This window comes from Serinus canaria, chromosome 6, assembly GCF_022539315.1.
Source record: "Serinus canaria isolate serCan28SL12 chromosome 6, serCan2020, whole genome shotgun sequence".
Lineage (NCBI taxonomy): Eukaryota > Metazoa > Chordata > Aves > Passeriformes > Fringillidae > Serinus > Serinus canaria.
In genome coordinates, this window is record NC_066320.1 from 30,786,264 (window position 1) to 30,845,528 (window position 59,265).

Genomic DNA, 59,265 nt, shown 5'->3' on the forward strand with positions numbered 1-59,265 from the left:
AAGCAAATAATTAGTTTTTCTCTTCCATTTCATCCAGAAGCCATGGCAGTGGCTCAGACAACCCATAAATAAAAATAAATAAATAAATAAATAAATAAATAAATAAATAAATAAATAAATAAATAAATTTATGTTTATTATTATTTATGTTATTATTGTGCCTCTTTAATATATGTTTACTCCTTGCAATCAGAGCATTTACATCACTTTTAAATGCATCACCAAAAGGCAGATTATGGAAAATGCTGATTGAAAACATGGGAAGTTGCATCAGAAACAGATTTTTTTTCTGCTGCCTTCTGCTGATGGTGATTTGCTTCACTCTCAACTATTCAGGGAAATAGCAGGGAAAATACATTTCCTTTTCTGCTGAGTGCCAAGTAAACCCCACGGATGGCCAACTTCAGAGTTATGGTGATCCCTACCACCTTCTGCCAGCTAAGAGTCCCCTTTATCTCAAATGTTCTGTTTCCTATTAATAATTACTCAACAAAAGCTTGGTTATGTATTATTCATTATTCATAGCTTTTTCTTTTTTAAAGTCACTGACACCACCTGCACTGAGCTCTGCAAACCAGCCCTGAATCAGCTTTCCCAGATCTCTGCCAGAGCTGAGTGTCACCAGATGAAAAATACAACCCTTACTGCAAAACTATTTTTTCCTTTCTTCTTCCTAAAAGTTTGCTGCATTGTTTCAGGCTTGTAAGCAACTTTTTGTTCTTCCTCTGCCTGTAATTGTGTTTATTTGGTAATGCTAGAGACAGAAGGAGAAACTGCTGCTGTAAGAGTGGAAACAATCTTAAATCATCTTCAGCCCTGGCTTACATCTGGCACAGTCTCATTTATCCAACAGAGCCTAAATGGGTTTGTAAATCCCACAAAAAATGTCAAAGTGAATCAACCATGGACTTAGGAAATAGTGTTAATGATTACAGAAGGTTAAATTATGTGTAAGACAGCTTTCTTTTCATTTACATCCAGTTCATTAGTGTGAGTAGTAAAATCTCAAATGCACCTTTTAGTTCATGGAGAAAATAAGGGTCCAGTTTAACAAGGGTGGTTTATGCAGTTTAGTTTTATTTTCTGCTCACAAACAAGCTAAAAAAAAAGAAAAGAAAAAAGGACAGACCTGTCAGGAGCAAGATGCCCCTTCCCAGTGCTGTGCCAGGTGCTGCTGCTCCCAGCACAGCAGGAAAACAAGGCTGCAGCCTCTGCCCCTGCATTGATGAGCACAAAAAGGTTTTTTATGGCACTTCAAGCATTCAGATTCTGCCTTGTAACAAAACAGGGACCTTGGGTGCCAGGCTGGAAAACCAATCAGCCCCAGGGCTGAGGCTGGGCAGGGGCTGGAACAGGGGCTCTGGTGGGTCTGGGGGGATGTGGTGCAGGGAATTGTCCTGAATTCACCTTTTCCAGCCAGCCTGCCAATGCATTTGCCATTCCCTTTCAATCATTTCACTTTGATGGGATCAAAGGCAGTGTCTGCTCAAACATTAACTTCAAGCACTACTTTAATAAAGGTGTTGCTTTTTATTTGTACAAGTTCTTGTGGTTTTTTTTTTTTTTAATCCACTTGCTTAAAAATTATTTCTTCCCTTCCTCTTCTTCTTCCAGCATCTCAGGATGGAGGTGAGCAGCAGACACTTCTTAGTCATGGTTTTTGTGACAGTTTGGCAAGCTGGTATCTCCTCACCCTGGAAAGACTCTCACCACAAAGATGCAATTCTAAGTTAGGTAAGAGAAGCACCTCATCCTGGTCTCCAGCTTCCCCAAACACACAGCAGAAACACTTGCTGTCAGTTTTACAGAGTTCCTAAATGTATTTGTTGTCCTTTTATGATCCTTCCACAATTTTCCACCTCGAGCTGACAGCAGTGCAAATAATTGCAGGCCCTGAAATGAAGGGTTTTATAAAGGCAAAGACAGACAGAGTGAATAAAGTTTCAGAAACTTTCCAAGTCATTTGTCAGATGGTTTTTTCTCTGCAGCAGGAGGCTGGCAGCAGTGACCTGTGCTGGGAAACGCTCAATGCACCAGCCTGGCATTTGTAGGCTAATTTTTGTTTTGAGTATAACCCTTGACTCATGGAAAAATAATCTAAGTGTTTTGGGCTGGTCCCTGACTTGATCTTCCTCCAGTCAAGGACTGTCTGTTTCAAAACACGCGTGGAGGAGCTTCCATGACAATGTTTTTGTCCTGCCGTGCTCTCTGAGAGGCAGAGGTGGCTGGAAGGCAGCTCCAGCAGCTGTTTGCTGTGTGGGTTTTCTGCTGTGTTTGCTGCTGGGCTTTTCCAGGGAGCAGAATTCAGCCCCAGCTCCACCAGACCCCTGTGCTGCCCTGTTGAAACCAAAAGTGACATTTCATGTTAAAAATGTACTCTGTGATGTGGAATTAACTCAGCTTTAACCAGAGCACTGCAAGAGCTGCTTTAGGGGAATGGCAACATCCCTCTGAATTTGCTGTGCTGGAGGCACATCCCCCAAACAAAATCCAACCTGCTAAATTTAGTCCAGATAGGAAATTAGCTGGAGGTTAAGTAAAGTTTTCTGCTACTTTGTTTTGTTTTTAGGTTACCCAAGAGATGTTCCTTCCTGGAAAGGGAAATGGGACAGAGATACAGAGCTGTTTTTCAATCCCTTCGTTTACATGGACTCATTTCAAGCGGGTTTTATTGTGTGTTTGTGATTTAAACTTTACCAGCCCCTATTTTCAGATGGAAGGATTTGAAATGCCACTGCCAGGTCTGTGTGCAGCCCAGCTCCCGTCAGTACCTCTCCCCTGGATAGGAGGGACACCTTCCTTCCACTCTCTGAACTACTCTGAACACAGGTGGACAAGGTAAAAGTTTATTTTTAAAAAATTCCTTTGCACCTAGTAGTTAGAATCAGTATTTCTTGCAAAATTGCATTCCAGAGGAGATGAAAAATTACAAGCTTTGCTATGTAATGTCTAAGCCAGAGGAGACAGAGCTCCTCAATCCAGCAACTCCAGCCAAAGCTCAGTGAAATCTAACCCACAGACTTTCTGGATTCACATTTTATCATCCACCCTAACATTTTTGCTTGGACATCATTTTGCTCAGAGAGACACTTCTAATCCTAAATCCTGGGGCTAAGCAGCCACGACTGCCTGTGTGTCTGCCTCCTTACTCCAAAGCAGAGCTGTAATTCCTGCTCTTTTTCCTTAAAGACACCAGTTTTCTTTGTGCACATGTCATCTTCTCCTGCCTGCTGTGTTTTGCAATAATCAGGTAGGAGTATCTGTAGGAAAGCACCCAGTGACAGGTTTATTTACTGATCCGGGATATAAATCTCCTTGCCTAAGCAAACACAAACTGTTTAAACAGGGGTGGGAGCAAACATGAAGGATGAGGTACACTGGAAAGGATTATAGAAATGCTCTGAAAGTTAGGGCTCGGTGTTTTGGGGATTTTTGTTTAACAAAGTTATACCATCTTTTCCTGTAACTTCTGGGAAGGTGCTGGGGGAGAAAGGGGAACCTTGGCACTTGTATGAGAAGGGTGTTTTACTGGCTAGTGATTACCTGGGCTGCTGGGGAGCTCCTGCAGGGAATTTATCATTCTAAAGCCTCCCACAGCCCAGGGAATGTCACAAAAGCCTGCATGGAGGGAACCTAGCCCTGGAGAGGAGGGCTGGTCCTGTCCCACTTCTTCCCCCGTGGCACCGCGAGCCGGGGACTTCCAGAGCTGTGCTGAGCCAAGGGAAAGGGACCTGCAGAGCAACCTCCTTCCCAAGGAGCTGTTTGCTCACTCCAGGATTGCTCTTCCACATGAAGCAATGGGAATGTGCAGGTCCAGAGCAGGAAATGCCACTGTCCCAGCAGTGCTGTGGGTAGGGATGTAGGGCTGAGGGTGGGATTGGGACCAGGGGTTCTTGAAGAGCTCCTGCAGCTGGAGGGGCCTGAAGGATGAATCCTTCCAGTGGCTCAGCCTGCAGGGAGCTGGAGGGATCACTTCCAGAACAGGCACAGAAAATATGGGAGGCTGTTCCTTGAATCACAGATTGCTGCTTTTTGGAATCACAGAACCACAGAATGGTTTTGGTTGGAAGGGACTTTAATAAAGTTCCACCCCCTGCCATGGGCAGGGACACCTTCCACTGTCCCAGGCTGCTCCAAGCCCTGTCCAACCTGACCTTGGGCACTGCCAGGGATCCAGGGGCAGCCACAGCTGCTCTTGGCACCCTGTGCCAGGGCCTGCCCACCCTCACAGGGAAGAATTACTTCTCGAAATCCCATCTAACCCTGCCTCTGGCAGTGGGAAGCCATTCTCCCTTGTCCTGTCACTCCATGCCCTTGTCCAAAGTCCCTCTCCAGCTCTCTTGGAGCCCCTCTAGGCACTTTAGGCTCTAAGATCTCCCTGGAGCCTCCTCTTCTCCAGGCTGAACAATCCCAGTTCTCTCAGCCTTTCCTCCCAGCAGAGCTGCTCCATCCCTCTGATCACCTCCATGGCCTCCTCTGGACTGGCTCCAGCAGGTCCAGGACCTTCCAGTGGTGAGGGTCCAGAGCTGGATGCAGCACTCCAGGCAGGGTATTGCATCCTAAAAAGTGCCTTGAAGTCCTGCTCTGATTAAGGCCAGAAGGGTGTGAGAAACAACCTCAGCCCTGCAAAGCTTCTGCTTCCCTCTTGCACATATAAAATAGTTTTTGTGGTACATCTTTTGGGATATAAGGTACCTGTGAGTGATGCTAAAAAGGAGAGGACAGAAAGAAAGACATTTTTAGTTTAGTGGATAGACCACTGTTGTCCTCACATGCACTTCATAAATAATTTTTTGAGTTTCTGAAGATTTCTGAGGAGTACATTATTAAAAACATCCAGCTCTTCCTCCTGAGACTGTGTTCACTGACATAAAACACTCACTGGATTGAATTATTAATATTTTCTCCAGTACCTCAGAGTTTTTTTCTGCTCTGTACAACATGTGCAAGTCACCTCTCAAAAAGACAAGAAGATGGAGCTGAATGTCCCTTTGACCATGGCACCTTTCCAGGGCATTTCTTGCCAGCTTTCCTCAGGACCCTTGTTGTGACAGCCTGGTTTCACCACAGCATTTCCCCCCATGGCTCCTGAAAAGAGAAGCTGAAGATGCTGCTTTTCAAAAGGAAAGAGAAAAGAATCCCACAAAACCAAACCAACCAGCAGAAACTGATGCCTGAAATCGAACACTGAATCAGAATTGCATTATGAATTTCTTGTGCATGTTCTGGCTTAGAAAAAAGGCCTATCCTACAGCTCCCAAAATTCCACCTCCTGGAAAATGACAGTGCAAATTGGCACTGCTTAAAATCATTTTCTCCTCAAGGTGCAGCCACTTTCAGCTGAGTGATGGTGTCACAAGAGGGCACAGCAATTTTTCCTCGCTGTCTGTGAGATTTGTCGTGGTGTTTGAACAGGTACATAAAGCAGACAAACAGGAACAATAGAGCACAAGTCTCAGGATTTTTCCTGCTTCTCAGAAGGTCCTAATGTGCTTCATATGTAACATGCAGATTTCTGGAAAATTATGAATCACATACTTCTTTTCCTGTAAAACTGTCAGCTGTTCTCTAGGATGGCAAATCTGTAATTCCTTCCATAGAGCAAAACAAATTAAGTAAAACTAATGAGAGTGGTAGGGAGAACATTTTGAAGAATGGGAAGGAGAGCAGATTGATTGTGGCAGATTTTGCAGCACATCTGTGATGGGGAAGGGAAGAGGGGCTGGTTTCATGTGGCTAACATGGTCCATGCATGGGAATGGAACACGGTAACAAAAAGGATTTATCACACACCAGTTCATTCTGATGGTGACTAATAGGGGATTTATTAACTATGCAGGCTTCTTTAATGCATCTTCCTGTTGACTTTAGTCCTGTTTGCATTGGATTAAGAATTGTCTAGGGCAAAGCAGGTGAGACACCAAAGAAACTGGCAAGGGCCTTCCAAACACCGTCCAAACTCTTCAGAGAATCAGGCCCACAGCAAACTCTGTCCATCCCCTGAGTGTGGAGGTGCCAAATGCCAACAGTCCCAGAGAGGGGGTGTTGTACAGACAGGAACAAACTCGTGTGTGCTTGAAAACACCTTCATGGCCTTTGCAGTGCTACAAAAACATGTTGGGTGTTAAGTTTCTTTGTGATATTTGCCCTTTATTGAGATTATCTGTGTTTTTCGTCTTTAATCATCTTTTGGGAGCCAAAACACCACAAAGGAATAATTCCCATTTATGAGCTTTTCTCTCAGGTGAAACTACATCATGCAGCTAGAGTAAGTAGAATTCCCATAGCAAAAATGGCATTTCTGTCTGTTTGTGAAATTCCCTTCATTTAAAGCAGTAATTTAATGTTGAGAAGAAAGGCAAACAATTACAGCAATCCCTCTCTGTGGTACAAGTACATTCATGCTTTGTCTGCCTTCTGCCTGCAAAGACAATATTTACATATGCACACAAATCACATCACATATTGAACTAGTGCTAGGACTGCAAATATTAAAGCTGGACTATTTTGTTTATGTTTTAAAGACCTGATGATCGGGAAATGCCAAGGCATTGATAAAATCGACGGCTGCCAGGTGATTTGCAGGGCCCATCTTCAGAAACTTGCTTCCTGAACATCTGCAGACATTAGGCAATAAGGAAATTTATTTCATTGGCACCTTCCTAATGAAGCCCTGCATCATCCAGCTAGGTATGAAGAGGAGAGCTGTGCTGGTACCCAGTGTATTTTCTTTCTGAGGAGCAGGTGAGGCTCTGGGAGTGCAGAGAGCAGCACAAAGAGTCTGTCTGCCCTCAGTGGCAAGCTGCATGTTGAGATGCCAATGGAGGAGATTATCATGGTACACATGCTGCCATTTAATTATGCCCTTTCCTGTAAAGAGCCTGGCTTTAATTAAATGGCAAAACAAAGTGAGAACTTTTCTCCAAGCCATTTTGAAGTGCTCACTTCCTCCTCTGTGTGCTGCGGTTTATTAGATTTGAATGAGTAATGGGGTGGTTTCATTTGTTTAGTAAAATTAAAGTGGTCGGTAACAATTTCCTGTCTGAGCAAACTGTGGGCTGATTAATAATATTTGGGATGGTGGTGAATAGGGGTTTTTTTTGCAGCACACAGGTTGTGCTGCCTAGCTGCTGCTGCTGCTGCTGCTTGGGGGTTTCCAGAACTGCTGGTGCTTCACCAGGCTCAGCCTCAGCTCTCACTCAGAAAAAAGTTGTGCTTCCAGGGCTGGGCTGGCCCAGGAGCTGCTTGGAAAGTGCCCTCAGAACTGAACACCAAGGCAGTGTGGAGGAGATTTTGAAGCAGAATTGATCTTCCTTCTCGCAAGAACATTTAATAATTTGCATTTGCAGAGCCAAGCCTGGTGGGGTGTGAGCCCTGGAACCACCAGGTCCAGCTTTGGAGCATAAATCTTTCATTTGGGATGTCAGAGAAAGGGCTTGCCTGGTCCTCTCCAGCCTGTGTTCCACTGCTGCTGTAGGGATGGCCACCCCTACATGGGATCTCTTTACTTTCCACAGAAACACGTCCTTCTTTAATCTTCATCAAGCAATTTCACAGAACTCCATGACTCTGGGTCAAAACTCCAGAGCACCCCATTCATTTGAACTAACAGCAAAAATGGGAGAGAAATCAAATGTGTTGTGCAAACCTTGACATGAGACTCAGTATTTTCACTCCTCCTGAAAATCTCAGAGAACTTTATCTCTGTTTATCCTTGAAAAAGGCTGCACATAACCAGGGGCTACAGTCTCCCAACCTGAATTGCAATTACCAGTTGACCCAAGCAATATTTGGCCATTGGTTTTCCCACACAAATCACAGGTTTTTGCCTGAATTTTATTACTTATCTCTTCAGAGAATCAGGCCCACAGATGGGTGCTGACCAGCTCACCCAAAATCCGGAGTGACACAGTCCTCCTGCATTTGGGAAAGGATGAGCTCAACCACAGTTATTCCTGCTATGTCTGGATGCTGATGTGGTATTTCTGGTAAGTAAATGCTTACTGCTCATAAAACAGCTTGGACTCTGATATGACATATCAGGAAAAAAAAAAAAATTAGGCATAGTCCGTGAATTTTAAAATGTGGTGACAGACACAGAGGCAACACACCAGGCTTGTTGCAACACCAATTGAGCCTGTGACAAAAATGCTGTCTCCAATTATTGCTGTGCAGCTGATGAGAAATATAATGCCTTTGCCATCAGTAGGCAAATACGAGGGCCTGTCAGCACATAAGACTTCAAAACCCTACATCAACATCCAGCAGCTTGTTTAAAGAGCTGATTCAACAGGCTGCTGACAAGGGGTTTTGCTAGATTTCTTCAGCCTTTGCCCATTGATCCTCACGTCCACACATGAGCATTAACTCAGTTTGCACTTTCTGGAAGCTGCAGAGTGTTTCCAGGGTCACAGCTAGCTAGAGAGTTCATTAGCACAGATTCTGTAAATAAAATATTCATACATCAGTGCCAGTCCTCCCTATTAGTGATGCCCGAGCATGTACAGCCTCCACAAGAATTGTTCCAGCCAAGGTCCAGTTCTGAACTACTGGAGTTCCCTTGAATTTTACTAACATTGGTGTTGAAAGGAGAGGCTTAGCACCTCAAAGAAAATGGTGGTGGCACGTGGACTCAAGCCATCATAGAAAATTCTCATTATTATCTCAGGATCGTAGCTCACTGTTTCAGCTCAGAGAAAAAAAGCAAAATCACTTCTGTGAAGGGAAAAGCACATGTTAAGTTGATCTATCTAACAACAACAAAAAAAAACCTTTAAAAAAAAAAAGCATAGTTCTTTCCTTAATCACACTTCCTAACGCAGATAACACCGAGCCTTTGCACAGAAAGGAAGTCAGAGAAATGACGCTGTTCCACATGAACAAGCAGGTTGCGTGGGCGTAGCCCAAATCAGAAATTACACTAATAAATAACGTCTGTCCTCTGACAACCCAAAGTGCTCTGCAAATGTTATTTCAGTGAAGCAACATGGATGGGCAAATATCTCGCCGTTTTAGGGCTGAAGGTTCAGAAAAATGTAACAATGCAATTGTGTCTCGCTGGAGGTGAGACGCAAGGCCAAGGAAGAGCAGGAACGACACGCCTGTGTTGTGACTTGTAGGCCTGTGGTTTAACCACCAGACAAGAAAGGGCTTATTAAAATTAACAGTATTAGAAAAGATTATGCTCCCCAGCAAAACACCAAGTTCCTGTGAAGACCTGTGAATCGCCTGCACAGCTTTTGCAAGAAGTTATTTAAGAGACGATGTCTGTGGTTCTCTGTACGTCTGGGACTTTTGAATAGTTACACAGGAGTCTCTTTTCACCCCGTCTGCAAAGCTTAGATTGCAGATAGAGATAAAAACTGTCTGCTGCACAGCAGGAAAACAAAGTGCTTGGAGCTACCCCTTCCCCATTTAAAAAGAAAATGTCTTTTTGCTCAAAGTTCACAACCATGAAATTGCAGATGTTTCTCCAAGCCATATGCTTAGCCAGAAGTCATCTGAGAATCTTAAATTACTAAAAATCAGATTGATTCCTCCAATATGGATCCTGGTTCAGGTCTGAGTGTAGGTGGTGAAACATGGCTAGCACTCCTTCCAAGTCATGCCACACATGCTCTTCTTCTTCTTCTTTGAGTCAGTCCTGGTGTTTCCTCTCTTGATGAAGTGATTTTAGCACCTGGTGGAGGTGGTGAAACTGGACCAGGACTTATGCATTTAGCCCATTAATCATGTTTGTCACAGAATGAAAATAAGCAACTGCAGCCTCTCCTCCTGTCATGCTCATTGGAAGGGTCAATTCAATCAGCAGCTCATTTCCATTACCCGCAGGTTCTTGTTGAAAATTGGCAATTTCCACTGTATTAAGGCATGGACTTAGATGGCAAAACCTGGCTCTGGACTATAGGAAAAGAAAGTTTGGGGGTGTTCAACTCTCAAATTTCATGCAGATCCACACATGTTTTCTAATTTCTGTTTGATTGAATAATATTTTCCAAGTGGGTTCTAATTTTACGTGAACCATGAATGAGCTTATTTTAGATCAGTTGTGCAAATGTTTTTTTAAATCCTTCTGGGTTTACAAACTACTCTGTGCCCTTTCTGACCCTCCAGCCTATGTTCCTTTGTCCTACCCTTTTCTGCACTTTAAATTTCAGTGCAGAACTTCTGGCAGCCTCTAGACCCTGCAGGTCTGACTTCTTCTGCAGCCACAGAGGGGATGAAACACAGCCTGATTCAAGGCAAGGGATCTTGTTTAATGCCACCAGACCCACAATTTGGGTATAAACAGTTCTCTCCAGGATGACTCTATTTCAACATTTTTGTGTTTTATGAAACATTGTGCAATAAGGTGATACACAGAGAGGCAGGCTCAGGCCAGAACTGATGCAGCAGTGCCATCCTGGACTTGGGTTATGATTAATTCTGCCTTTCATCACATGAAACCTTGGCTATCAATCTCCTTCCCCTCTTCTTCTACTTCAATAGCAGCAGAGACACTACCTCAGATGTATTATGGTGCCATAAAGAAGGCTGATTATTTATTTAGAAGAAATGAAGTATGGTTTAATGGAGCATGTGTTGGGCTCCAGGCCAGTGAACAGGTTCTGGTCTTCTGGGCTTCAGTGCAGATGCTCAGGGTTTTCAAAGGCAAATCAGTGTCAACTCATGAGCCCTTTAAAAGCTCATCTTGGCTCTTCCCCAGCTCCTCTGCTGGCTGAATTGCAGCCCTTTGCCTGACTCTTCCACCACTTGAGATGGGAGAAAAATGGTCTCCAGCTCTTGATGAGCTCCTTAGTCCTGCTGAACTCTAAACACCAGGCTCTCAAAACCTCACTCGCAGCCAGAAGAAGCCTGGCCCATGGGAGCTCAAGCTGCTGTCCAAGAAAGTGTTTCCCACACACTTGTGAGCACCCCAGGGGCACTGATGGATACGTCACAGCAGTGCTTGACCTTGCCCAAGATCTGGGCACTGCAGCACCACCCCCGTGCTGGCCATGGCACAGGTTTGCTCGGCGCTGGGCACGGCTCCCACCAACATGGATTGGGATGTCTCAAGGGAATTGAGCCTAAAACTCATTTCTCATGTCTCTCCAAGCTCTCACTGCACTCTCCAGCAATCCCTCCACCACGGGGATGGAGATGAAAAGGAACATGTATCAAAATGAAACCACGCCACTGGGGAATAAAGTCACGTAGCTATGGGAAAAACATGTGTCTGTGGAGACTTCCCTTGACTTTAGCACACACATTCTGCTCGTTATAAACTGTCTTTTTTTATATAACTTGACCCAACAACATCTGCAAAATTCTTGCCTTTTTGAAAGAGCTATGAATAGGTCACTGTTTGTTTCTGATTAAGCCTGATTCATTTATCATTCTGGTCAGCCTTTCATTCCTGTAAATACATTTACTCTCTAGTTTCTCAGTATTTAAAATACATGTTTCATAGTAATTCTGAGGTCAGGAACCAGTCTGCCAAAGACCATGTGCACATTTCTACAACACAAAGTTTATTTTTTCTTGCTAAAAAAATGGCAGTATGCTTGCACTAAATCACCATTTTGAAAGGAAATTTATGGTAATCATTTCTGTAAAAGCTTTAGGTTATGGTTGGTTGAGTGTTTAACTGTAAACTGTTCCTAGGGATAATTCAATGAAAGCCCTGTTCAATTAGTTGCACAATTATAACATTGATATACTGTAGGAAATGTAAAACATTTAGGGACAGCCATTAGTAGATAAACTGTACAGGTAACAAGCTCCAGGTTCACAAACATTGATTTTTCACATCTTCTTACACAGAAGTCAATTTTAAAGCAGAGTTAAGGCTAAAGTACATTTTGTCAGAATTCAGAGCCTGCTAGATAATTAAAATCAAATGTGAAAGAGCCTAAGAAACCCAAGGATGTGGCTGCCCATATGATAAAAATCAACAGGGGTAGGGCAGGAGGGACGTGTGTGGGGACACTGGTGGACAGGACACGTGGTCCTTGGCTGCAGTCCTGCCCACTGGGCAGCTGACCCCCAGCCCTGGCTCCCCCCAGGGGATGGCCAGGAGGACGTGGGAAGGAGCTGGGAGCCCCACAGGGGGTGGGAATAAGGGCCAGACACAACTCTGTAAGCCTGATGACTTGGCTGCGCAGAGAACAGCTCGGCTTTTCACAAGATTTCCACTCGAGGCATTGACTTTGTGGTTTCTGTGTATTTCCCAAACTGTTTTGGTTTCCTGCAGCAGGTGAGCCCAAGGGATGTCCCAGGAAATGAGATGCAGGTTGACCCTGCTGTGTGATGCACATGGGAATGAGACAAGAGCTGCTCCAAGGACTCAGGGGACTTGTTAATCCCCAGCTCCAGGGGATTTCAGCTTGTGCCCATTTCATAGCTCCCTGCTGAAGCTGCTGTAAAACCAAGTAACCACATCACTTCTCCAACCAGTGTTGGACTAATTTGGGCTTGACAATGGGGTGATAAATGAGTTGCCTCTTCTCTGCACAGCTGTGCTCTGATCTCGGTATGATTTCATCTGTATTTCTAGAAATCTAGACGTTTCCAGAAGTATCTGACTGAGTAATCTCTTCATGGCTCTTCAGCAACCCCAGCGGCTCCAACCACTCAGCCTGTTTGTTAAAATTAGCAAAACATTACATAAAGGCTAAGACAGTCCTCAGTGTGTGTTGTGTTAGGTGAGTTCAGCTAAAGAGTGTTTTAACCAACACAAACTAAACTAACCTTCCAAGAACAGGCCATGGGCAAGGCTGGGAAGTGGCAAGAAACATGAGGTAGCTGCTGGGAGAACGCAGACAGATGTCGGAAACATTTCTCCATCTGTAAACAAACAAACAGCCCGACACCCAAATCGGGCCAGTCTGGTGGAAAATATCAAAGTCATGACCTTCATCAGATGAAAGAAAACAGATTACCAGCAGCAGCAGCAGCAGCAGCACTCACCGTTTTCCTATCTCTGGGTACGCCGTGCTGCCTTTGCAGCCTTCTCCAGGGGAGATGAACCCAAGTGACCGCTTTGGGTTCCAGTGAAGATTTTTCATTTCACAATCACCATCTGAAAGGGGACAGGCCAGTCTCTGTTTTTGTTTTCTTCCTGGTGATCTCTGTTTCATGTCTACTCCATCATTTCCTTTCTTTTTTTTTGTTTTGTTTTTCATTCTCCTTTCTCCTCCTTTCCTCTCCAATTTTACCATTTTCATTTAGTTTTCCTCAGTTAAACTCTTTAACTCCCTTAGAGCTCTACATTTGTACTCCTTAAAACTAAGTCCTTAATCCACCACTGTTATTTACACATGCATTTGTTGAAGCAGCTGAGTTTAATATGCCACTTCTCATTCACTGTATCATATTCCCCAGTTACAAACATAGCCTATTGCAAATATAAAAAAATCCCCTCACATGTATTTTAAGTCTTTCAGCCTCTCACATGGCTGAATTAACTTATTAGACATGATAACAAAACCAGATGCAATTTCCTAGCCCTGCCTTTAGTTCTGCTGAGGAACAGCCCCACCAGGATAAAGCCCCATTTATTTCAGCCAGGCATAGACTGAGTGTCTTAGTGTTTTGGCCAGAACTTTGAATAAATAATAATCTAGGATAGCATACTTCCAATTTTGATTTCAGATGCCTCACTCCCTTCCAAGAGATGGCGTACAGAGTTGAGCTGCAGGAGATGGCTGTTTTCAAATTTAGCAAACAGGAATCCTTTTTGCACATCTGGCCTTTGGTGTGTCTGAATGATCTTGGTGTTTTCACAAAGCTGGTGTGTTTGTGAAAAAGTGTGCAGCCAGGACACCTCTGTTTGCCTACTTTACATACCCAAAATCATGTTGTAGCTCTTGGAATCATATCATAGCTCCTTCACAGACCCTCCTGGCATTCACTGCTGCCCAGACAGTGGGGGAGATGCTCCAGTGGGAAAGTCCCATTGTCAGCAAGTGGGAATTTCAATCCCCTTTCTCCAGCTGCCTCTGGGATAACACCACCTCAAATTCACCCCTTACCATCCTGTGCCGTCCACAGGCTAAAAAACCCCCTGATTCCCACCTCAGCAGGTTCTGCTGACCCCATTTACCTCCAGCAAGGCAAACTCGGGGCAGAGCGGAGGTGGAAAGCCGAGCTTTGCGTTAAGCAAGAGCGCTGTGGGACCCTGCAAAGGAAGATCTGTTTGTGTGCTGCTCGCCCTGGCGTGCCTGAGCAGGCTTGTGCTGCATTCCCCAGGGAAGCTGGGCTCCAGGGAGCCATGTGGGAAGCTGCTGCTCCATCCCTGTCTTTGATAAAGTTGAGTGGTTGAGTGGTTGAGTCCACCTAGGAGAGCGCAGCTTTTGCGGGCTTTGTTTTGGCAAGGAGGCTCTGCAAAAGTAAATTGAGTTCCCTGCTTTGTAAGCTGGGATGATTTTAAAATCTCCTTCTGCTTTTTGAAGTTAGTTGGGACAATTAAAGTTGTGGAGAGGAGATAAGTAGCAAAAGGCAAATTTCAGGCTACAGGCATTCTGCATGTGCCTGGGGTCTGCCTGATGAATGAAGTGAAGCTAAAGGAGGACAAGCTGCTGGGGTTATGACAGCCAAGGAGAGGCAAACACAGATTATTCCTCTGTAGGGAAAGCAAAGAGGTGCAATTCTGCCTCCTTGGACTTGAACTCACTCAGGTAAGGTGAAGCAGGGGGACAGAAAGTCTGACACTGCTGCCTCTGTAGGGATGGTGTAGGAGCTTTATGCACAGAGTGCTCATCACCCCAACCTGAGGCCAGCCTGGCCAGGGACACCCCAAAACAGACACTCCTGTACAGCCACCCCTGTGCAGACACCTCACCCAGAGAGCACCTCCAGGGCAGAGACAGCTCAACTCAACTCAGGATGCAGCTGCACTTACCCTCAAGTTCAAACCTTGCTACAAAGACAAAAGCCTTGGGGGAATTTAGAGGATTTTTTTTTTTGTTTGCTTAGCTTGTAGGAGTTTAATGTTTAATCATTGCAGAGGAGTGAGTGGGTTACTCATAGAATTGTTAGCCATGATTTCTGCCTTTTTTCCTTTGTCCTTTGTTCTTCCTTATCGGGGCTCTCGCATTTTGTGGACTGAATTGGCTTCCTATCATGGCCCACTGCAATTTTATAGCATTCACAGGAGCCTCGTCATTTAAAGAACTCAAATTAAGGACACAGGAGTCAGGAACTGCTTGGATGGCTCCATAACCCCACAGGAGGAGGATGCTTCCCCAGCAGACAGGCACTGCTCCAGGGGGTTCCCCCACTGTGGGTTCCACCACTCCTGCAGATCCAGGAGCCACCTCCTGCTCCCAGCCCTCCCCCAGGAGAAACAGCACTGAAATTCCAGAAAATACAGTTCCTGACTTCTCAAAGGAAAAAGGTGAAAAAGGAAAAAAAAATATAGTTTAACTCCAAACTCCAACCAAGGGAACCATTTGCTGTTAAGATCTGGGGATTTTTTAATCCCAAACCTGTATCCTACAAATAAAACAAAATATATCCCTAAAGCTGTAAAACAATGTATGGACCCAGAGATAAACTTGAAACTACATGAGGGAACCCTGCAGGGCTCTTCCCTAAAGGGCAGGTTTGTGCCCAGCACAGCTTGGGGCTTTCCCCAGCAAAGGTTCTCCTCCATTCACTCCCAGCCACAAAAAAACACAGCTCTTTTTTGTCCTTTTTTTTGGCCACTCTTTTTTCCCTTAGAAATGTCAGATCTGGCTGTGGTTTGCCACTGCAAACCACCCTGATATGCTTTTAATGGAGAGAGACAAATTTATTTGATGATTTTGATTACTCTTGCTGGTTAATAATTAATTAAAACAGGACCATGAGATACTTCTATTGAGTTTGCATTGCTTTTAACAAAACTGAAGGATGCTTTTAACAAAACTGTAACTCAATTAATCCCTGTAAAAAGGAAGCTATGTCTCTTAATTGCCATCAAATATTTATTTCATTTTTTTAACACTGCATCAGGTCTATGTCTGTCCTTTCTAAACTTAATTAATCCTTGTGTTAGTGGTCCATAAGACATTATTTAACATCTGCAGAGGTATTTTTACTAGAAGTGAAGTCATTCCCAATCAGGCACATGCCTCATGCCACTATAGGCACATGAAAAGGTTTCTAAGGTGTGGTGAACCTACAGAATGATCTAAAGGAAAAGTCAGTTCTGTGGGGTTTTTTTCCAAGACAAAGGAGGATTGACAGAAGCAGTAATCTTTTCATCATTAATATCAGAATTGCACTAAAAAGACAAATTTTGCATTTAATAGCTTATCTATCTAAAGAATAATAATAATAAATCCTGAAATGCCACAGAACAGCCCAATGCACCTTCCAGAAATGTCATTCCAGGTACCAGGAAAAAAAAAAATCCAACCCCCTTACCACGGAAACATATGGATATAACACATATCTCTACCTTTGAAATATAAAGCCACCAGGCTAACATAGATAAATTTTATGGCTGGATGAGCACAGTAGCTGGATGGCAAAGGCAGCATTTGGCAGGAGAACAGCTGCCAACATCTGTGTCCCCTGGGATGCCAGGTGGCAGGGAGCAGAGCCAGCGCTGTCACCGGCTGAACAGAGGTGCAGCTGACCTGGCAGTGCTGCTGTTTACACAACCCCTCCAAGCTACTGCCACAACCTGTGGAGCTGGTTTTAGCAGGAGTGGAAACTCTGTGGAGAGCAAGGAAATGCTGAAAAGCCAGACAAGCTGGAGCAATAGCTGAAGTGCATTGTCAGTGAAATAACTTTCAGCAGCAACTCAATTTCAGCCATGAGTGTACTCCTTGATGGCAAGAGGGCTTGGAGAAAGGGGTCCAGAAGAAACTTGTTGTGTCCTAAAGCATCCTTGGGAACCAAAAGGAGAGGCCAGGATTGTCTTCATGCCCTGGGGCAGACCCTGGCTGTGCCCCAGGCACAGGGGCTGCTATCTCCATGTAAAATTCTGTTCCCCACCTCAGCAGGCATGGAGCTGGTTCTGCATTTTCCTGGGAATTTCCTGCTTCTGGCTCCAGGTCTGTCCCCATCAGTGATAAATCCAGGGTGGATTCTGGATAGGAACTGTTGGCAGCAGGGGATTTTATAGATCATGTCATAACTGCATCTATTACCATAAGAACATACTAAGAGAGCCTTATTCTTACACTGACTTTAAAAAGTATCAATAAAGACAAAAATTCTTAAATTGGTATGACCAATTTGGGTAGCTTTTGATGATAAAATATTATCAATGGATTTGCAAGCAGTAACCCACTGGGTAACGTGCACCATGTGCAAAGGCTGTGGCTTCCCACAGTAAAAATCAGAGCAGTTGGAAGTTAAAAACACCGAAATTTGGTCAAGTGTGGGATGAAATTTTGAGCTGTTTGAATTCCAATGGTCAGTTTTAATCTTTCCTCCAACATAAATAAAAAGGAGCATTACTGATGGCAGAAGAGGTTTTGGGATGGCACAAAGAGAGGTATAAAAAGAAAATCAGGCTGGAGTTCCTGGGAGCTCTTCAGAAGGCATGAGATGGGAAAAATGGAGATTGCCCAAAAAGGGTGACAAGCATTTCACACAAGAAACAGGAATTATTAGGGCTGAAATGAGCTCAGTTTTTCTGCTCAGAAACCAATCAAAGAGATTACAAAATATTTTCTCTGAAGGAGATGTAGAACAGAACTCAAGGAACAACCTGGGAAGGGGACACCAACAGGCTAAAAAGCCATTTGGGAATGTCTCCAGAGCCTCATTGTATCACATATTTTTCCTAAATCTATACATTCAAAGAGTTCTGCATTCCTTCTAGATTCTCTGAAATTACAAGTATTTATATTTTCCTTTTTAAATGTAGGCACAGAGTTGGGTTTTGGGTTTGGGGGGTTTTTTTGGCTATCTCCTTCAAGTTGTGTAATGTAATATGGTGGATTTTATAGAGATATCCTTATCTTTTCTATAAATCTTTATTAATAGCTTACTTTCTTTTATGAGCTGAAAAGTTACAATGCTAGCTGTTAACCAGAGCCTCCATACACTCCAGCTCTTGAACATTTTTTTAATGGCTGTGTGGGTGACACAATCACATGCCAGTGGATGAGCCAAGGTGTTTTCTCTGGAGCTTGTGCCAGTTTTGGGCTTGAATGCTGCCTGAGTGCCAGCTCAGAGTTCCAGGTGATACTTGAACTGGCACAGCACCTGTCAGGGCAAGAGTGGGCTGGGAAAAATGTTAACCCCATCTGAAATTATCAGCTGAGGTTGTGCTGGTGCTGTCCTGTGTGTTACAGACCTGTGGCAGTTTTCACCTTGCACTGAGAGTCCCTGTAATTCCTCCTCTGATGTAAACCACCACATTTCTGCTTGGATCTCCACCTGCAGAGCTGTTCCTCCTGTGAGAAACCCTGGTCTAGGCCACCTGTGTGGGCATCCCCATGGGGAACATCCACAGGGGGTACCAGGGAGGAGTTGAGGGCTGGTGGCACCAGCAGTGGGACTGTCACCATCTGGGACACTGCTGTGACCAGGGGAGAAACCCAGAGTGCCATCACCAAGGGAATCCCCAGCCTGGGCAATACCAGCCACAGCTAAGCCAGAAGGGTGTGCCAAGGCAAGGATCTTTGGGATATTTGGGATCTTGCTATAACTGAATATAACTTTTTTTCCTTTCACTCTGTCATGGTTTAACCCCAGCCACCAACCAAACCCCACACAGCTCACTCCCCCCCAGACAGACAGACAGACAGGGGAGGGAATCCAAAGGGTAAAAACATGTCTGTTTAATTGATTTAGTGCAGCACTTTGGGCTCCATCCCTTCTGGTTGTCACAGAGGACAGGAGAGGCTGCAGGGAGTTCCTGTGTCCCAAAGCCAGCTCAGGCCAGGTCACTGCTGCCCTGACATGCTTCAGGTTGTTCCTGCTGTAGTAGTTCCTGTGAAATACAGCTCAGATCATGGCTTATAACAATTTAAAAGGCACAGCCAGTACAATCTCCAGCCCTTTGAGGACTGGGACTTGCAGCAAAGTATAATGTTATAGCTCCTGGTAAAAGCACAAATGAGAGCAGCTTCAACCCCCAGCTTTACTCTGCACTGTAGTGGCTAATATAAATGTAAATTACCTCTGTAACACGGTGCATAGTGAAATATTAAACAAATAAAACACAGAAAATAGTGAGCCTCTGCCTCCCATCCTGCCCCATGACAGCAGCAAGGCACTGTCCTGACCTGACTGCAGCAGCAGGGTGAGCTGAAAGCCCCCCGGGCGCTTTGCATACATTGCAGTGCAGAATACGCCCTTTTCTGAAGAAGATTAAGCTCTCATCTTTTAAGCTTTGAAATGAAATGAAAGCATTTCAATCTTTTTATTGCAGGGACACTGTATTTTAAAGACAATTCACCATTTTTTAATGTGGAATGGTTTTAGGTTAAAATAGACAAAAGAAGGGAAAAGGTTTTTGGTTGGTTTTTTTTTTGTTGTTGTTTTTTTTTTTTTTGCTAATAAATTTTATATCTAGAAAGATGAAAGCAAAATAAAAATTCACTGTTTGGTAGAAAATGAGGAATCACCATATGTATTTTAGTATAATGCTATGAACATAGGAATGAGGAAAACAACTGCAACATAAGAATATTAAACTCCTAACAAACTCAAAGTGTTTAAATATGGCTTTCAGGGAAACAGAGTATTTAAAAGGGCGGGAAATTACTTCAGGACTGTGTATCAGTGCTTATCCATAGCAGCTACAGCAGGATGCTTTTCTACTTCAACATCAAATTAATAACAAGCCCCAGCTGAAGCTGAACGAATTCAACCTCCATGTGAGATTAAATTTCCAAGCTCTGTCAACATCATTTCATAAGAAGAGATGAAGTTTTAGCCTTAAAATGCATATTGCAAATATGCTTTAAAGCAGCTTTTGAATGAAACTATCTGCTCCTACGTGCAGGGATTCTGAAGCTGCTGCTCCTTTCCTCCCGTGGGAGGCACAGGAAGGTTTTGTCTGTGCTGCCCTCAAGGTGCCCATGACATGCAGAACTCTGCTGAAAGGCACTGAGTGCAGGGAGACCTGCAGTGCTTCAGCTGATTACCTGCAGGGTGTTTTTCCTTCATTACCTGTTAGGCTGGCTCAGGAATCAGTGCCACCTTCTCCAGATTCAGAAACTGGCCATACACAAGGGTTTACTCTTGAGGTGGACAGGACAACCTCTTTTCTCACAGATTGTCTTGCTCAGAACTGGAAACCCTAAAACAGCAAGGGTTGTTCTTCCCCAGGTCACTCTGGCTGGAGCCTCCTAGAATTTTTGGTCTCTCTCTCTCTCCATTATGGCAAATAATTTAATTAGGTAATAAATACTACCTATTAGCCCCATGCCACTGCAGTAAACTCAGACATTCATCCTCTGGGATGGAGTTTAATGACTGAAAAGCTTTCCTTGGATGCTAACACTGAAGGTGTCAGCAGAGTAATGACCTTGCCTGGTCACAGCCTCTATGAAAAGCAGCCCCATTGAGGTCAGCAACACCCCTCTTAAAATAGTGCACAGGAGGCATACTGCATGTGGATGGAATTTGCAATATTGAACCCATAAAAACAGAATATAGTGACAGCATTTTGCTCTGCACTCAGTAATTCACTGGCCAGGCTTTTTTCCTGTTTTCCACGGCAACATAACTGTTAGTTTTCACAAAACCTTTTTGTCCCAGGCCGAATTCATTTCTTTAGAGCAATGAAGTGAGGTTTTGTTCATAGCTCTTTATTTCTGCATATCTATAAAGTTGCTGAACTTCCTCTGCTGGGTAAAATTATCCATCATGAAAATACAATTAGAAAGTTGTATTTTGGAATTTTTTGATTTTTCTGCTTCTTTGCCAAGACATGCAAGTTATGTATTTATATTTACAAGATATGTATATGATTTACATATTTCTATTTGTGTGTTTGCATTTATATGGATAGATCCATGCTGCTCCTCAGGTACTGCTGTTCCTCTGGGAATTTCTACACCTTGTGAAATAAACACTTGCTCTTAATGGTGCATATTGCTGCAGGTCACTCACCAAATGCTATTTATTATAATCTGTATTCTGAGTAACTGAAATCCCAGCAGGAATTGATGTCCAAACCCTCCTGCCTGTTTCGGTGAGGAGAATCACAAGCAGGTTCTGAGTAAAGGACTGGCACAGCAGGGTTCTGCCAACTTTTTTTGCCAGCCGTGAAAACTTTTGTGGGGATACCTGCCAGCATTTGAAAACTATGAATAGAGACAACTGGAGAGAAAATAAGTGTCTGTCTCATACTTCTGCTGGAATATCCTGGGCTCTGAACCAACTTCTACACTGAAGTCAAGTGGCATTGCATGGAGAAGAAGCCAGTGCAGACCTTGTGCTTGAATATTTTTAGACAGGGGGTAAAATATAGATTCTGTCCCTTGTAATCTCTGTGTGCTGACTTTGTAATGCAGAATAGGGGCCTGGGCCACCCAGTCACCTCACACCCAAAGTTTACCTTCACCCAAAGTTTGTCTTCACAATCACTTTCAATTGTTGCACTTGCACATTCCACAGAGAGGAATACTGAAAATATTGAGTTGTTTCAAAGCCAGGCAGCTCAGCTGAGCTTTAAGCAGCCTCTGCACCACTACAGTTCATAGCACCAGAACTATGAGAAGCTTTCTACTGAAAGCCAGTTTTGCTTTAAGTTAGGGCATTAGGGATAACTGTATTTATGTCTTGAACATCAAAGATTCAAAACTCTTTATCTTTTGGTTCTCCACATGTGAATTTCAGGAAAATACTTTTGTGAACAGCACAGCTGACAGAATGTGGCTATTTTAAAGTGTTTGTGTCTCAGATTAAGTAAAAATAGTTCTTTATATACCTTATTGTCTCCTCCCTAATTGGGAGAGTTAGGCCACCCTAAAAGCAAAGTTGCAGCAGTGTTCCATGACAGAAACTATGGCAAAGTGGTAAAGTACAGTATGAGGTTTGCTACCAAATTCCAATAAAAGACACTCCTTCTTTTAAATGAAACCAGCTTTTTAGCCTTTCCTGGGTCCTATTGTCAGAATCCATGGTTATTCAAACCTTGTGTGGGAGGCTGGAGAAAATATTTGCAAGTTAAGGCATATCAGACTGCAGGCTGCTGTAGTTTCCATGTGCTGTGGGATGGCTTTTGACCGCGAGGATTTTTGAGTGCAGAAATTGTGTACAATTTTGTAAAAGGCTCTTCCATGTGCAGTGTGATGGCAGGACACATCCTGCAGTCATTTAAAAGCTGCCATAGCCCTGATAGTTCTGTCAGGATGAGAAATGTCATTTTGGAACTTTAGTGGGGGAGAGACGTGGTGCTGCCCACTACCAATTGTCTTGTATTAACTCCAACAAAACACTGTTAAGTGAAAAAAAGACCCAAAAAATGTAGGAATAATGGTGAATGAAGTCCAAACTGAACAGCTTCTGGCTGGTGCAGCTGCAGAGTGTGTGACCTCCCCGGGGTTTGATAGGGAAAAGTTGCCATGGGGATGGTGCAGCATTGTTTGCAGCTGACTTCAGCTTTTATTGTTGTGCTCTGATTACAGCTTTTGTCTCGCTGTGAAGTAGGGTTGTTACATGCCAGCTTGAAACAAAGATGCATTTACAGGCAGCGGTGGAGTTCAAATGATTTCCATAATTAGAGATATCACTGCTTTAAGCAAGGAAAAAAAAAATCTGTGTTGCTGTTTCAGAAAACACAAAGTTTTTCAGTATAAATTTAATATCTGCTTAGAAAAGAAGTAACTTCCTGGTAAAACTGGTTAAACATCATTTGCTGAAATTGTCATTTGCTGCTCAGACTGATGGCAAAGGGCTCTGAGGCAGCACCTGAGCCTCCAGGTGAGCATAGTTCAGCTGTGGGGTGCACAGACCTCGAGTTTTGTGCCACGTTAGCAAAGTATCACAGACATATATCAACATCTTGATTTACTACATCCTCAAAGCTTGTTAGCTCCAGGATGTCCTTGAGTAAGGGAAGCCAACTGTGCTGTGTTCTAGGGGCACTGCTGCCCCATGTTCAATCTGCCCTGCCAGCACCCCAGTCCTTTGCCAGGGCCTTGCCAGGGCCTTGCTCTCCAGCATCATTCCAGAACATGTCCACACATCCAGGGCTGATCTATCCCAAGTGCAGAATCTGGCACTTGGCCTGGTAGACATCATGTGGCTGGTGAATGGCAGTTCACAGATTTATAGAGCACAAATCAGTTTGGGTTGGAAGGGACTCAAAGCCCACCCAGTGCCATGCCAGCCATGAATAGTGATGCCTTCCACTGTTCCAGGCTGCTCTGCCCTGTCAAGCCTGGCCTTGGACACTTCCAAGGATGGGGCAGCCACAGCTTCTCTGGGCCAGGGCCTTCCCCACGCTCCGAGAGAAGAATTTCTCCACAATATACAAAACTTTCCTCCCTGCTGTGGCCTCTCCATCAAACACGCGAATAAACCCTCAGTAATTGAACTACAATTCCCATCATGCCTCACAGAGCCGCCCCTGCCCTCACCCCCCCAGGCCGCACTACATGTCCCAGCAGGCCGCGGGGCAGCGCGGGCGGTAGGGCGGCGGCGCACGCGCAGTGCGGTACCGGCGGCGCGGACGGAGGCGGCGGGAGCAGCCCGTTCCCGGTGCGGGGCGCGGGAGCGGGGCCGGGAGCGGGCCCGGGGAGCGCCCGGCTCTCCTCACGGGGCTCCCGCACTGCCACCACTCCAGTAAGTGCCTCGGCCCGGGGCGGGGCTCGTCCCGCCCAGGGTGATGCCCTTCCTTCCGCGCCTGCCCGGTGTGTGACCGCGCAGGGCACTGTCCTGCAGCCTCTCCCTCCTTTTTTCCTTTCCGCTTTCCCTGGAAGGCGCTCGGCGGCGCGGGGGCTCTGCCCGCGGGGCCGGCGCGGTGCGGGCTGCCCCGGTGGCGCGGGCAGGGCGCTGTCACGGCCCCGGAGGTAAGAGGAGCGGTGATCTCATTGCTCGTCACGGTCTGCTCGGCTCCGCCGCTCGGCTGTGCGGGCACGCCGGGCAGCAGCGATGCTATCGGGCAGAGCCCGCAGCCGGGGTGCGGGAGGGCTCCCGGGCCGCCCCCTCGGCTCGCTGCTCCTCCGGGAGGCCCAGCGGAGCTCGGGGGGCTGCGACAGGCAGCGGACAGTGCCCGGCTTGGCTTTGGCTTTGGCGGGGGATGTGCGGGGAGGCTCTTGGCACGCTCCGAGCCGTGGTCTGGCTTAGCTGTAACCGGGGCTGAGCCGAAGTGTCTTTAAATGGATAACTTGGCTATAAATGAATGTTAAACTGTAACCACTGTTGGTATATGCGCGGTTTTTATCACCTGTAAAATTCCAGATAGGCATTTGACATGCTGCTGAACTTAACACGGACTGAGATTCTGTATGTGCTGTGCACACTTAAATTCTGTATGTGCTGTGCACACTTAAATTCTGTATGTGCTGTGCAGACTGAGATCTGTATGTGCTGTGCACACTGAGATTCTGTATGTGTTGTGCAGACTGAAATTGCGTATGTGCTGTGCACATTTAAATTCTATACGTGTTGTGCAGCTCCCTTGGGAAGATCTAATGGGTGACCTTCGTAAAAGGCATTATGTTGTTGCATCAAATGTTTGCAAAGTAGCATGGAGAAGACAGCAGTTTTTCTTTGGCAGGCTGCTGCTTTGGGGCCTTCTGTAAGAAAAATGTCTGATTTTCACTAAGCAGTGTGTGGTGTTTATAATTGAGCAGAATAGTTATCTGTTACACTGAGCTCCTGAATTAAGCATCAGCAGAGTGGTGTGACCTGAGTAAAGCTGAGAGGTAGAATCTTTTAAAAAATTTTTTAGATTCTTAAGAGGTCCATCTCTCCATGCTTCACCTTCTTCTCAAAGCGGGGTACTTTTAAAGAGCCTACCAGGCATACAGCAAGCTGAACAGCGTCCACTTTGACAAATTCCTTGCTTTCCTGACAGAGGCTGTAATGGCTATAAAGATGAATTTTCTGTTCTCCTTACCCAGTCCCATACATGACCCTGCAGGACAGAGCCATATTTGCTCCTACAGTTTTGGGCCCTATGATGTGTGAGGAGTGGCTTCTCACTGCTGGAACCAAAGCAGCAGGATTTTTTTGGCTTTTGTTTTGTTTTTATTTTTATATTTGGGCTGTATTCATTTTGATGCAGCACAAACACAATCCTAAGTGAGCTGGAAGTGTGTGTGGTTACTTGGAGTGGTTGCTCTCTCATGAATTACTCTGCCTTATGGAACAGTGAACTTGCATTTGAGGTCCATTCAGTCTAGTTTCCTCCTACTTGTTATTTTTAGTTGAGAGAGTCAGAGCAGTAACAATACATGAAGCTGTCAGGTTTGTGAAGCACAGAAGTGTGGAAGTGCAGTTTTCCCCTTTGTCACATGAGGAAGTGTTCAAAGTGGGCTGAAATCTCTTTGTGGTAGGGAGAGATGCTGGGTCTGGCTGATGTTTGGAGGAAAGTCTTTTAATTTAGGGATAGATAAGCACTGAGGCAAAAATTGATAATTCAAGAAATAATACCTGGGGGTTTGATATGTCCTTGGTATCACTGAGTGCTACACTGCTGGAGTCAGCTTTGCATAGAATACAAACCTTTGTGTGACTCACTGAGTTCTGTCTGCAGTTATCAAACATTGTGATTTGATTTTGTAAATGTAGAACATTTAATTCCAAATTCACGAATTCTAAAGGCATCTCTTTTCTTGAACTATTTCTCTGCTTTAAAACTACATTTGGCCTCATGTTCCATTGCATAGCTCTGGATTTCAAGGGTAAAATTAAAGCAGAAGATGCTCAGTGGGTCACTGGCAGGTGTAGTGCAGTGCTGAGATGTTTCAGAGGAGCAGATGCTTTCATACAAATCAGAGAATAGGCAAAGAAGAATCATTATATATAAAGAAAATAGTATAAAAAGTATAAAGAAAATAGGCAGGCAGCATCTTCATGCTTTCCCTCCTCCTCTTCCTCCTCCTCCTCTCTTCCAGTATTTATTTTTCCTCAGGAGTAGTCGCTGAGTGACAGAAGACAGACACACACACGAGGAATACAGAAGGCATGTGCAGGAGGAAGAGACTTGAATGCAGGAAAAGGCATTTTTTGCAGGTAGCTGGGGCTTTTTCCAGAAGGTAGCAGAGCTATCTCAGCTCAAATAAAGGCTGACAGCATGTCAGAGAGTTGGTGTAGAAGAGAGGAAGTGCAGAAATCTGTTTTTATTGACTGTAACAGATTAGAAAGAACTTGAGGACATTATTGAAATGAGAACAGGTCTCTGCTTGTAACACAGTCTCCAGTGCAGGGTTGGATGTAGCCCAAACTGCCAGGCCTGCAAAATTCTTAATCTATTTTAGTAGATTTAGAATTCCATCGATGTCTTTATTACTGACTGTTCCTGGTTATTTAAGCTGACAGTTATCATGGTAAATGCAGTTCCTCCAAAGTGCAGCAAACCAGCAGTGTTGGGGAGTGGGTACATGTTCTAATGTGAATTTTCCTTGCATGCTCTGCTGTGCTTTTGCATGTATCCAGCTGTGCATCAGTGTTTAGATAAACAATAGCTTGTGATATGAGAGCATTTATCTGTCTTGCAAGATGAGTTTTGGCAGGTTTTTTTCTTTTCACTGATAATTATGAAGAATAGGAACAGTCTTAGAAAATACTTACTGGGGTTTGCAGCCAAGTGGACCTTTGTGCAGTCGTATAATTGCATGAAAATACAGAATAGTAAGTTTTTTCAGTGTGCCAAAATGGAAATTTAGGTAACTGGCTTTAGCATAAAACATTTTTACAGCATGAAACAAGTGCTTAAGAATTCATTAAGAAATTATATAAAGAAACACAAAAGTCAGTGCATGTATTCTTTTGGTTTTGAAACTAAAGGCAATGGGACAAGGCTAGAAGCATTGCTGTCAATGATTTATAAAATTATATAAGAAACCTAAGTATCATAATCCTAGTGAGCTTATTTGAAGTATGAAAATAATGTAACAGCTTTAAAAGTCACCTGCTGAAGAGCTCTGAGTGACAAGAATGGTTCAGTTTTTGAAGATACACTTCAATGCAGAGAATCACTGAAATGAATTGGAATTGAGGGATGTGGCTGAGCTGCTTCAAATTTTTTTCTGCTCTTACACTGATCTTTCAAATTAGGACTTTGAAAATATATAGGTTTAAGGTCAGCTTGATGCATGCTGTACCCTAGCAGTGAGAAGTATTTAGGTATGTGTTGGTATAGGGCTCAGTTCTATAAATATCACTTTCCTCTCAGTGCTAGGTAAAGCAGCAGGGTTTTGTTGCTGTTGAGGAAGGAAGCTGGTTCATTGTCTCAGCACTAAGCAGCATTTTCTCCCTCCAGGGACTTGCAGAAGCATCTAGAATGTGTAGGTGTTTCTTTAATCTTGGAGAAGGAACTTATTAAGCTTTCTGGTGCAGAACTGTATGAGCCACTTACTCTTAACAGATGTTATCTGCACAAGTAGGGAGTTGCAGGTCTGGTAGACATTTGTGGCATTCAACAGTTTAAACAGTTTTCAGGTTTGAACATATGCCTTTGCCTTAAAATCTGAATAGTTTCAGGTATTTTATGTAGAAGAAAGGTGGTTCAATAGTGAGGTTGCTGCTCTGGGACTTGGGAAACAGGTTCAGCTCACTGTTTTGCCAAAAAGCTTCCTGTGTGGCCTGGGACAAGCTGCTGCTGTGTCCCTCCATTCTCATGCTGAGAGTGCTGAGCAGCAGCAGCAGCAGCTCTGCATCACTGGAGTGGTCAGGGCAAGTCAGGCTGGATGTGGCCAGGGGAGCTCCCTAGTGCTGGGAGGCAGAGGCTGAAGACACTGCCCAAGATAAAAAACAAGGGGTAACCTCCAGGCAGGAGGAGGAAAACCAGGAAAAATACAGTGGAAAAAAAGGTTTTGACTGGAAATCTCTGGTGTCACTTAGAGAAAGCAGATTCTTAAAACTTTAAGGAGCATGGCCTTGTTTGTTTAACAGAATTTTAAAACAATGCTTAAAATACCCACACAAACATGTAAATCTTTTATGTTATGGTTCTGCCACAAAGGGGACAGTAGCAAAGCTCTCTCTGTTCCTTTGTTGGCTGTTCTCTTCTTGAAGATGCTTTTAATTCTAGCTAGCCATTGCATCCAGATGTTTTGGATATCAATTTAGCTCATTTTTTCTGCTGGCAAGGTAAGCAGAATCTCTTAAATTTGGCCTGATTTACTGACTTTTCATGTGAAAGAGGTTGAGCTTTTCTGCCTCTCCACTCCCCCCAAAGGGAAAAAGAATTTGCAGCCACCTCTAGTGAGCAGCGTCTTTATTACTGTTACAGAGTTAAAAGTATTTTGAATTTAAAATCTTTCTCTTGAAAATAGGGCACTGTCATTGCTATAAATTGAAATTGTAGACTAGACAGCAATTACCAAGCTTTGCAAACATGTTTTTGTTGTTGAGAGTCAACACTCCCAGGAACAGTCTCTGTATACTGACAGATAGGTGATAAATTAATTCATTTAATATGTAATTGTTTTGATGTGTATGCTCTCCCTGGGTGCTTTGGTACCCACCACATTTACATCCCATGTCCAAGAAAATATGTTGGAACTTGTTTCAGACTAGTGACTTAATTAAGTGTTCTAAAAGCACTAAAACAGTTACATGCCAGGTTTGTTGGAAGAGTGAGCAGTCTTCTTAAAACTGCACTTCAAAAGATGTTGTTCAATATGTTGGTTAACTCTTTAGGGAGGCTGAAAATGACAAATGGGAACTGAGGCTGGGCTAATAATTCAGCTGGCAAGTTATTCCTTTATCTGGTAGACCTGTGTGTGCAGCAGTGCTGGAAGGTTGGATCACTTAAAGGATGTTAAAAGTGTGTCTGCTGATTCAGGACTTTGGGGTTTGGTTATTTTGGTGGTTTTTTTTTTTTTACCATTAACCTTTTTCTTGGTTTCTTCCTTAAATCAAGTTCACTGTAGATGCTGTAATTTATCTATACTGTCTTCCTACTTTGTGCTGGTGCCCTGATTTTTGGGTGGAGGAGCATGATTCTTTTAGGAGGTCCATTTGCTGCCTTTTTGTGGGAGGCAGAAGTACAGGGTGCTGGAAACCAGGCTGTTGCATGCTCATGGTCCCTCCAGGATTTCCTGCATGTGCACGGGACCTGGGATTCTTCTGGAGTGTTTATGCCTTGCTGTGTGTAGGTCAGACAGCAATCTCACAAAATGCCAGGAGCCTGCTTGGTACTTTTGGGATTATTCTGTGGGTGGAGAGCTGTTATTCTCCCTACACACCATAACTGAGGTTTTGAGAAACACCTTTGTCAGTGCAGAGCAGCAGCTGGGCAGTAACTGGTATTTGTGTCATCCCACAAATGAGCAGGAAGGTGAGGCAGAAGGCCACAACCAGGGCTGTACCTGCCATGAGGACAATTCCCTGTGCTCAGGGCTTGGTTCCAAGGAGAAGGGCTGCTAGAAATGAATTCTGTGAGAAGTCACAGTGAGTGATGTGATTCAAGTGAAGTGGCACTGTGCTACAAACGGAACAACTTTCACTTTGTGGGGTTTATCTTTGTGTTGAGAGACTTCTATTACATGTCCCAGAGTGGGGTTTGATTTTCTTAATTCAAGGTGTATAAAAAAAGGGAGGGGGAGGGTAATGTCCCAAAAACTTTGCCATTTGATGAGCTTAATTTTCACCTCCCACCTTGGTAAACAGGAGCTGTGCATCTGTAAATGCACATTTGTGTGTCTGTTATATGAGACAGGCAAAGCCCTGTTCTTCCTAAAGAGCTTTCACTGCACTTGCACTTACTGAAGAGCTTTGAGATTAGTCCTAATCTCTCGAAATCCTTCTGATATAACTGACAAGTGAGCTGGATTCTGGAGGAAATATCAAATCTTTGCAGTAGAGGGAATTTTGACCCACGTGGTGGATTATACAACCTCACAAAATGAACATGGTCTGTACTGTAAATATTAAATTAAGTTAGGTGAAAATTAAACAGCAATGGTTTTTTCTTTCCCAAAGTTTTAATGTAGGTGAACTGTTGCATTTTTCTTTATTCTGCATTGAATTTGCTAAATTAGATCTACAAAATCAAAATTGATAAACAGTTACTTGATTTGTGTGCTCTCATTTCATTAATACCTTTTATATCTGTATAAGAGGTCAAATCAAATATTCACCTGATAATGTTCTTTTCATTAATTGATATTGAAATGAACAGAAAAATCGGTTTTTTCCAGCTCTTTTTTAACAACATAAGAGTATTCTGTGAAAACTGAAGATATTGCTGATTTCCTAAGCAGCTGGCCTTTCCATTTCTTACATACTTCCCAGGAAGAAGGTCTGTGTTTATTTGTACTGCTGAGTTTATACCCAGGATTCTGAGTGAAAAATCAGCAAGACTGGCTCACAAATGGCAAAATTCATTATTCAGCCATCCTCACCTTCTTTTTGTATTGGACTTCTAAAGTCAAATAAACTTCACCAGGAGTTGTAGTTTGATTCAGATGGGAATTTAAAATAGCTGGGAGTGTGTGGAATTCAAGTGCTTGGAGTGGTTGGCCTGGATGAAGCAGTTATTAGTTTATTATTGAAATTAAACAGTTGTTTTTTTTAATGACTAACTAGTAATAAGTAATCCTAATAAGTAATGTGGTTTTTTCCTGCTTAATTTTTAATTTGTTTTGGTTGTCATGAATAGACACTTTCTACAGACTGAGCATGTAAGCATCTTCAAGAACAAGGACCTGATTTTCATATTTGGAGCTTTGTAGGTGGCATTTATTTAAAATTTTGAAAAGGCTGATAAAAAAAAATTGTAAATATGAATCAACTCTGAACATGCATTTTAAAGGATTTTAACTAGTATGTAACTGAAAGTAATTAGCATTTAAAAACTTGTTTTGAGGCTTGTGTGAAAGATAAGTCAAAGTGAATTAGAGTAACTATATTTTGTTTTCTTTTATTTTATTTATCTCTGGTTATATCTCATTTTGATTAACTATATTATCCAGAGGCTTAATATAAAGTGATGAAAATTACATCTGACTGTTGTAAAGACTTGGTGTTATTCAACACATTCTGTCACTGTCTTTCAGCTTTGTTATTTTACTTCATTGCCTTGTAAGCTGGTCACTCATGAGTTATCTCATAAGTTATCACTCATAAGTTATTAATGGATTAATTTCAAGAGTGTTTTTTATTATGGCCTTGTTGCACAGGATGCTTCCTTTTATTTGTGTTAGCTCAGTGCATTTAGAGGGACAATTAAAATAATTGTTTTAGCCGGGCAAAAACCATTAATAGGTAAGGTTGGGGTTTTTTGTATTTGTTTTGACTTAAAAGATCAGTGATAGAGAGGAGTTTTGCATCCTGTGCAGTGCATTTCCTCATTCCATCATATCCCAAAGCCTTTGGCTGCTATTGCAAATACTTTAAAATGGAGGAAAATAGTTCAGAACAGGAAACATCACTTAGAGAAATTTCTGCAGAAATTTTTGAGGAAGTACCAGCCTGTTTCATCGTGGAACTTGTAGATCAGTATTTGAAATAGGCCAGGGGATTATGGATTCAGGTAACTCTAGAATGTTTTCCATAGAACTCCAGATTTCCCTTAGAACACACTCATTTTTTTTCCTAAGGTGAAAGTAACATTAGAGGATAGTATTGAATAAAATGAATCATTTGACTTGCTGAGGTGCTCTGGAAGACATGGGAGTGGTTGCCTTATCCTGATTTAACAAGTGTTCCTGGAAAACAGCAGCTCAGCATTTTGAGCACAGAATCACCACTGGGTAAGACTGAAGTTCAAGATAAAGCTGCTGGTTTTGTTAGATGATTCATCACTGCAACCATGATTTTTCTATATTGTGGTCTGCTTGGAAGTTGGATTAAATGCTGGGTGAGGGATGTATCTTTTGACATTCCTCATAGTTTGGTCAGGGATAGGAGAGGTCAATGTCACTTGTGCTAAAGGTTTTTTAATTTGGAAAATTTATTTCTGCTTAGGATTTTTTTCCCAGTTGAATACTGGCTTTTTGCAGCTGCTTTTTCCTTCTTTTTGACTACTTTAGAATGGGAATCTGAATTTGTGGGGCAGTGTATCCTGAAGACTTCCAGATCTATGTCTGGAGGCTATGCCCTCCAGGACAAAAATGAGGCAGTAGAGGGTCTTTGGGAAATTGAAACACTGGGCTTGTAATTTTAAATCCATCAATACTGAATAATCTTCTGTTGTCAAAAGAATTGCAGCCAAGTCACCTCTCCAGCTCCTGGATTAGTTGTTTGTGGGGGTTTTTTGTTATGTTTTTGGTACTTTGGAAGCTGTATGAAAGGTGAGCAGGGATTTACAGTATTGTCTCATAGCAGAAGTTTTCTCTCTAGTGGGCTGCCTGTGCTGGAAGCTTTTCAAGGAAATAAAAAGAGGTTTGAACTACTGTCTCTGGAAGATTTATGTGACTTGTTTTCAGAGCCTGCTCTGAGCTGCTTGTGTTAGGGTTGGAATTTCACCCTCCCCACTCCCTTTCCTTGTCCTGGATGTACACGAGAAGGAAAGCTTTCACTGCAGTGTTCTTCAGGGGATAAGCAGGACAGTCTGAACTCATCTCTTCCCCTGGAGAGGCACTAAATGGTCAGTAAAAGAGGTGACCAGCTGGAGAGCAGCTGATTTACAGCAGGAAGCTGAGAGTAATTGCCTAGGCAAAAGCCAGGAGCCCTCACTAATGAAGCTGTCCCTGGAACTGCAGGAAAGACTGGAGATCGCTGGGGATGCTGCTTTACCTTCCCTTTGTGCTGCTGGAGCTGCTGTAAACAGCAGAGCTTAAAAAGGGAGCTGGGGAGGAGGGGTGGCCATGACTCATGGCATCATTTTATATTTATCAAGTGGAGGTGTATGAATGTAGTTCTTCATTTCATAGAGATGAGTAAGTAGGTAATGGATGTTTCTTAATCTTCCTAGCTGATAGAAAAAGAACCCCAAAGTCATCTCCTGGGGTGAGTTAAATCCAAAGTTCCAAATGTTGAAGAGCAGGAAGTAGAACTGTTCATCTAAATTAAAGAAATGAAAGTAATAAAATATTACCGAAAATAATGAAATAAAAGTAATAAAATACTACCCAAAGCTTGGGGAAAAGGCATGTAAAATAAAGAGGTATTAAGTGCCCTTCTTGTATTTCTTAATCAAGCTCTTAGTGCAAAGCCTATTGCATGGTCCTTTTATGAAGGCAAAATTCTACTTGCTTTAGTCAGCCAGTGGTCCATGGTTTGTACCTACCTATGGAAATCAAGTCAAGGGAGAGACTGAGCCATAGAAAAGTTACCTGGCACCTCACTTCAGTCTTGTCTAGACTTTGTACTTGAAGATAGGAAGGCTGCAAGCAATCTGTAATGGAGGTGAAGTCAAGAACAGGTGCTGGTGGGAAGCTAAAAATAGGAATTAATGTGGGAGAGTTTGAGCTGTATGTTATAAATGGTGCAAAGGAGATGCTCGTGTGCCTCTGCAGGTCCTGCTTGTGCAGTCATGCATTCACAGTGAGGCTGGGGAAGGTGATCTGGGATTTTTATTTATAGTGGTGCCCAGGAGGCCAGGCAGCCCTCAGTGTGGGATATAAATGTTGGGGAATGTCAGTGTGTGTTGTACCTCAGAGGAAAAGAGCAGGGAGAGGGGAAATCTGAGAGAAGCTGGGCTGGTGAGGTATGGATCTCCTAAATTAGTACCCTGCTGCTGGAAAGAGGGATGTAAGGCTTCAAAAATAAGTGACACCTCCTCTTTGCATTATAACACAGCCCTCCAGGAGAGAATTTCAAGGAGCTGGGAGTTCTTACAGAGTGTTACTATACACCACAAAGTGGGTTTTCAAGAACATCTTTGTTTCTGGAGGATTGTGGCAAGAACCAGGAGGAAATGGGACACTGGGATGTTTTTCCTGAAGTAGCACAATGTCGTTGACCCACATCTCCACTGCAGGGAGGGAAGGCAAAATAAAAGAAGTTGTATGTGGTCTGTAAAAGGTTTGATGCCTTCAGCCTTACTAAGAACTCATAATCTTTTTATAATGCTTGATTCTAGAAGATTTAATGCACTTTTCTGTGCTGCAGGTTCTGCTGCAGAAAATAAGGGTGCATGTAATAATGCTGTAAAATGTACAGACTTGGAGATTTTTGTTTCCTAATTGCTTCAAATAATTTAATGGAAAATCTCATCTCTGCAAGACATGATCTGTGTTCTGAAGATATTTTTAAGTTGAAGTTGTGGTGAATTCTTAGGCTGGTGGGCTTCCAGCAGATTTCCTATGCTGAATTAGAGTTCTGCAATTCCTTGCACAAATCTTGCCAATTCCATCAATGCTTTTTGGCTCTGTCCAGAGTTGTCAGGAAGGGGATCATGGTGGTGGCTTTGTCATATGTTCAGTCCCTTTAGGAACTGGAAGAAAGGCACAAATTGATTTTTTTTTTTAATGTGCATTGCAAATTGTGGTTCATTAATGAAGGTTGAATAGAATTGCTATTAATTTACAGGGGAATCTTGCCAAGGTGTAATGGGTGGAAGCAAGCTTTTAAAAATGAAAACCAATTACATGACACTGTGTTAGATTTCAATTTGTTATGAACTTAAAGGAGTTTTTTTTGTTTGGTTTTTTTTTTTTTTTTTTTGTCTCTTCTTCTTTAAGACCATCAGTCTTGTAGAGGTCTGTAACCCCATAATTTGAAGAAAACAGCAGTTAGACAATTTACATTTTGATGTTAGTGTTACTCTGTGGTGTATTTTCATTAGAGCATAGAGTAGGTGCAAATAGTATCATTTTGTAGGCTAGAAATTAACTAGTAGTATTTGAAGTAAAGAATCTTTATTAATATATGTTTGGGGTTTTTTTTTCTTCTGTCAGAATTAGTTTACTGACAAATAAGAAAAAGCTTCTGAGTTTTGTCTTTTGCCCTGAAAAAAAATATTTCAAGTATTGAAGTAGTTCAGCTTTAGCTAATTGTATGTTTATAATGAAGCATTATGAGCATCCTCCTTTCATTTTCCTTGAAAGGTTTTCTGAAACATAGATTCTCTTATGGGGGAGAGTGCTTTGAAAATACAGTTGGTTTTATTCAAGGATTCTTAATCAATCCAGATCTTGTTTGAAAAACAAGTTTTCCTTGTTTCATTTTCTTCACATCTGCAGAGAACACAGCTTTAAGTCTGCTCAGACAGGAAACCAGCCACCAATATTTGGTTTTTTTTTTATGCACAGGGCTTTTCTGGGCTTCATAAACTATTGATAAGAAGCCTAAAGGATGTCGTGGAAATCCTGGATGATTTTGTTGAAGAACCACCTGGTACAAATTAGGGCAATATTGATAAATGGCAATTTTTATATTCTTTTAAATGCAAACAAGGTGTGATGCCAAGTTGTGCCAGATTAGAGGTGTAATTTAGAGAACAGCTACCCTTGAGCTTGCCCTCAGTGTTCATAGGGAGATGTTGCTTCAGTGTGAAGTGATCCCAAGAGCCTCAATTAAATTACTGCTGAATGTTTCTTAAAATAATGATTTTGTCCTGAGTGCTCAAGTGTTTATTTTTGTGGTCCTTATAAATATAACTTGGTTACAGAACTTGACTTAGATCTGTGATATTTAAATTGTGAGGAGCACAGCAAGAAAATTTAGATTACCTTAGTAAATTTTCTTACTTTATTGAAGAATAAACCTTTGCATATTTAAACCATTTTTGCTGGGAACTTTTTAAAAACTGCTTCTCAAAGTGATTGAGTCAAAAATTGCCTTGTGTTCTAATTAATCATATAAAATGACAGCTGTAAATAGAATTAAACATTTCCATGTTTGTATATTGATTCCCCCCTATCCCCCCCCAAAAAAGTGGTTATCTGAGTCCCTAAAATAAACACTGATTCTCTCCCCGAAACAACTCTTGAAAAACTGTCTCATGTTTTGGTGTGGTGTATCAGTAGCTAACTACAAATAATTATCAGTGTCTGTCTCATTGTATGTGTATGTAAGTATATTTAAATCAAGTGACCTCAAATATTAAAGAGTTTAAAGATATACTAAAATGAAGCTTCCATATTACAGTTAAAGCTGGAAAAGTTGGAAAATTATAAAAAATGTGAAGTGCTTCAACCTTCTGTGTCTTACTTTAGTATTTTTGGATCTGTACTATTTCTGAATTTTGTAACAAAATGTGAAGACTGAATCATTTTTTCCCTGCCCTGGGAAAGATTGGCATCAACCTGATTTTTATCATTTTCAGATGAGTATGCCAGTTTATCTTTGGTCTCACAAGGCTGGCTCTTAAAGTAAAATGACTGTCCTGTAAAATAAAAGGAAGCAAAACCCGTGATGCAAAAGGCAGATCCATAAAAGGTGAATGGTAAAAGGGTAAAAGGTGGGCACAATACAGATGCCATTTAATTTTTTGATGCAAAAAAAAATTTTAAAGCAAAAAAACAAAGACCCCAAAAGCCAAGCTAAAAGCCTGGTGCACTCAGACCTCAGTATCATAAGCAGAGGGTGTTCCCATCTCTGTTGGTGCACACAGAGCTTCATTTTTCCTATTTAATGTGTAAGAATGAAAAGATGTCTTCTTTGACACAGCTAGACGTGAAGTGCTTTTTGTAGGAGAGAAGAAAAATGAGAACAATGTTTCTAAAAGCTTCTTTATTGCATTTGCATAAGCTAGATATGAAAAATTGCAGTGGGCAGTGGAGCTCCTGCAAAGATTCTTTCTTGGCCGTGAGAGGCAATGTCAAAGGAGGAAGTGTAACCCCACTGCTGTCTCACTTTTGTGCACGTTGTGAAGGAGAACCTTTATTTTTCAGTGATCTTGTCAAAGTCTTGATGCTCATCTGCTGCTTCCCACTTGTAACCTTACACTTAGGCTGTTGGATCTGCTAAATAAACCCTGCAAAGTATGAAAGTCCTGTCTGAAAATGCAGTGGTGGTGATGTGGCGAGCAGCTACTTTTCACTTACCCTTCTGTAGAAACTTCTTGAAGCTACTGATTGAAACTGCTCAAAATGTCATGCACTGTGCAGTCTTAAAATTAGCAACAAGGAACTTTGCTTACCTCCTGTGCTTTTTGTTGTGCAGTGTGATGTCCAGGGTCAGAAATGCCTTATGTGGATCGCCAGAATCGCATCTGTGGTTTCTTAGACATTGAGGAAAATGAGAATAGTGGGAAATTCCTGCGGCGGTACTTCATCCTGGACACGCAGGAGGACAACCTGGTGTGGTACATGGATAACCCACAGGTGAGTGAGCTGGTCCTGCCAGGAGTTTCCTGGTTTGTCTCAATTTTGGATTTTCTAATGAATTCACAAAAGGAAAGTGGGATTTAGTATTATGGACCTGGAAGCTGGGGGAAAGAAATCATTGTGTAAATGAAATAATTGTTAATCAGGCTAATACAACCAGGTGAGCCAAATCACACACCCTGGTGTTTAATTCACCTTTAACCTTATGTGTGGTTTTCCTTGCATTACACATTGCTTTCCCTCAACAGAATCAGTCATTGAAATGCAATTTCTAATGAAGCTTGCAGTCCAGCATGGATAATGTATGAGTGAGGACAGCTTGTATCCATTGGGATGAAGAGCAGCCTTTAGATAAAAGCTACTTTTACAATGTGCCTGCATCCCTGTGTTTCCTAGCAGAAGGAAGAACAGATAATTGCTCAAGGTTTGGGCACAGAGACAGTGAGAGCATAGGATCCAGGTCAGCTGACAGCTGCCTGCCAGAAGAATATCCATGTACCCTTCTGCCAGGAGCAGCAGAGTTAAAAAGCATGAGTCTGCTGTTCAAAGGAAGCAGCAAAAACAAAATGGAAATGAGGTGCAGCTCGATGGATGTGACTTGTGACTGAAGCATTTAGCAGTTCTCACTGAGGAGAAGAAGAATTTCTGCAAGTAACACAGACTTCAAACATTTGATCTGAGTGAAAAGAAGCAATTCAGGGCATGTGGACAAAATCTTGAAGTGCTGTAGAAATTGCAATTCCTCAGAAGTTTTAAGACTTAATGATATTTGCAGTGCACACCCAGGCCTTTTATTTTACATGCACAAATGAAAGGGTTTCTTGCAAGAGAAGAATTGAAACTTCTTGGTTTTCTCCCACCACTGTAATTTTGAAGAACTGCAGAATTCTTGTCACCGTGTGAAGGCCTTTCTAAATCCCTGAAGTGATTGGAAAATATGTGAGATGGCCTTTGAAGTATCTGACATAATAGATGAATGTCATTTCTTGTCCCTTCCTCCCGCCCTGGTCAAAGTACATGAGACTCCAACATCTGTTAAGGAAAAAGTATTCTTTCCGGATTTCCTGGATGCAGACCCACAAGAATCCTTTTTCCTCTAGGAAAATACATAAACCTCTGAAACAATTACTATTTGGATTGTTTCTAGCAGTCTTTCTGTTTTTAGTTAACAGATGTGTGTATAATAAACAAGTAGTTTAGATCCTGTTTCAAGCATACATTGTGCATTGTCTATAAAAATATGTAGGATTTTCTTTTTGTTTGTGGAATTACTTGCTTTTTATGCATAAACACTGATTGTGGCATGAGAAAGAACTAGTTTCACTTTGTGACATATGTGATTTGTTTTAGAATCTTCCCTCTGGATCTCCACCTGTTGGGGCCATTAAACTTACCTATATTTCAAAGGTAAGATAATTAATATGTGAGACACTCATTAAATTCTTGGTGGTAACTACCAAGGGCCTCAACTTCAGACAAATTTAAATGCCACTTACTCCTTTTGCTTCTATGATACTCCTGAATTAAAGTGTTAAAACACTTCAATAGGTTCTAAAATAAGAACAAATTAATTACTGTGTTGTCTAAGTTTGTTTAGTGATTTCAAACAGCAGCTCTTTGTGCTCATAAAAATGACATTTCAGTTCTTTATGAGTATTTGAATTCCCATTAGTCTTGGAGAAAAGACAGGTCGTTTATGAAGGGGAAGATGTCTTTGGGTGTGATACCTTGCAAGTAATAATGACTTTTAATAGATAGGACAGAAAAAACTCTAAAAAATATTTAATCCTTTACACTGTGTATGCAGTTAGTTCTAAATATGTCTGAAAGGGAATTGTGAACTAAGAAAGTTTCCGTGGTTAAATTTGTAGCAGATACTGAATTAACAAATAAATGGAGAAAAATACGTGACCTTTTCTTGTCTCTCTGCTCATTTCTCATTCTTCCTTTGCATTTTTTGTTGTCAATACTGCATCTTCCCACCTTCCTTGTTTGTCTTTTATTTTTGTTTGTTTTAGTTCTCTTTAGCATTATGCCTAACCACCTTGCTGTGCTGCTAATCTTTGAATTTACCCCCTTGAAAGAGAGTAAAACCTGTGATATCTGATGTGTATTTTGTGACATTTATAATCCTAATTTCCCTTCTAGGTTAGCGATGCAACTAAGCTGAGGCCAAAGGCAGAGTTCTGTTTTGGTGAGTTTGGCATGTGCTGTGTGCATCAAGTGCCTTCTTCAGACATTTGGAACAAAGAGAATGTTCTGCAGTTCTGGTACCAGCTGCAGCTGGGAGTGTTTAAAAAATAACTTGTATTCACTTTCTTCTTTAGTATGAGGGAAATGTTGGCTTCCTCATAAGGTGTTTTTGTGTTTTTTCATATTGCAGCTTAATGAGGAGTAGGTGAGAGCTGTTTTTTCAGATGTCTGAAATTTTTGAGGCATTAATAAGTAATGACAGTTGTTTTCAGTAACATGGTCTGCCTGTCAGCTGGGAAGACAAGAAATTTAACTATTGAAATCTGTTTTCCTGATGAAAGACTTGATTTAATTGATCTAAAAATACTGTCAGCCAATGCTCTTAAGTCAAATTTCAGCTTCTGTTGCTGCACAAAACAAAAATTCTTGGGGTGTCTTCTAGGTTTAAAATTGTTTAAAATTTATTGAAGCTTAAGATGAGATAATCCTAAAGCTCCTCCTGGTTGTAGGCAAGTACCTGGTGTGTCAGTTCAGTGCCATCTACAGATTGCAGATTCCTCTGCACATCTATGGAGGGCTTTGTCCTCAGCACTTGTAAAGTTTCTCTGTCAGTGGGCCAGCTCTAAAACACCTTAATGATCCAAAGTGCTGGCTTAAATATCCTTAATTTATTAAAGAGTTTTCATACTTTGTAGAGGAAAAATACAAATTTACTGTCTTTATGTTCAGATGGTTTTAATCACCATAAAACCTATTTCAAGAATTATCCATTATTTTTTTTTCATTTGCTGTTGCACTGAAATGTGTTTGTCCTTTTTAGATAAAGGATGTCAGGGGTTGTGAGGTAGAGATAGAAACTCATTAAAATATGTTTCTCTGCCAAGTCACTAAAGTAAAATAATATTTGTGTTGTAGCTGTCTTAAAGTTGTTTGGTCCTGTGCATCATATACTTAGTAATTAATACTAGTTTTCCCAGCAATTAAAAAAAATTTTATAAAAGTGAATCAGTGACCATAGTCATGTTTGTAATGTCACAAAGGATAACAGATTCTGGGCAGAGGATTAAATGGAGAAATTGTAGAAGTCCCCAGGGATAAGACTTGTTGCATGGGGAAATTGAGGAAGAGGAAATGTAACTGTAGAATATTTTGATAAAATTCAAGACTTCATTTCTATGTCAGAAAAATCAATTTTCAAAGTTTTTATCATGCCATTTAAGTGGAGAGCTTAAATTACTATTTTTTTAGAATAAATCAATCAAGTGGATTTATGGGCCTTAATATGACTTTCTAAAATTAAACACAGCAGATCACTTAAGTACTTTAAATGGAATTTTCATCTGAAATCAAATCTTTTCGTAATGATATTAACTTTGCTCTAAAATTTCAGTGTTGTTAACTTTTCATCATGATTTTTAACAGTTATGAATGCAGGGATGAGAAAATACTTTCTACAAGCCAATGATCAGCAGGACCTAGTTGAATGGGTAAATGTTCTGAACAAAGCTACCAAAATCACAGTAAGTGGTTGAGTTGATATTTAGCAGTGCTTTGAAATGGTGACTGTCTCAAGGTGCTTAAATATAACCTTTGCCTCCAGTTTCTATCACCACTAACAAGTCTTGGCTTGGCTTTGCAGTACTTGGAGAAACTCTAGAGAACTCCCCCTAAATTTGAGTTTAACTTTCTTTTTGAAAATCGAACAAAATATAATATATTTAATTACAGCATATGATTTTTTTCTAATAGTTTAAAATTAGCTGTGCATACTTAATATTATTTGAAATATCCAGGAGACACTAGCCAGCAATGAAAGATACACATTTACCTGCTGTCAAAAGCTGGTATTTCTTCAAGTATCACTAAAATATTTCAAGCTCTGAAGGCTGTCTCCTGATTTTGAGTTACATCCATGCAAAGAAGCATTGATGGTTCTTCTGGTAAAAGTTAAATTACTTTTCTGGGTTGTACCAGGACAAGTTGTTATCTCATGATAGAAACCCCCACGTGTTATCTCAGTCTTTTCAGGAGGCAGAAGTTATGGTTTTGTTTTCTCCAGTTTTGGGGAAGTGATGACAGTGAACACTTCTGAGAGTACACCCCGACAAAGAAAGGGTTCTGAGCATGGGTGCACACTTTTGTGTTTGCTGTCAGTGACTTTCTCATTTTTGGGTTATCTGTGGATAACATGAGTTGTTTGCACTGTTTTTATATATCCAGTTCTTTGGAGTTATAAAAATACTACTGCTAATAATAAATTTTAAGAAACCAGAAGCACAAATCTTTCTTTTCATAAGGAGGATGCACCACAACCAGGCCTGAGCTGTTCCCAGTTGAAGAAATTAAGTGAATAAATAAATAAATGATTGCATCGATTTCGAGTGAATGCTGTTTATCATCTGTTTAGCTTGCATTTGAAAGGGCTGGTGAAATCATTAGTATTTTGTCTTTGAAGGAACAAGCCTTTGAACAGCTCGAGTACAGCATTAAGTACAGCCAATTATTGAATCAAATAATTAAGATCACTCAATTATTTTAATATGAGCATTACTTGCTGCAGATTGTAATCCTCCAAGATTCAGTGCATGTTTTAGCTCTCTTGAGTGCTGATAATGTGAATGGCTGTGAACCTCTGCAGCCTAGCACACTGTGTACCCGTTTCTGAGTGCTGTTTGAAAATGCCTTCGTGTGAGGAGGAGGTTGTGGGCTTGGTCTGCAGCATTTTCAGTAGGAGTTTGTGACAGCTGAAGCACTTGCCCACAAAGCTGTAGCTGCAAGCCCCTGCTCTTCAAAGGCTGAGGCTCATGAGTGAGTTATCCTTCAGTGCTGGACTTGGCTGGGGATGGAGTCCCTGGCAGAGGGGTGGCCAGCAGGACACTGTCCTAGGCTGACATCTGCTCTCAGCACTGTCTGTACTTCTCTGCAGGCTGCGTTTTGTAAAATGAGCACTCCTGGGCACAGGAACTTGAATCACAGACTATAAAGTAGCTTTGGTTTCTTGTCTAGATCAGTTCAGTTCCAAGTTTTGAATGTGTCACAGTCTTGGATGGACAATTTGTGTGTCCTTTCTGAAAGAGTTTGGATGTCTTCTGTAAATACCCAGTAGGTTGCTGGGTGGGGTATCTGGGTGTGAGACTTGATCTCTTCTTGTTGAAGTCACTTCAGATGTGCTATATTAATATTAGAGGTGAAGGAGGTTAGAAATTAAAAAGGTCTTGTGGTCAGTGCATTTCTTAGGTTAAAGTTTACTCAAAAAAACTGAGTAAAGTTTTTAGATCAAAACACTTATAGGGAAATCGAATTCCTGTGGAGTTTTGATGGCCTTAGCTGCACATTTGAGAGATCTAATAGTTACTGATAGTTAGGTAGGCAGGGTCACTTTGGCCAGAATTTAGCAATATATGCATGATTAATGGGGGCAGTAACACAATCTTCATGCCAAGTACATGTGAGGACAAATGTCACACTGGTCAGACACCCTGTGTGACCAAAGTCCCAGTGTTTATGGCCTTGGTGTGCTGGCTCTGCAGGCACTGGGGCGTCTCCACTTTCTTACTAAAACTGAAAGCAGCTGAAAAATAAAGAACCAGTTCTCAATGCTTCATGAAGATTAAGTGATGCACTTAATCTTCAAAGCTTGCAACTGATTTCATCCCCTGAAATGTCTTATTGGCACCACTTTCCTCTGTCTTGAGCACTAAAGAATAGTCATTACAACAAATTCTTGTGTAAGCCTTTTACAGTTAGTGACCATTTGTTAAATCCTGCTGAAAATGCCTCAGAATTCTTCAGTAATGCTCAGGGCTTTTTTTTTTTTTCATGAAACTGATGTCAACTCTCACATTCCAACTGCAGGTACCAAAGCAGTCTGATCCTCTCTGCCAAATGGATAATGCAAATCGTCAAGCTGAAAGCCCAGGTGGAAAGAAGCAAGTCTCTTACAGGACAGAAATTGTTGGTGGTGTTCCCATCATTACACCCACTCAGGTAATACCCTCCAAACAAGTGGGTTATTAGCACACAAGCTGTACTTTTATATGCACCTTTTATTCATACTGAATGGGGGTTCTGAGGATTTTATTATCTTTATAAAAGATTTTAAATAATTACTTGAGTACTGATTTTTTTTTCTCACACATACCTGTTAGTATAATAATAATAAAATTTTTGTCTGTGTGTAATTAAGTGTTGGTGTTAACAGTGATGGAGTTCTGCCCCTTTAACAGAAAAAAGGGGAAATAAGTTGTAAGGAAAAGTGGGGAAAAAAGTTTGAGAGGCTGAACAAGCTTATGGAAGTAGAATCTGTGCAGTGCTAAAGATAGAACTGAATCTGTTGCTGAAAGTTTCCTGAGATGAAAATGGTTACAGATTAGATGAATATCATGTAAATGACATGTATGCTCCCAAAATACATAAAAAGGTGGTGAATTCTATGTCTTGTAGTCCTAGAAATTACCCTTTGTTTGCTGTAGCCACCTCTAGTGTTTTGCCCGTGTTACAAGTTTGCACTAAATACATGCATGAGTTTAAATCTGTACCATTTTTTTAACTGAGTGTTTGTCAATATCATTTGAAAGTACTCAGCACATTCTTGGTTTAGTTTCTAAGAGCAGTTTACAAGGACTCAGCCCTTGGGGAATCTCAGCTGTCTCTGGAAATCAGTTAAAATATTTTGTTCTTTCAAATTGGAAATGAGACTTGTGAGCATGGGATGATGAAGTTATTTCCTATTGTAACTACTACAGCTATTCCTTGACCTTTAGAAAAATAAAAAAAAAAAAACAACCTTGAGAGTTTTCTGAACTTTCCTGTGTTTTTTCTAGAAAGAAGAAGTCAGTGAGGGCAGTGAAGGGGCTGACAGGAATTATTTGAAGCGGTCACAAAGTCACCTTCCTTATTTTGCTGCTAAGCATCCCCCAGATAATGCCATTATCAAAGCTGGTTACTGTGTCAAACAAGGAGCAGTGGTAAGTATTACTAAAAACAAAAGACAATTGACAGTGATTTTATTACTAGTGACAGTAATGAGGATTAATTAAAGATAAAATTTATCCTCTACTAGCACTTAATTTTTAGCTGTTTTACTTCTTTTCAGGACTTTCTTTAGTGTTGTGCTGTTGAGGATATTTTAGAGAGGCAAAGTGTGTGCCCAGACTTCCATGTGATGGTTGGTGCATGCAGCTGGGAATTCTCCTGGTCTGCATTCTGTAGAGATCCTTATTTTGCTTACTAAAAACATCTAAATTGGGACAGAAGTTCAGTGCCTGCTTTTTAAATCGGTCAAATGTTTAGAAAAAGCTGATTTCTCAGTTCAGAGGAAGAATTATGCATCTTATCAGACTGATTAACACAAGTGGAGCTGTTCATGTGATGCCTTGTTAGAAGAAGGAACAGATAGTTCAGATTAAGTAAGATACACATCTTTGAGTTCTCAGACTCTTTTTATCTTGGATTATGAAGCTTCCTTTTGTGACATCCCTCTTTTAGTTAAAAATAAACTGGAAACCTGTGATGTATTGTCTTCCAGTTTTTCCTATAGAATAGTTCTGCTGCTGAGTTTCTACAGTTTGAATAAATCTTAAAAAATAGTAGCTTTAAGAATTTTTAATTTTTTTAATTTTATCAAAAAAATTTATTAATTTTGCTAAGTCACCCATAATTGTCTTGGGGACACTACAGTTTATTATAATTACAAATTTTGCATATTTAATGAAAACATTATTCAAAATAAATAGTTATTAATAAAAAGGCACTACAGAATATCATATACTCTAAATAAAAACTAGAATGGTAAATATAATTCAATATATTCATAATACATGGCATGTAAGTCTATTTTATTTTATATGTAAAATATATAAATATTTATTTCTTTTCCCTTAACAGATGAAGAACTGGAAGAGAAGATACTTTCAATTAGATGAAAACACAATAGGATATTTCAAGTCTGAACTGGTAATTGCATTTTCAATTCTGTGTTATTTTCCAGTGCCAGTTGCAGGGAGTATACTTGTGTTTGAGAATTGTGCTCTGCTGCTCCTGCAGCTCTTGAGTCTGTACTGTAATAACTTCTCATGACTGGGAAGAACAAAAAAATTAATGGGGCAACTTTTCAATCTGTTTGGGAACCTGCCTGTAGGGCACTGAAGAACAGTAATAAAATCTACTCTACAGTCACCCTGATTCTTGTATTAGTACTTTGTAGTTTTGCACTCTCATAGAATTAATTGTGTTGTTGAAGTAGCTGATCACTGTGGGAAAGACAAAACTGTAATTTTGCAATTCTTCATTTAAAATTAGAATTATGCTTTCAGATGATGGGGTCTTCTCCCGCACATTTGTTTCACCAGGGCAGCCAAGATGGACAAAAACGTCTTGATTTTCTGTTCAACAGCAACATTTGCAGAGTTTCTTTTAACTTCATGACTTTTCTTTTTCCCCTGTCACTCTGAGTTTTTGGCTGATTTTGACCAGATGTTACATGCCTTCAGGCTTCATTTAAAAATTAAATGGCTGGTTCTGAACTTAAGTGTGGGATTCCTTTTTTGGGAAAACAAACTAAATGTAAGAAAATCTGTACCTAAGGAATGAAACCTGAGCTGTAGAGTTTTATAAATTAAGGAGAATTGAGTTTACAGGCCAAATATAAGATGTAAAATTTCAAGAACCAAAATTTCAGGTTGTTTCTGAAGTTAACTTTGATTTCATTTCTAATGAGGGCATCTGCAACAGTAGCAAGGGTTTGATCTTGCATCATTATCTTTGTTAAGCTGTCAGCAGAACAATTCTGACTCACTGCCTATAAGAAACCCTCCATTTTTATTTCAAAAACAAATCTGAGCTCAGATTGCTCACAAACAAGTTCTAACCCAGTGAAGAATTGTACTGTGGGAGAGTGGGATAGAAGAATGGTAGAAATACTCTCACTTTCAGTGTTTCATCCTGTTCCTTGAGCCTGTGCCAGTCCCCAGGAGCACAGTAGAATACAGGCAATATGAGACTCAGAAAGTGACCATTTCTGAACTGGGCTTTTCCCTCCAAGAGGTGTCTGTACTCCAGAGTTGATCTTCACAGTTGATGTATTAACTTTGAAAATGCATTTTAATGGATGATGGAATCTAAAAACAGCAGAGAAGAGATACAAGGAGCACAATAACTGAAAACATTTGGTTTTAAACTTTCTACTTATGACTGCTAAAGAGCAAAATGATTAATGGAAACTGCTCTTGGAGCATGGTTACATTTGGGTGACATTTGCTGCTTGCTCAGCATAAATCTCCTAAGTATCTGTTCTAGAAGGGGTAGGGGAAGTCATTCCAGGGCTGAAAGCCTTTGTTTTATCTGGAAGTTGTAGCCAGCTAAAGCAATCCATTGTAACTTGGCTTAAAGCAATCACAGTAGGAGGTAAAATAAGTTGTTGTTTGTTTGTAGTTTACTGCAACAGCCACTGGAAAATAACAGTATGTGTGACATGGTGTCATGGGAAAAGTGAAAGTATTTCTGTTTGAATGTTCTCACTTTTTCCTATTGTGTGATACTTTTAACACTTATTTTTGCTATGGTAACAGAATTTCTGAATGCTTTGAGAGCACTTGCTCTTTTGCAGGTGTTAAGGAGTGGTAGTACTTTGTAGTACTTTTCTTTGTAGTACTTTGAATTGTATTAAGTATAGAATACTGTTAATCTTGCTTAAAGCCATGTCATGCAGTCCAATTAACATAGCATCTTCTATGGTAGCATTTCATAGCAAATGAATGTAATCAAAATTTTAATGAAATCAGCTGCTTGAGGCCAGGGTCAGTTGTCTGATCTGGTTAGGGGAAGAGGACAGCATGGTTCTCTTCATTATAGTATGGAGTTAATGTTTTGGGAGGTTTTGCTTCTTGATTTGTCCTCCTCTCTATTTCAAGTGCCATGGTTGGTTTAATACTTTAAAAAGCAAATGAAATTTTGGTTGGCACCACTATTTTCATAGTGAATGCCTTGAAAGTCTCATTTCTGTAACACTGCTTCTGTCCTGGCCCCTGGCTTTCTGTTCTAGATGTTAGATACACTGTTCTAAAACATGTTTCTTTTTACAGGAAAAGGAACCTCTCAGGGTTATACCACTTAAGGAGGTCCATAAAGTTCAGGAATGCAAACAGAGGTGAGGAGGGAAGCACTGATGTCATTACATGAGATGGAATTCCCTGCTTGGTCATGGCCAGCCTGCTCCTAGGAGAACTGTTCAGTAACTTCAATTGATGTGTGCATGTGGGGTGTTCCTTCTTTATGGGACAGCACATTGCTTTGTGCATTTAATGGGTTTTGAGGGTTCTGTATTAATGTGTGTTTCAAACTTGCAAATTTGCACAAGGGCAGAGCAAGGGAATATCATGGAACCAAGAGTTTGAGATGTGAGGATGCTGTCTGGTCTGAGGCAGCAATTCCAGGAGTCTCTATTCTCCTTACATAATCTCTAAACCTTTAGAGGACATTAACTCATGGTAGATAGATGAATCTGGCTGAAAGCACTCTTCACCCTGCTGTTTCCCTCCTACCAAATGGCAATATACTAAAGAATAACTGTTTTTGTAGCTCTTGAGAGATACTGATTTTTCTCCTTCTTTAGCAGACTTCTTACAGAAATTAGACTAGAGTGATAAATATTTTTAACATAACATATGATTTAGAATGTTCCAATTAAAAATGTATGATATATATATTTAGACTTATATATGATTTTAAATGTTCCAGTTAAAAATATATGTAATAGCACATGTGCCACTGGTAAACTAAAGAGTCTTGGGACTAAAATTAGTAAAAAACCAATAGTAGAGTGATAAAGAAATGCAAAAGTCAGACAGAAAATGCTCTGATTCTCTGCCAGTTCTACAGTCTTGTTAAAATACAGTGGGAAAGTTGTACTTGCTTTTGAAGTATTTTTGTATTTCATTTGCAGTGATATAATGATGAGAGACAATCTCTTTGAAATTGTAACAACTTCTCGAACCTTTTATGTGCAGGTAATTTCTTTTCTTAAACTTTGGACAAACCCAAGAGACTGCCAGAGTTAAATGCAATTTAAAAGTGAAATAGCAGCACTTCTTCACTTTGACCATGGCATGGTTTTCAGGAGGAATGTGATCTTCAGGATATTTTATTTACTTCTTTATGTAGCTGTATACATTTAAAAGTAACTTCAGAGTAAGAAATGTCTGGGTTAAGAAATAAAGAGGGAAGAAACGAGGTCCCCCTGTGTTTCAGTAGCACACTGAGCAGCAGGGTTAGGTTGTGCTGCAGGTGGTGGGGCAGTGGGCAGGCTGAGGGCTGCTGTTGACCATGGTGTTGTTGTTGGCTGCAGGCAGACAGCCCCGAGGACATGCACAGCTGGATCAAGGCCATTTCTGGGGCCATCGTAGCGCAGCGGGGACCGGGCAGATCGGCGGCTTCCGTACGTCACCCTGCACCTCAGAGGGGATGCCATTAGCTCCTGTTCACTTGTACCACTCAGTCCTGCTTCTTCCTTCTGCCTTCCCTCTCTCCTGTCCTGTAGTAACGTGGTCTCTCTGCATGAACTTTAAAACATCAAATACTTTGTCTTTAATGGAGCACTTTTTTAGTCCTACCTGTGACTTTCTGTGCCTTGTTTGTCTTGAACACGTAGATAATGTAGTGCTGACCTGGAGAAGTCCAGTATGATCTGTTACTAGTACTACTTTGGGAGTTAAATTAAAACTTTCTAATTCCTGTGAGGTGTTTCTGCTAATTGCTGTGTTTTGCAATCAAATGACAATATCTGAATTTCTTTGTAACAACTCTCACTGCTAAATTGTCATTCTCTATTGCTGATAGTTTACTGTATATGCAGATACAGATGAAAATTTAAACTAAGATCTGTGCTCACATGAATTAGTTCTTGCTGCTGTTGGAAATGCAGTGAGAACAGCATCTTGCAGTACTGAACTGGGGCACTGTGACAAGTGTTAATATTTCTGAAGCCACGTGGATGCCAGCATTTCATACTTCTAGCATTTCAACTCTATTAGTTGTTTAATGACAAAGGTCATTAACTTGTGGAAAGTAGTGGGAGTTACTCTGGTGTCACAGTGTCTCCAAGTATACCCAGATGTAGCACCAGGAATACTTCACAGTTCAGGTATTGCATGCTGTCTTTTTCATTTTCTGTCTCTGGGATGTTTTGTAATAAACTGGATACATCATTACCCCCATAATCTGAAATCTAATAATTCAAACCTGTCTTTTGCATTGATACCACATTTCTGGTAACTCAGCCTAAGCTCTCAACCAATTTTTGTAGCTGCTTCATGCTTTTAAATAAAACTTCCTGATACAAATTTTCTCTTTGTGGGGGCAATGAAAACAGCAGGTAACTTTTCTTTCTGTATGCTTTTTTTCTTGGTTTTTTTTTTTTTGTGTGGGGCTAACTGAGCAATGTAGCTATGACTGTCTGCATCACTTCTTGTTCCCTCTGTTGTCCTCTCTCCCAAGTCCAGGTGACTCTAATCTTAGCTTTGCACTGTGTTCCAGATGCGGCAGGCCAGAAGGCTGTCGAATCCTTGTATACAGAGGTATACATCAAGAACTGGTGAATGCAGCACGTATGTGGGCTCTCATGGAAACTCGCCCTCTTAACAGAGGGCTAGGACTAGACACTAATTTGCACTATAAAACAAACTAAAATATAATGCTACCTGTTGTCATTACCATTACTGAAAACTAACTCATCAATAATATCATTCACTCACAGGTTTGCACTGTTTTTTCTTGCTTTTAAAATGATTGGAAATGAAAAGCACCAAAACCTCTGCTTATACGTCAAAGCACAGTAAATATTTAACCATAAGTGATGTCACTTTAGTAGGAAAGCACTACAGCTAATTTGCATGAGAGTTCATATTTCCATTTTACTTTACATTTGTTTTGAAACTGCGCCAAAATGAGATTAAATGGAAGCTGCCCACAAACTAATACAGATGAGTGCACACAGAACATGCACGTTATAACTCTAGGATTTGGAAGGGTCTAAAGTAGCCTGATCTGCATGGCTTATGAGATCTCTGCATGAAATGATTAGTTCAAACATAGAAGCATTATGTAATAATGTATAATCAATACCCTGTTCAAAGCAGGGCACCTTAGGAGTAGTGCAGCAGCACAGTCTCTTAACTGTGAAATTACAGCCAGTGTGGGTAGTAAAATCTGGATATCCTTTAGGGCAGCTTAATAAAAATTCAGAGTTCTCGTCCTAATATCCCCTTTGTCCTATTTGGTGAAGTAAAAGTATTAATAATAAGAACAGAAGGTAAATCAGTGAATCATAAGTTCTCCTAAAGCAAACTTTTTTCCTTAAGTGGAGTATCAAGTCAGGTATGAAATAAGGCAATGTAAATAATGTGAAGCACTTTAGTGAAATTGAACACCACACTCAAGTCCAAAAAAAAGTTGCAAAGGTTCATCAAATAACATTAAGCTCATTTGTAAAAAGAAATATGGTAGTACTTGGCAAAATCCATTTTCATTAAATTTATTAATTCATATGTCACGAGCATGTCATAACATTCTAAAAGAAACTTGAAAAACTATATTGGAAAAAACAAAGTATTTAATTTAGGATTTATATTTGCATCTTGGACACACATCTGTGATGGGTTTGGGGTTTGTTTTTTTTTGCTAACAAATGTGCTTGAGAAATGCCTTGATTTGTGTGTGCACATGGGCTGGCAGATTCCTTTAGTTCCTGTACTAACACTGGTGATGGCAGAACTGGCAGCAGCTGCAGCTCCTAATGCACACACAGTTCACTGCAACATTACACAGCATTTGGATCAGAGCATTTCAAACCCAGCCCTGCTCAGGGATTTGAGACATCCTGACAGAACTGATGGATGCAGTGCAGAGCCCAAGGAACTTCTTGTTCCTTTTCAGGAGGTCAGGCTATCCCAGGACATCCAAATGGCATTCCATGCCTCTTCTTCAGACAGCTAAATCATGCCTGGGTAGTCTGGGGACTTGTTTTTGTCAGTAAGTAAATGGTGGAAGATATTGGTCAGCACAATAATGATAATAAACACAAAACAATAACTTGCATGGAAGAAGTAGCTTAAGCATCAGTTTCTTTTCTAGGTCATTAACTTTGGAAATTTTTATATAGTCTTGATAGCTTAAAATTTTTGTTTGGTCCTTGTGACAAATTGGGTGGACTTGGTGCTCCAAGAACAGGGAACAGTAAAATGTGCATTACTTCAGGATCCAGGATACGAGTGCTTGATTTATATGAATAGATCTGAATACATTTTTCTTTTGGAAAGATGTGACTTTAAAGTGTCAATGGCCTTTAAAGTGTGCATCTTCAAGAGGTTATTAAATATCTTATTAAAATGAGGAGCCTCAATTGCTGGACGAAAGTCTACAGAGCTGCTGTGCTTGATTTGAGAATTGAATTTCCTTGAATGCAGCAGCTGATGTTGCTGTCACACGCTGCTGTGAGCTCCCACTCGGTAAAGCAGTGCCTCACAAAGCACCTGCCTCCTGCTGCCGTGGCTGATGCTTCGCTTTGTGTATTTTCTGTCTCAATATTTTTATTTTTATTTTTTTGTTGTGAGTGTGAAATCTGAAACTGCGTCTTTCCAACGTGACATCAGCCACTTCTTCTGACCCGTTGCCTTCTTTTTCCAGGAGCATCCCGAGCCTTCTCCCGAGCCCGGCCATGCTGTCCGTGCTGCCGGCGCAGCCGCAGCCAGCTCACATTCCACAGCCCCTCACGGCAGCCCTCTGGCCCCAGCCCCTCACCCCAAACCCCCTGCCTTGGAGAAGCGAGGATTTCACGAGTCTTTTACCAAGGCCAAGCCAAGGAGCTACAAGATCCAGGCTGTCGCTCCAAGAGAATCAACTTCCAAAGTGACTGACCGGGGCCCCTGGGAACCCCGGAGCAAAAATGGCACTCAGGAACAGGATCCTGGCCTTGTGGATCTGGATGATGCAAGCCTTCCAGTTAGTGATGTGTAGGGATGGAAGCGTTTGGAGAATGATCCATTTGTTCGGTCCTTTAATTTCCTTGCTCGGACTTTGAACCAAAGAAAATTCCAGGAAATGAGAACAAAAAAAACAAAAACAAACCGGAGCACTGCTGTTATATATATGTGTGTGTGTGTGTTCCTGTGCACACATGGGTATATATAATGTGTTTGTGTGTTGCCTTTCAGCTGAGGGTCAGAGATGGACCTTAGGCATTTTCTCAAAGCCTGATAGTAAATCACTTACTAGGGAGGGGCCAAACTGCACAGTTTAGGAAAAGAAAACCAACCCAAAATGCATAAAACAAAAAGAAAAGTACTTCTGCAAGTAAGCAAGGTACCAGCAACTTCTAATTCCTAATCTGGCAGGTTTACTAAATTTGCAACTAATGCTCTGTTTTGGAGAACTTGTTGCCAACAAATGTGATTATTTAATTTCATCTTGAACTACAGTAAGATTTTAGGCATATATGAGAATATTTTCTCTCCGTGAATTCCAGATACCAGGAAATGCACAAAATGTTTCTTCTGTTCTTTAAGATCAACAGTGTCAACTGATTTGTTATCAGAACAAGAATTCTGAACTCCCTTGGAATTCTAGTTATGGTGCTGTAAAATTTCAACTAAAATAATATTTTGAATAGTCAGCCTATTTTTGATGCACTCCTAAAGGTGGGTTATAACTTTTTGCACATTTGGATTTCCACGGACTGCATGTATTGGTGTTTTGGAGGGGGGGAGAAGAGAATTTGGACTTTGGAATTTGGACACTTTAGATCTTTTTAACTAAGTAGGGTTTATGTTGTGTTACATTAGGCTTTGCAGCAATTATGTTTTCTTAAATGTTTAAATGTATTGTTTGGTTACTGTTTTGAGAATGATTTCCTTCCCAGTGCTTTGTGAGCAGTTCTTGTTTCTGTATTGATCAGTGGAAGAGCTCCTTTAATTGTGTTGTTATTGGTACTGAACTGTTCCTAGTCCTGCAATCGTGGCCTATAACTTTTGGTGCACTAAGAATCTGAAGTGCCTGTGTTTTCTCTCACGTTGTTGAAACACTTTTGGGTTAGTGATGTACACAGACCATTCTTACTGGGTTTGAGCATTGGCTTGGAGTTGCTCTGGATAGCATAGCTTGAAACAGCTCTTTAAAACAAGGTTTATGCCAGGGGTACCAGTGTTCTGGTGTTGCACCCACTGCTGTGCAATATGTGTTCTTAAAAAGTGAGTATTTGTTGTTTGTGTACATTGTGTTATGGGGCATCAGTGATGCCAGCGAGGAGAACCTTTACATTTCAAGCATTGGATTAGGTGGTGTGTACTTTTCATCATTTTTGGAAAAAAACCATTTGCTTTAATCCCAACCCCACAAATATCTCATGCTGCTGCTTACTGCGATCCCGTTGTAAAATAATGAAGCCACAGGGGCTGGCTTCTTAGCTGGACAGCTGGTTCCCTCTAGGGTTAAAGTGCCCCAGGCAAGCAGTCTCCAGGCTGGACACCTCAGCCCTCTGCAGGCTGGGCTGCCCTAGGCCTAGGCCAGCCGTGGCCCCGAGCAAGCTCAGTGATTGTCAGCTCTCAGTGAAATCAGCTCTTTGTGGTTTCAGCTCTCAGCTTGTTCATAGGGGCTGTGGCTGGCCGTGGCTCAAGAGAGAAGAGAAGGCGGCTTCAGAAAATTCCACGATGGTTTGTTCTGAGGGTCTTGCAGAGGGTCTGGTAGCAGCTCTTCTAAAAGAATGGGCCAAGACAGCCCCTTTTATAGGGTTAGGGAGGATTGAAAACTGACCAGTTGTAAGGGTTAGGGAAACTAGCCTATGGGGTCACAGAGAGAGGAGCAGGCCTGGAGGAGCAGAGTGAGGACTCCTGGTACAATTCCTATGACTCAGCAAATACCTGTCTCTAAACATCCCTCCATGGAGCCATGGCTGGCCCTGTGCCTGCTACACCAATTGTCCAGCTATGTGAGACTTTCTTTGTCTGCTGGAACCTAAGATACATATCAGGCAAGTCCATCTTCTCTCCAACTTCCAAACTGACTTCCTGCTTGAGAGATATGGATGGCTTTACCACAGCAATTTGTTGATCCCAGGACAGAATAATTGGTGTTATAGAAGAATGGATTATAATGAAATTCAAAACCTTAAATTATATCAGCACCTTCTTTTGGTTTTGGGGTTTGTTTTTTTTTTATCCATAAGCTAACTAACCACTGTCTTAAGGCAGTGGTGTCTGTAAATTACTGGTTTTGTTTGACTTTAGATATATGTGAAAACTAGCACAGAATTGGAAATTACTGTAAATGTCTGTACTAGTATTGTAGGTTTTAATTTCTATAAAAATAAACCATTAGCTCTTTAAAAGCTTATTTTTTCACAAGTACATACTTTGTGGAAGACACTTTGCATTGTAATATTTTTACTGTAGTCTAACATCTGAAATCACTTGCTCTGGTACAGCTTTCACACTGCATGGTCATTTTATTGTATTTTGGTATTGGCAATTTTACACATTGGGTGGAGGTAAAGCAGCTCCATTATGGGACTTACAAAAAGAGGGAAAAAGAGAAAAAATGAAAAAAGAAATGAACTACTGTTGTAGTTCAGTAGCATAGGGAAATATTTGTGGTTGGTCACTGTCAGGGTCTCCTATTTATCAGTACTTTTATAAATCTATGAAAATTGTTAAATTATTTTAGAAACAGTGCTGTAAATATGTCACATTTAAATTGTCAATAAATCAGTTTGGGTAACTTAACATCTGGTTGAGTTTCTTTGCACTATGACAAGTATTTGATCAGAGCAATATATTCTTTTTCAGCATGTAAGAGATCAGATTCTCCTTTATCCAGCCATAACATCTCTAATTCTTCAAATCTAATCAGGTTGTGTAGCCTAAGAATGAAATTGAACAGATTGAGCTGATATTCTTGTGCTAATCTCAGTTTATTCTGTGGATGTTTTAAATGTTATACAAGGGATATTGATTAAAAAAACATTGTAACGTGGATTTTTCTGTCTTTATACCGATGGATCAGAAGGGTTCTCTCTCAGAGATGCTTCCCTGAAATCCAGACTGGCCCCAATTTCCCAGATTCCACTGCCACCACCTGGCTGTGCACTCTGCCCCTGCGCTGAAGAGGAAACCAAATTAATCTGTGTGGCCACAGATTTAAACTCGCTGTGTTAAAATAAAATACAGAAAATGGAACTGCTGACTGTAGTGCACATTCCTGGGGGCAGCTGCTGAGGGGTGATGTGTTAGGATGCAGTTTAATAAAGTGGAATATTCCTTAACCTTGTGGAATATCAGGATGTCAGCACCACCTAGGGGTAACACTCCAGCTTTAAAAATCAATCAAGTCTAGTACTAATCTGCTTTTAAAGTGTATTTCGTACTGAAAAACTGATCTGGAGACTCCAGTTGTTGAGTCACTGGGCTGCTCCAGGTTGGGTTTTTTGGTTGTTGCTGTTTTTATATTTGCTCTTTTTTTAGGCTATTCTTTTATTTATTTTAGGTTTTATGGTAAGTATTATAATGGATGGAGAAATTACAGGGTGCACCTAATGTGTACACTCTGAAGGTGTGGAACAGAAATATTACTGTTTTTTTAACAATTGCATTTTAAATAGAGGTGAGAGAGAGGGAAGAAATGGAAAAAGGGGAAATATTAGACAGGGAATTTCAGTCTAAAAGCTGAAATTAAAGCAGTGAAGCCTTCTGTGCCATGTGTAGCTTTAACAGTTTCATTTAATGTCTTAATAGTGATCTGAACTTTGCAGAACAGCCTACGAATTATTTGATGCTCCAAGCCAGTGAGCTATTACAGCCCTTCTGAGGTAAAGTGAAATAGTGAAATAGTGAATGCCGTTCTCTGGGGAACTGAAACCTGAATCCTGCCCTGGGAGTTGTGTCTGCCTGGATTTTTCACTTGAGATTTCCTCTTAGGAAAAGAAATTGGGGCTCATTTGTGAAGGCACTACTAATGGCCTAGCAGTTGTTGAACGCTGCCCTACAAAGTGTCACTTTTGACACTGTAATTAGGGATTTGCATTTCAAACGAGGGGAATTTTTGCCTATCAGGATGCACAGTGAACGCATCTTGCAAGAATTTAAACCAGCATCTTGAAAGAATTTAAACCACTTTGGTGCTCTGTGTTGGGGACACCTGAGTCACCTTTGCTCTCACGGGATACTGATAAAAAACATCTCTGGGGAAGAAAATGTAACATGGATTTTCCTGTCATCACACGGAGGGGTTCTCTCTCAGAGATGCTCTCCTGAAATCCAGACTGGCCCCAATGACCCAGATCCCACTGTCCCCACCTGCCTGTGCACTGTGCCCCTTCAGAGGTGTGGCAGTTCGGGGGGCAGTGTTTTTTGTGTGTAAATGACCAAGTTTCAGGGTTGTTTTACAGCCTGCAGTGTCCTACGTGCGCTCCTGCTGGTAGCTCTGCCCTCCGCCAGGAAGGAAATGCCACCTGACCACAAAGACACGCTCGCTGCAGATTAGCAATTGTTTCTTGGGGCAGGTCGCTTGGCTTCGTGTCAGGCTTTACAAAAGACACCCTGATGGTTCGTTTCGTTTGTAAATTATGCCAGCAGTTAATGCTTGTCGAGCACCGGGGCTAGATTATATCAGGGAAAGAACGTGGTATTTTAAATTCCCTGGTTTGAAGCCATTCTCTCTCAAAGCAGTGGCACTTTTTTCTGTATGTAGCAATGAATCTAGTTTTTGTAAAGGTTTTGGTTTTTCCTTTCAGTTTTTGTAAGATTTCTCTTGGTATGTTAAAGTGGAGAAGTCCTGGGTTTTTGGGAGGTGGGAGTAGGGTTGTTAAACTTCCCCCCCCCCCGCCCTCCCAAAATCTGAGAGGAAGCAATTAAGGCATGCAGCAAAATCATGATCATAATGAAACAAACAGAATAAAGCTGGAAAAGCTTACTGCAAAGTCCAAGATGTTGGAGTTTGCTCAGACTATCAGCATTCCAGCCTTCCCAAAGCTCCTTCATCCTATTTTCTGGCCGGGACCCTTCTCGACTCAGACTTAACCCTTTTTTCTCTCCCAAGTGTGCCCTTTTTTCATCCTTTACTTGCTCCCCGCCTTTCCCTGTGTGCCCAGGTGCTTCCGTGAGTGTCACATTGCAGGGCAGGCTGGCACAGCATCCCTGGAGCCCTGACAGCAGCGCCCACACTTCCCAAGCTCTAGGGGAATTTCTACTGTGTGATCTCTAGGTGGAGCCTCCTATCACCCAGTTCCGTGAGAAAAATCAGAGATGTTTTAACTCTGAGACTCTGGAGTGTGTTTTTGGTGGTTAATGCCTGCTGGCTTGGGGAGCTCTTCTGTGTCAGGTGGAGGAGAAATAATAATTGCAGCATCTCAAGTCTAAGTCACTTCTGCACAGATCAGATAGACAATTAACAAATCTATTTTTCAATAAGCTAGTTATTAACCTCCCCAAAGACTTTGTCATGTTATTCTGGAAAGCAAGACGTTTATATTCAGATATTGTGCACCTACATGACGACTATAAAATTAATATCGTAAAACATTATGTTTGTAATACTCAATAGAAGATTTACATTCTTACCAAGAAGAGTTTGGAGCTGATAGTGCTGGCTGATGTGTTAAAATACAATTGTACACCTTTGCCCTCTAGAACAATCAAAGGTGGAGATAAAAAGAGACACAACCGTCCATGGAGAGAGGATGACTCAACCTGGAGCTTTCCCACTGTGGGTAGTTTTTTCCTGCCTGTGGAGATAAGGCTCCAGTGGCTTCCAGCAGTAAGTTACCTGACCACAGCAATGAGAGAGGTGAGCAGAGAATCCTTCTGGGCTGGGGAGGACGAAACCCCATAATAATTCACTTATCTTTGAATATTCTGTTCCTGTTTCCAAATAGGAGTTTATGAGATCTTTCCTGAACCCGTTGTTGTTTGGGGGTTTCTTTTGTTTGTTTGCTTTGTTTGGATTTTTTTTTGTTTTTGTTTTTTTTAATGAGTTTGGGTTTGATTTTTGTTTGGTGGGGGTTGTTTGTTTCTTTCTTGCTTGATAAAAGCTCATCACCTTTCCTTTAAGACTTGTCTTTCTTTTAAAAGGGGCAAAACCCAAACCAAACAAAAAACCCCCAAGCTTATAGAACCACAAAACCTATTAAAAGTAGTCGATAAGCAATGGATAATTAATTACTTGGAAACATTTTGCCATGATATCTATCCATATATACATACATGGATATATATATATATCTCCCATATATATATAGGGGGTGTATATATATATATACATATGTACATACATTTAAAAGATTTTTAACTTGTAAATATTTTCGAGCTTTTTCTTAGACTTCTTACCACAAATTACTTTAATATTAAGTCAGTTTCCTGTGAATTGTTCAATTTTACTGCGTGGGTCACTTCTGAAATCAGAGGATTCTCCTGAAATCTCTTTTCTTGCAGAGCGTAGAAGTTACTGGAAAACTGCAGATATAAAGAGTTCACACTGGAACTTTAACTGGGAACATTGGAATACACGTGGTTTCCAAGCTTCAGGTACTAACCAACAATTTAGTAAGTTTTGCACACAGTTTGATAAGTTTTTATGGTGTTCCCTGGAACAACTGGAATTCTGGTGCTTGGGAAGCTCAAATGGCTCGTTGTTAAACTTTTCTTAGGAGAAAATATTTTGAATTATTTTGTGTGACAAAACAAGTTCAGCTCCTCGGTCGCAGCTCATCTAACAGTTAACAGCATTTCCTCTTGCCTAATGAGTTGTGAAGTTCATTAGC

General features: G+C 41.3%; 1 protein-coding gene across 9 annotated transcripts; it reads left to right on the top strand.

The window, feature by feature from the left end:
* The first annotated feature begins 23,604 nt into the window (after window positions 1–23,604).
* Window positions 23,605–55,234, top strand: PLEKHA1 (pleckstrin homology domain containing A1). Of its 9 annotated transcripts, none has more exons than XM_050976598.1 (13): window positions 23,795–23,954; window positions 37,111–37,271; window positions 38,625–38,681; window positions 39,423–39,468; window positions 40,890–40,987; window positions 43,323–43,454; window positions 44,291–44,434; window positions 45,354–45,422; window positions 47,549–47,613; window positions 48,409–48,472; window positions 48,811–48,900; window positions 49,964–50,038; window positions 52,146–55,234. In XM_050976598.1, the coding sequence occupies exons 2-13, from the start codon at window positions 37,131–37,133 to the stop codon at window positions 52,473–52,475; spliced, it is 1,311 nt and encodes a 436-aa protein (XP_050832555.1). In that variant the 5' UTR covers window positions 23,795–23,954; window positions 37,111–37,130; the 3' UTR covers window positions 52,476–55,234. The 9 variants fall into 9 exon arrangements, 7 of the variants coding, with proteins under 7 accessions (XP_009085368.1, XP_050832555.1, XP_050832552.1 ...); XM_050976595.1 differs by having other exon boundaries at window positions 23,796–23,954; window positions 49,998–50,068; XM_050976596.1 differs by having other exon boundaries at window positions 23,796–23,954; window positions 49,998–50,038.
* Window positions 55,235–59,265: the final 4,031 nt, after the last annotated feature.

What these genes read in the sequence shown, in the direction of transcription:
- PLEKHA1 (XM_050976598.1), top strand. Translation starts at nt 37,131, where the DNA reads ATGCCTTATGTGGATCGCCAGAATCGCATCTGTGGTTTCTTAGACATT. An exon ending in GTGTCAAACAAGGAGCAGTG is followed by an intron (nt 44,435 to 45,353) that starts GTAAGTATTACT and finishes TTCCCTTAACAG; the next exon opens with ATGAAGAACTGGAAGAGAAG. An exon ending in TCGAATCCTTGTATACAGAG is followed by an intron (nt 50,039 to 52,145) that starts GTATACATCAAG and finishes TTCTTTTTCCAG; the next exon opens with GAGCATCCCGAGCCTTCTCC.